Here is a 72,089-nt window from a genome sequence, read left to right on the forward strand (position 1 = left end):
CAAATTATAATATTTATAAATCATATAATTTTATTAAGTGTAACGTAAAATTTTGGTTACTTCCCTTCCCCCCTTTAATAATTAAATAATATGTGTAAGCTTCCTTACCAGCTTCTAGAAAAATCCACTTATTAATATAAATATTATACCATTTTTTCTAATGTAATAATATTATCATTAACTCTGTATTGTGATAATGTCTACTATTATTATAATAGTTATATAATTAGGTTTCCTTTCAAGTATTTCTATTACCTCATGTAATAAAGATACCATAAACTAAGTATTTTACTTAGTGTTTTCACTTTAGTGATTAAAAGTATTGACATTGATATTATTGGTATTTTGATCTTTAGTATATAACAAAATAGAATGTAAAGTCCATTCACATTTACCAAACCATTTATCTTTTGTTTCCTTTGCTTTTTTTGGATTAATATGCATTTCGTAATTTACAATATTTACAATAATCAAAGCTTCATCAAAATTAAATTGGGCAAAAGTGGCAAGCAATTGTGCATTTAGGTAAGTTTTATGGATATGATGTAACATAAATGTTATCAATTGTTTTTGATATTTATCAAGATCTTTATACAGTCAAACTTTGATATAGCGAACCCTTAATATAGTGAATTTTTTAAACAACTATAATAAATTTCCCCTTGCTATAACGAATTAACCAATCAAATCTCTTAAAATCTTCATTATAGCCATATAGCGAAGTTGAGGTCTGGAACCTAGGATTCATTATAACAAGGGTTAACTGTATTTATTTAATGGCAAATATTCTTTTAATTTTTTAAAAAAAACAAATAGATTTTACAATTGATATGGGTATTGGAATGTATTTTTTAGTAATTGCCAAAAATATATTGAAAGCAATGTGATATACTGTATAAGAATTATGTGTTGCAATTCTATTTTGTGTTATAATCAATTGTTTTAAATAATGAGAAAACATCGTAAATTTTGAGCTGCAACAATTAATTCATTCTATATATTACAAAAAAATAAAATTATAAGTTGAATACTACTGTTAAAATAAGAAATGTGATGTAGTAATTTCATTCTGTAGATTATTTTGTGATTTTTTTGATTTTTTTGATTTTATTGATTTATTTGATAAATCTGATAAATTTGATATATTTAATTTATTTATTTTATTTATTTTATTTGTTATAATTATTTATATTTATTTTATTTATTTTATCAAATATTCTTATTTTTTATTTTATTATAAATAGTGTTAGTATTTTACTAAGTTGAAGGGAAATTAGTTAGTTTACAGATAGTTTTGATAATTAAGAATTGTATTGTAATATTCAAGTTATATGAAAAGAGCATTATTTCCAGTAATATAATTCAAGATAGTTTTGCAACTAAAAGATTATCTATATTCTTCATCATATTTAAAGTTTTATATTATTTTAATAAAAGTCTATTTTCTTTAACTGAATATCTAACGTTATTTCACATGATTATTATGACCAATTTAAGATTCTTCTATTAAGAATTTGTTAAAACGTTAAAGTTTTTCAGTTAACTTTAATCATTAACAGGATAACACTACATTTATCTTACCCAAAGTACCAGGTCTGTAATATTAATATTTATTAGTTTTTTAATATTTGCAAATACTTGATATCTACATTTATTACATTCTGAATAAAGTCTACTTAAATTTTCTTTATATATAAAATAATTACCATTTAATCATATCATAAAAGTAATTCTATACATTTTATTAGGATATTGTTCATGAAATTTTTTCCATAATACTTATTTGTAATTTTACAAATAAAGTACAGGTAATTTATTATTTGCACTGTCAGTTTTATAAGAACTCATATTAACATATTCTTTTATAGAAAAAAACAATTCAAATTGTTGTAATTGTTCAGTAGTGAGTAAAGCTCTAACCGGTCTGGGCCTAATCTGGCAATCCAAAACGAAAATTAGAATTGGTCCAGTTTGGGTTGATGCTTCAATCCAGACTGAAATATTTAGTCTGGTCTGATTTGGTCTGGTCTGGTCCAAAATTATAAATCTAATCCAGACTGAATTAAACAAGTTAGGACCAGGCTGGACTGAAAATTTGCCAAAATTTTATCTGTATTTTAATTCTATAATTCTGGTTCTATAGTAAGTGTAGTTTTATTTTAAGCCTATGTTTACTTTGTATAATATTAGTGTATAAAGACGTATAATTTTCTTATATAATATATATATTACACAAAGTGAATATAGGCTTAAATCAAAGTTACACATATCAGGTAGATCATTACAGAACCAGAATTATGGAATTAGAATACAGTTATAATTTTAGTAAAAATTTTAATTTTGATCATATGATATTATAACAGCCAATCAGAATTTCAGATTTTTTATTATAGAACTGGACTGGACTGAATTAAATAATTAGTCTGATCTGGTCTGGTCCTAGATTATCTTTTTAACATAATCCAAATTGGACTGAAATGAAGCAATTTTTCAGTCTGGTCTTAGATTACTCTTTAACCTGGATCAATCCAGATCATTTAGAGCTTCAGTAATAAGTTTTGTTCAATGAAAAATTGGTTTATTCAGTAAAGATACATTATAACTAAGGTTGCTTACCGAAACCTAGGGGTTTAGGTAAGATGGCGTTTCGCCGAAAAGCGAAATTCTGCCGAAACTATATTAAAGTTATATTAAAAAACTGGCAAAACTTTGGAGAAAGGCGAAACTGCCAAAACTTATTATAAATGCCGAAACTGCCGAAACTCTGCCGAAACTATAATAAATCTATAGTAAAATTTTGACGAAACTAATCATAGGATTTTGAAGAGGTTTAGACAAGCAACCTTAATTATAACCATTTGTTTGTATATAGTATTCTGAATAAGTCGAGTCAAGTTAATTATTGAACAAAATCATACTTGACTCAGAAAAATTGAATCAAGTCGAGTTAAAATTATAATATTTTTAGACTTGACTTGACTTATAAAAGCATTAAATTGAATCGATTTAAATCAATTCGAGTCTAACTCTGAGTTTGAGTTGAGTCGAGTCAAGTTTAAACTGAATCAGACTCAAATTTTTTATATTTCTTCATTGTAAAGTGTAAATGATTTATATAGATTATTTATATTATTACTTATTTTTTATTTAATAAAATAATGTAAATAGCAAACATTAAAAATTAAAACATATTACAAATTTATATTGATTATATTATATAAAAGTATTTACGTAAATAAAAAATTATCATAATTCCGCTTTTCACTAAGACTTTAGGCACATACACGTCTGGATTGTTTCAGCTGAAAGACTACATCTTTTTTGTGTCATAAGATCAGTTCCGCCAGAAAAAGCTCTTTCAACAGGAACACTAGTTGCTAATGTTAAATATAAATAAATATTAAATAAAATATTTTTAAAACCAATAACTGTAGTTTTAATGGTTTATTAAAGGTATATTTACCAGAAATACTAGTGAGGTAATCTTGAACTATTAGGCCATACAAACTTGATTTTATGGTTTTCATAATATAAAAATTTCATCAATAACCCGGCAACCCGGCTTTTAATTTTTTTTTTCAAAAATTTTATATGCGAAATTTTTTTTCAATTTTTAAAAAATTCTCACCCGGCATAGTAATAATATAAAAAATTTTTTTTTAAGACTTAACAAAACTAATCCGGCCAGACTATGAAAACCATTTTTACCACTTTGTATCACCTTACTGCCAAATGAGGGTATTGAGATTCGTTTAACTAAAAAATAATATATAAAAAATAAAAATTAATATAAAATTAATATAATTAATATGAAATTATTTAATTTTGATCATACTGTACCTTCCACCATTCTAGTATATTAATTTCTGCAGACAAAACTGGATATCCAAGAAACAATTCTACATCAGGAAATTATATAGTGCGAAAAGTTGCGCAAGTTTACACATCATAATATTTCGTAAGCTTCCAGACCCGCCGCAAGTTTGCGTAAGCGTAATATTTCGTAACTTTTTAAAATATTTCGAAATATTACGATATGCAAAGCTTCGTAATTTTACGATTTGTAATATTCCGTAATTTTGCGGTTCGCAATATTTCGTAATTTTACATAATATTTCGTAAGTTTTCAGACCCGCCGCAAGTTTGCGTAAGCGTAATATTTTGTAACTTTTTAAAATATTTCGAAATATTACTGTATGCAAGGCTTCGTAATTTTACGATTCGTAATATTCCGTAATTTTACTGCGTAATACTTCGCAACTTTTTAAAATATTTCGAAATTCTATGATGCGTAATGTTCCATAATTTGACGATTCGTAATATTCTGTGATTTTACACAACTTAATATTTCGTAATATTTCAAAATATTTCGATAAATAATACTTCATTTTCTGTACTATAAGTTTATATAATGTATGTTTTATTAGATATAATCATAAAAAATTACAAGTATTTATTAATATATACAGAATACATAAAAGTAAAAAAGAGAAAGAGTAGAGTAACAATATTATTAGACGTAAAAAGAAGAGAAACAGCTATAGTAACGTTAGTATTAGATATAAAGATAAAAGAAATATTGTTATTATTGTTAGTATTAAGGTAAAAAGAGTTAAAGAAACAGTAAAAGGAGTAAAAGAAACATAGATATTATCGTTAGTATTAAAGTACAAGTAAAAAGAAATAAAGGAAACGTAGATAGTATTGTTAGTATTACGACATAAAGTAACAAAGAGGTAAAAAAAAACGCGTTAATATTAAAATAATTAGTATTAATAAATAAATATTTCTATACCTGCAAAGTAATTGAACAAAAGAATAAAGAAATAAAGAGAAAGGAAAAAATAAACATGTTGTTAGTATTGTTAGTATCGTTAGTATTAAAGTACAAGTAAAAAGGAATAAAGGAAACATGGATATTATTGTTAGTATTACGATACAAAATAACAAAGAGGTAAAAAAAAATGAAAATAATTAGTATTAATAAACAAATATTTCTATACCTGCAAAGCAATAAATTATGAAATATATGTAAATATATTGTATATAATTAAAGAAATAATAGAAAGAAGAGACAAAAAAATTAAAAATATTGAACAAAAGAATAAAGAAATAAGAAACAAAAATAAATAAGACAAAAACGCGTGCATGATTAAATGATTAAATGATTAAATCACATGCAAGGATCAGCCTAATTTTGATTGGCCAGAAATCATGTACATCGTATAGCGGGTGTGACATAAATAAATCGTGACTGAAATTTGTGTTCAATTTGTGTTCAATTTGTGTTGATAATTCTGGTAAAAAATTTGTTAATTTTGGCCAAATTTCGTTAAATTTGTTAAATTTGTGTTGAGTTTGTGTTGAATTTGTGTTGCGTAATTTTTTATTTATCACAAGGGGATGATATTTAGTAATTGCATGTACGACGTACAAGATTTTTTTTATGATTTTTTTAAGAAATGTACGCAAAATATTTAATCAGAATATAATTGTTTTATTTTTAAATATGATATATTGATGATTTTTTTTTAAAAATTCAATAGAATGTGCTAATAATAAATTGTTTTATTTTTAAATATAATATATTGATATTTATATTTAAATAACCAAAACATGTACATGATTTTTAATTATTTTTAATTGAAATCAAACTAAGATTTTTTTTTAAAAAAAAATTAAAATAAATTAAGTGATTTATATCTATATTTAAGAATCATGATATTTATATTTAGATAATCCATATCCGCATGAGATTTAATTAATATGTTTAATGATGAAAAGTCTAATAAATTAAATTTTAATTGAAACGAGAAATAAAATCAAACCAAAGAGGTATTGTTCAAATTTTATTTAAAGTGACATTTTACGACTTTCTTTCAAATTTTTACTCATCCCAAAATCAAATTATAAAAATAAAATCAAATCTAATAATGCCTCGCCAAACACGTCATCGTTCCTATAACGTCCATTGGAACTGGGCTATGATGGACGAACTTGTTGACATACGCCGCGACAGAAACCGCGCCTACCATAATATTAATGGTAGAAGCCGCCATGATTTTTGGGACTCTGTTGCCAATAGGTTCATATGACTAATATCTATAATTTTCTTTAAGAAAGAATTTAAATTCAAATTAACCAATCCATTTAATTGAATCAGAATAAATAGAATATTTCGAACGAGGGTTTCCGGGCAACAGTGCAGCCAAAAGTGGAGGAACCTCGTCGGGGATTACCATGTAAGTAAATAAATAAAATTACATTCATTTAAATTAAATGTATTTACCGAATATTCAAACTGATTTTGATATTTAGAACTATGTCCTTTATCGTAATGGTACCCCTGATCGGCCTGGGCGGCGGCTGTGGACGCGTACCGGCCAAAGATATTATCGCGAATTTAGAACGAGATTTTGGGAGAGGCCGGGTAATTATACTATAATAAAATTTTATAATTAATATTACATTCTATTTTACGTTCACATTTTAAATTTGATAAATTTGATCAATTTTAGATACGCGTGACGATCGTAGGAGAAGGAGAAACTTACCTACGTATCGTAGAAGATAATTATTTTTATTTTTTTATTTATTAAGTGAGTAGCTAGGCCCAGTCCGTGACCAAATATCGGCTGGAGACTCACGTTTTTTTGGGCTGTGACTGATACTGACGTCCACGCCGTACAGCCTGGGTACTATTTTATAAAATAGTAGCGAACAAGTATCAAATGTATATTTTTTTATTAAGTTATAATAAAAATTAGAATTTACTTTAATTTTTAACATAAAAATTGTAAATAATAAAAAATTCGTAAATAAAAATAAATTTGCTTTCCCAAACTTAAAAAAAAAGGTGTTTATATAAAAGAAAAGGTGTTTATATTATTTTTGATTATTCAATAGTATCACATGCCCCTTGTATACGTTCTACTGCATACGCAGTTTACAATCTCGTAAATTTTCGAAACGGAATATTACGCAGGTTTACAGTCTCGTAAATTTTCGAAATATTTCAACCGTAATATTACGCAGGTTTACAGTTTCGTAAATTTTCGAAATATTTTAACCGTAATATTACGCAGGTTTACAGTCTCGTAAATTTTCGAAATATTTCAACCGTAATATTACGCAGGTTTACAGTCTCGTAAATTTTCGAAATATTTTAACCGTAATATTACGCAGATTTACAGTCTCGTAAATTTTCGAAATATTTCAACCGTAATATTACGCAGGTTTACAGTCTCGTAAATTTTCGAAATATTTCAACCGTAATATTACGCAGGTTTACAGTTTCGTAAATTTTCGAAATATTTCAACCGTAATATTACGCAGGTTTACAGTTTCGTAAATTTGCAGAATATTTTGACCGTAATATTGCGTAAATCTTACGATATTGTAAACTTACGTAATATTTTAACCGTAATATCACATAAATCTTACGAAATTGTAAACTTACGTAATATTTTGAAATTTTTCGAAATATTATGCCATAAACTTTCATAAACTTACAAAATCGTAAACTTACGCAATTTTTCGCGCTATAAAATTTCCTGATGTAGTTCATTTTCATTTGTTGAACATCTTTTTTTATATATGTGATGGAATAGGTTATCGTTAGACTCACTATTTCGATCTGATTCAATAGTCATTGATGGTGAAGATGCATATTGTGTGTTATATAGTATATTAAAAACACTTGTTCATATTTCAGTAATGTATTCTTCTTTCCAATTGTTATCTTTATAGTATTGAAGTTTTAATTGGGGATCAAGAACTAAAGAAATATTAAAAATGTTAAAATTAGAAGAAAAAATACAATATTAACATAGAAATATAAAAAATATACCTGTAGATATATTATACATTAAGGCGGATGTATAGTGGTAATATTTTTGAATTTTTTCTATAGCATTCTTTGCTGCTATTTTTATAACTTCATTTGTATTTTTGTTGGTTTAAAGATCTTTGATCTCATCCATAAGCTAATTATAAATTGGCACAGAGTTTGAGATTGTTAGGAATCACAAATGGGAAATATGATTTATAGTATAAGAAAATATCTAATATAATTATAAAAATTAAAAATTAATAGGACAATTACATATAATGATATAAATTTATAAATAAATAAAATAATAAATCTTACATGTAATAAATTTTTAATTTTTTCCAATAATTTCCATTTGGAATCTACTAACTCCCATTTTCTTAAATTTCTATCTGCTGTTACAGTATTATCCAAAGCCTAGTATAATTAAAATAATTAAATAGTAAATAATACAATTTATATAAAAAAATTTTATTAATAATCATCATTAATAGTAAAAAATTACCTCTCGTAATTCACAACTTCGTTTATCATCGCGTAAGTTGAATTCCACCTCGTTTTCACATCAGATATAGGTTCTTTGTTTGGAAGGTGAGCAGCTTCACATTGACATGCCAATTTCTCTTATTTTTGGGGGATATGCAAATTTTAATAATAAGTTTGCGAAGCTATAGATATAAAATATAAATATAATATAAAATCAATTAAATCATATAATAATATAATTACATTAATTGCCGATTCACCACTCAGCAATACAAAATGATCAGCAATCTATAATTAATCTTGTCAGACATTTTTATATTAAATACTATTGCTTTTGAATGGTGTTTGCACAAGTTTGAAAACATTTTGTTGTAATATAAATGCCCTAAAAATACATTAAAAAAAGGTATTACACTACTTAGGTATAGTTTTATAAAACTGGTAAAATTAAAACATTGCCAAAAAAAAAAAAAAAATTTTTTTTATTTTCTTTTTTTTAAAATATTATTTTGTTAATCTAAGCAAAAATATACCATATATTATATAATAATACAAAAAAACCTTGTAAAATTTGCAAAATTTGCAAATAATTGGTGCAAGGTTACCTAAAATATGAGCTGGAATGGTGACTTTCTCCAAAGTAAATTCTTTAAATTTTATAGTAAACAAAAAAAAATTTTTTTTTTTGTGATATATTTACGTTTTGCATTATTGATTGGTAAAGTATGGTTACATTAAGCATGACTTATGTAGGACAAAATCAGAATTGAAATGTGCCGATCAATGTCATTCAAATATAAAGCTTGTGACGGATCTATTAATCAATTTTGTATTGTTGAGTGGTGGATTGGAAATTAACAATTTAACCTAACCTTTGGAATTACTTTAGTTATTTCATCAGTATCATTTAAAAGTATGTTTTCATTTTCCACATATTCAACTTTTAAACTAGAAAGAGCTGCTTGTGTGGCAAGGTTAATAATATGAGCCAGACATCGAACGTGATTGTTTTTTGTGATAAAATCTATACTCCTCTCTTGACAAACTGATTCTAGTGACTTTATTAAAGTATCATTCATATAGGCTGATTTGTCTGTATTTGTTTCAAGGTAAAAGTTCACATTTAAGAATCTATTTATAGCTTGGTAGTCCAATGTTGACCAATGACTACCATCCAACTGATGTCAGTAGGCCAAATCTTTTTATCACTACAAGTCTATAACTGCCATTTTAGTTTGACCTCAGGATAGTTCCTATCCATCAACGAAATACTAACTGGCTAGCTATAACCCCCTACTTATCTTATATCCATACTAGAGGCAAGACAAGCTTAAATTTATATGCCATCCTGGCATGTCTTAGTAATGGAGAACTTTCAGTGCAGGTGTAATGGCAATCATCTAGAAACCCTTCCGTAGTAAAATTTCGAATAGGGTCGGATCAGTCAGGTTATTAATTGATAAACCTGACCTGAAATTTTTTTCAGGTCAGATCAGGTCAGGTTATATCAGGTTGTCTGTTTGACCTGACCTGACCTGAAACCTGAAAAATTTTAGGACTATTTTTATTAAAGTATTGAAAAAAAACGGTACAAAACTTTTTTTTTTAATATAATATTATGAAAAAAAACGTTTTTGCAACGTTTTTTATTAAAATATTGAAAAAAAATATTGCAAAATGTTTTTTTTAATATAACATTATGAAAAAAATGTTTTCGCAACATTATTATTGAAATATCAAAAAAAATGTTACGAACCATTTTTTTAATATAATATTATGAAAAAACGTTTTCGCAACATTTTTTCTTGAAATATTGCGATTCAACATTTTTATATTAAAATCATATAAAAAAGTGAATCCCAATACTGCAACTCACTTTTATTATATAGTAGAATCAATAGTTTCAGGTCAACAGGTCAATCAGGTCAGGTCAATCTTCATACCTGACCTGAATTTTTTTTAAAAATCTCATACCTGACCTGAATTTCAGGTCAGGTCAGGTCAGGTTACCTGAATTTGGCTGACCTGTTTGGAGCTCTACCCTTCTATACCAACATTCATACTTCAGAACTGAACTAAGATTCACTCAAGGCCACTACAACCCCACGATTTCTTAGCCCCAAGGTACAGTTGACAGTTGTGAATCCTCCAATGGTATAGTAGTGGCATTTGAGACAGAGAATATGAGATAGTATAACTCGCTTGTTTGGGATTATTCCTAGTAGTGCCCTACCACCCAAGCTGCCACCCGGTACCCGCCTAGTGGGGAGTTGAACTCCATACCTCACCTAGTACACCTGTCTGTTCAGTAATATCCTAGTTGGCCTAAACCTATTAGAAGGTAAACTACCACAAAGTCATTGCACCCAGAATTTTATCATCTATAATAACCATCTAGCCACATTGGACTCCAAGCGGTATCATTTGAGTGACCATCTGGACAGGAAATTACCCCTAAGGTATGCAAGCAGTGATCTTACGGACAGGACTCTGAATATTCTAATGACCTCATAGGGAATGTTAGAAGGACACCATAACCCTTTGTTGAAATGTGCGGTCTAACTGTACACACTAATTCACCATGGTGCAGTCCAACTACCTAATCCCTGTATCTTTACGCTATTGGTGGTAGCATAGGATCCCGAAGAATACATATAATACTGGGATCCAATTTTGTATAAACTTACTATGTAATTTCTTAATAAGTCATATGTTTGAAATTGTATAACCAAATAGCAGTTACGCAAAAAGTCAGATTTTTATTTGTATAACAATAATGATTTTTACAATAAGTAAGATTTTCATTTTGTATAACGGATATTAGAATTTTTTTTTATATACGTTTAAAATTTTTTAAAGTTTTTTTTTATTTTTTGTTTAAGAAATTTTTAAGATATTTTTTAATAAAGAGTTTTTTTATTTGTTTTAAAAAACACTTGAAATATTTTTTAATAGAAATTGTTTTTTGTTTAAGAAGTTTTTAAGGGTTTGTTTAAAGACATTTTTTTAATAAAAATGAAGAAATTTTTTTAAAATTCATTTACAAAATTAAAAAAAATACATTTTATTATATATCTCAGCATCCAGTGATCATAGAGAAATGAAACACAGCTTATTAGATTCGTCTCAATACGATGAGTCGAATGGTGGTAGTTTCATATTTCTAGGCGCGATAGATGCCGAGTTATGTGATAAAATGTAAAAATGCACAGTAGACGAAATACAAAGTGCCGATGTGTGGTATAGCTCATCATCTATCACACCTAGAAACACGAAACTACTACCATTCGATTCGTCTTGTCAAGACGAATCCAACGAACTGTGTTTCATCTTTTTACGATCACTGGGTGGTGAGATATATAACAAAATGTATTTTCTTTTATTTTGTAGTATACACCCAAATTTTTGCATAAAACTTACTATATTATACATATTGGGCATCAATATCTATCGGGTATTTAAAATTTTAACATGCAATTTTGTTTAAAAATTTTATTTAAGTTATTTTTTAATAATTTTTTTTAATAATTTTTTTTAAAAAAAATTTTTTAAGTATTTGTTAGAATTTTTAAATAGTTTTTAATAATATTTATTAAAATTTTCAATAAAATTTATTTGAAATTTTTCTTTAAAAATTTTTTTTTTATATAAACTCAGATTTATAATTGTATAATTTATAATAAAATTTGAACTTATGTGATGATTTTGTATAAAGCTTCTAATAAAATTAGGTGTATAAAGTTATATTAAAATTTTGGGTCTGGATCTGAGTTGTATATGTATTCTTCGGGATCCTGGTAGCATCCGCAGTAAAATTCTTTTTATTTTCATGATCATGAGAATCGAACCTGCGACCTCACCATACTCAGGCTTAATGAGGGTCTCAGTAACCAACTACTGAGATAGGGTGATCAACCCTATATATGGGCTGATTTGTCTACTCTGCATTAAAAAGAGTTATTGAATTGATTTGCACAATACTCAAAATTGTTTTGTAATACCAAAAAATCATCTGATTGATGATCACTTGACTAAATAATAAGTTGAACAAAAATTTACATTTGCGAAACTTAAATTATTAAATGTAAAAGAGCTGTGAAAAAACCCATTTCACTAATAAAAAACCCATTTCTCATATATATGGAATTTTTAACATATATTATTAAAAAGTAAGTATATTTTAATAAAATATAAAGTAAAATAAAAATTTATATAGTCTTAGTAGCTATAAATGTTTATAAAAGTATAATAAAAATATCATATAAAAGATGGTATCATAATAGATATTTTCAAACAATAAAAATAATTATTTTATATCAGAATTTATATTACCATCTTTAGACGCAAATATATCAAGATTCACTGATCCGTTTTCTATAATTTTAGGCTCGTTGGAAAGCCCTTGTTCTGGACTTTATAGGCGAAAAAAGAGCTCGCCAATTGAATCATTAGATCCAGAGATATTTACGTTTAAAGTTGAGGTACAAACTTTTTAACATGCTTAAATGCAAATATCTTGGGATCCACTGATCCGTTTTTTATAATTTTAGGCTCTTCGGAAAGTCCTTGATCAGGTCTATATGAGCGAAAAAAGAGCTTGCCGATTGGATCATTAGATCTGGAGATATTTACGTTTAAAGTTGAGGTACAAATTTTTAATATATCAGTCAGTGGAAATGTCCCCAAAAATTAGAGGGAGATTTTTTGTACTATGATATCTCAATATAAATTATTGGAACAGTATGGCTATATGGCATATAGTATATATGTAAACTTAAGATTGGCCAAAATTGGTACAAATGGTTAAAATCGACAATTTTCAGATTTTAATTCTGGCCGAAATTTTCTTAATTCTGGCCGAATTCGTAATGCCAGCCCAAATTACATTAAAATCGAAATTTTCAGGTCAAATGTAATACCATATTTATGCAATGTAACATTTTTTCCAACAATAGTAAACATGTTTGTTCAAGGTTTGAAAAATATTTTTAAACCTTTTAAAAGTCAAAAACTTCACTTTATTCAGTTGCATCTGGCCAAAGAAAGTAGTCAATTATATGGTTATTTTAATACAACAAACTAATAAAAATTAAGAAAATTTATTTAACCTTATTCTTTTGCTTATTTTTTTTAAATATTCAATAAATATCTTTTATTTTAACGCTACTTTAGATACTTTTTATATATATATAAAAATATTTTACTTATTCATATTATACTATTTGTATTTATGACTTAACAAAGTAAATAGACTTAATAGTCAATAAGAATTTTTCTATGAATAAATAATTTTTGTTTTATTTTCTTGTTAAACGAACTAAAATTAAAAATTTTAAAGTTTTTTTTAATGTTATAATAATTTACATGATTACTATAATATTAAGAATTAAACATTAAATGTCTAATTTAAATAAACAAATAAAAACATAATATTTAACTATTTTTGCGATTAAACCTCATTTATAATGCCCAAATAGACCTAATAATATTATTCTAATAAAAAAAAAATTTTTTTATTAGCACTATAATTAAAAAATTCAACAAAATTTATAAATAACAAAAAATCTAGCTTAATAATCACCATTCTAAGCTTAACAAAAGTTGTTCATTTCACCAAATTATACTTAAAAATGAAATAATTGCTGGTTAAGAAAGCTTTTGTTAAAAGTTTTATTGAAATCAAGAAAATTTTTTTTTATTATAAAAATTGGTTTTTTGCAGTTTACACAAAATCTCCCTAAATAACTGCCTTTTTTAACTTAATAAATCCTTTTCTTCTCATAAAATTATATATATTTGCGTTATTTAAATTGTATTTTATACCCACCTTTAAGTTGCATTTTGAGGAAAACTTCATTTTTGAAATGAACTTTCTTGTAATATGTAAAGAAAAAAAAAATATTACTAAAAAGGAAATGATGACGAATATTTATAGTACACATGATGAACTATTAATTTACTTAATTTGTATAAGCATTGTATTAAAAATTTCTTTTTTTAGCTACGTGGTGATATATTCAATTATGGTTACACAAAATTATTTTAATTAATGATCGGCAAGAGAAATGATATTTCCACTGACTGATATATAGTAAGTGCTAAGAATTATATTAATTTAAAAGAAATATTTCAGTTACCAACTTATAGTATAATAACATTAAATAAAAGTTTTTTAATACTCACCCCCAATTTACTGTATATTACATATGTGCCGATTTTTGGAATTAGTCTAAATTAAGATTTTTATAAAAATTTAATATTTTAGTAAGATTAACATTACACAAATCTAAATTAAATATGTGTTACATATTTACGTAACTCAGATTTAATAAAAAATAAAAAAATTTTTTTAATCAATATTCAAAAATAACGGTAATAACCACTTCTTTTTCCCCATCACTCCCATCACTTTTCCATCATTTTTCTATTCACTTTTATTAAATATGACAAAAAAGTTTATAAGCAAATATAGCAGTTATTTTTAAGTGGTAAGTAAAAGAAAAAACTTAATATTTTATATACATAGATAAGACATATTTTTTCATAATTTTTAGCTTTAATTTATTGTTTTTTCTTTGTAAAAAATACATGCAAATAAAAAATAATTATGATGTAAAATAGTTGTAAAATGAATAATAAGATATTCTTTTTTTTAAAATAACTAATTATATATTTGTTTTTTATCTTTTAAAATTATTTCATTAGATTTATTCTACTAAAATCCTTAAATGGCAAATAAAATCTTTTAAATAAAGTAAAAGAATTTGGGATTCTCTTATGAAAGCATTTTTTGGTAAGAAATAAAATTTTCAGATCGGACTTTATGCAGGTGACAAAATCGTGCATTATTATTCCTGGAGATATGCTAACGTCATCATTTTACATTCATTTGAAAGCTGAGAATTTGCTCTATCGTAAGAATCAAAGATCAGGAAAATTGGATCACTGGATGAGGCGTAATTAACGATCAAAGTCAAATCAAATTTAAAAATTAAAAATAAATATATTAGACGTAATTATTCACAATCCAGTGATTCAATTCATTCGATTTTAGGCTTATTAGATAGACCTCAATTTTCTCTTTCAAATGAATATAATTTCATTCGTGTAGCTTGCATCTACAGGTATTTAATAAATTTTTTTATATCAGATTTTATCAAACTTACAAAATTTTATATTAATAATATAATTGATGATTCCTAAACATCTACATATATTAAACGAATTATTTTAAATTTATTTTAAAGATAAAAGTTGGCATCACCTTAGGGAGCAAAGATCATTCAAATTGAATCACTATATGTGAAGTAATTAATGATCAAATTTAGATAAAATTCAATAATATACTGAACGTGATTACTGAACAACTAGTGATTCAATTCACTTGATTTTAGATTCATTAGATAGATCTCGATTTTCTCTTTCAAATGAATGTAAATTTATTTGTATAGCTTATTTCTACGAAGAATTATCAATGATTTTGTCATGAGAGTTATATTTGATCTTTTAAATTTTAATGATATCTTATATTAAAAAAAAATTAAAAATTATATAATTAATTAGTTTTTTTTTGCATTATCTGGTATAAATTTATTATTCTTATATAAATGATAATTTATATTTGCTTTAATAAAATTATTTTTGTGTAAAAAAATTAGATTCCAAGGATCGGCCCATATGATATAGTATTTTATATAATAAAAATGTAATAAAATCAATATTTTAATTAAAGGTAGACAAATCAGCCCATATGTATTAGAAGTATTGTCTGTTATACATGCTATAATCTTTTATTTTTTATAAAAATAAATTTGTATTAAATAAATTATAAATAAATAAAAAACAATAAAGAATTAATGATGATTATATCAATATACTTACTTTAGTAAGAATTCTCATATCATTATAACATTGGATAAAAGTTTGAAATAGATTTTCTCCAGAATGCGGGCCAGATAATTTACAAAAATCAATCAAAATTTCTTTTAATTCCAAGTTTTGGGAAATCCAATGCACTGTAATTCTGAAAAATGGAAGGAAGTTTGAAGAAGTCCACACATCAAGTGTAAATGCAAGACGACCTGGAGCATTTTATTAATATTCTAATGTGTTAATATTTATAAGAATTATTAAATGAAAAATAGAGGTACCAAAAATACCTGTAAAATATTTTGAATTTTATTTCTCTCTTCCTTAAATGCATCTATAATATCATTGCGGACTGTATCTGCTGATATAGTTTTAATATTAGGGAATAATAATCAAAATATTTTTTGAAGTTGTTCATTTTCTACAACTGTAAAGAGTTAGTCATTACAGACAATTCATTTAGTGATAAATTCACGAAATATTGTTGCAGTATAATGCTAAATTTTTATTAATACAGTCAACTCTCGATATACCGAAGTCACCGTTCAAGACTAAAACTTCGGTATATAGTGATCTTTGGTATATCAAATTTTTTTATATACCAAAGTTTATATAATTTTTTGTTATATTAAGATTAAAATCATGTGACTTTATTATATTATGAAAATTGTTACATATTTTACGTTTAACAAATTTTACAAATTTACTTGTTGCTAATCCAATTATCTAACGTTCATATCTTTTAAAGCAGCTAAAGTAGCTAAATATTTAACTTCAAAGTAACGTTAATACTGAAAAATAAAAATAAGAGAATAAAGTTGCGAAAGTTATGCAAATTAAACATCATTTGATCATATGATTTTGATCTTCAGTATAACGAACTTATTTTTATTATATACTATTATAAACGGTAAAAATGAAAACTTCGGTATAATGTTATATAAAATTTTATAGTAAAATCAGTATATCAAAAGATTTTAATTATTAATAAAAATGGTTATACAAAAATCTTCGATATATGGTGATCTTCGGTATATCGTGGCTTCGGTATATTGAGAGTATACTGTAATTTTTATTTATCGTTAAATATTGTATAAATGTATAATTTAAATGACTTTAATGTAAAAAGCAGAAAGAAAATAAACTTACAGGTATTTCTTTCGCAACAAACTTATCCATTTCACCAGTGCTTTCTGCTTCATGTTCAACTTTACTAAAATGTTTCCTTTGTAAGTGTTTGTGAAGATTTGTTATGTTTCTGCTAGTTCGTTTATACTTAGCGCTTAATTATTTAAATTGATACAATTTTATATACAAAATGATTAAAAAATATATTACAAATAATATACTCACTCGTAGTAATTACATTAGACTTTTGTTGATTCCTTAACCAACATAAAGTGAGACTAAACAGTACTAGTAATTCGTGAAGAACTACCAGAACTTAAATTTTTGGTCATTTTAAACTGATTAACATATAAATTGGGAAGTTGTAATACTCGAAGGAAAAAAAAATCAATATAATCGATATAAAAAAAATTGTTATAGATAATCTAAAAAATTTGTGTTACGTATTGATTTCAATTCAGTCACACAAGTTGCATCGATTTTGATTTCAAATCAAAATTGACTCAACTCGTGACTAATTTATGACTCGACTCGTCATATCAATTTGGAAAAATTATTAAATCGAACTTAACTCGACTCAACTAGGACCCAGAAATATATATATAGGGGTCAGGTGGCAAAAAATTTTTTTACTAGGAGGCTGTACGCCAGAGACTTTTTATATAGGTAAAGTACGATAATGACACCTGATATTGAAAATCCTGCAAAAATACGCAAATAAAATTTCAGACATTAAGTTATTAATTATTTTATCATGGTTTTTATATTATAAATACTAATGTGAAAAATAGAATTTACCATTTTTTTAATAATATTTTTCTAAAATTTCACTTCTTAACCCTTAAAAATTTCTTACAATTCGGTTAATTAAATAAGTACGTACAGTAAATATATTATATATATAAAATTAGCCAAATTTAGGTCAAAAATACGCAAACTAATTTTTTACATATAAAAAATTTGATAAAAAATACGCAATCTTGATGACCTAACTATAGATGAAAAATTCTAAAATTGTACACAAATCAAAACTTTACTCCGTCTAATTCCACTATGATGGTGATGCATCTGTGTACCCTACCTCTGTATATATGGGCGGACTTATAGCAAAAGGTGGGGCTCGAACAATCACGTGATTTCGAAAAAAATCAAACTTTAATATTATTGGTTAATTTAATAAATTATAATTTATTCTATCATTTTTAAAGATTTTTAAAATCAATTTTTTGCAAACTAGAGTAAATTTTTGCAAGGAATTCATTTAAAGCATTAGTTTTTTTCTAAAGTATCTATATTATTTGTTAAATGCAATAATAGAAAAATACAAAATTTGCAAATTCTTAAATAAAAAATTTTTTTATTAATATATTATAAACAAAAATTTTTTTTTTCTGAAAGGTTAAATAAAGTAATATATAATTAAAATAAAATTTCAAAAAAAAAATTTTGGCCAAACCCCCCCTTTTGCCACAAGTCCGCCCATAAATTTCTGGGTCCTACTCAACTTGACCAACTTGTGAGTCAACTCAACTTATTTCAGAGCACTATTTGTATATAATTTTGTTCTGAATGGCTGAATTTTGACCAAAATTGAAACTAATAATGAAATTTATAATTAGTTTTATTTGTAAAATTATTTTTAGTAATAATATCAAAAAATTACATAATATTCATCATCATTTAACCAAAAAGTTATATATGAGCGTCATCTGCATGAAAGAAAAGTATTCTATGCTTTCAATTCTTGTATATTGAATTTATAATTTTCAGTATATATAATCTGCATTAATACCAATTAATATTTACTGTTGTTCTTCGTTTTAGGTGAAAATCAAAAAGTAATTCTATAATAAAGGGATTTTTCAGGATCCCGAAAAATGTTTATATATGTAAAGTACCAAGGTGCTTAGCCAACATAGAAAAGTTTTATGATGTAAGAATTTTATAATGCTTAATTTTATACTATGTAAGATAATTAAATTGCATGTTTTTGGTATTATTTTAAAATACTAAGAGTTTTTAATTGCTTATTTTTCATATTTATATAACTTTTTAAAATATTATATATTGAATTTATAATTAATTTTTATTTTATTTTCACTAATGGTGAGTGTTAATTTTGTACTACATTTCACAATTTTATATAAATACATAAACAAAAATTTTTTTTGATGAAATTTCATTTTTTTTTCAATGTTTTATTAATTATCTGTCAATAGTATCTTTTTAATTTTTATTAAACTCAGTGTATTATTTTTAATATAAAATTACTATATTATACATGTTTATTTTGTTAAATAAAATTACTATAAATATGTTTTACTTTAAAATATAATTTCACTATTCACCACTTTGGTTATATCAAATTATCTTTTATGCTTAAGTAAGTTTGTTCAGCAAGTTAAATCTACTTGTATTTTAATTTTCATAAGGCTAAGTATGATATTTATATAGAAAAGCATATTTTTTTTAATGGTAATAACTTTTAAATTTTTCACTTTTTCGTTTATAACTTCAGAGCGTAATTACACCACTTCAGTCAAATGAAATCGACTTTCTAAATTAATTGAAAGTTGTTCAGCAAGGTCGAAACTACTTATATATTAATTTTCATGAGTGTGGGTATAATACTGGAGAAAAGTGCATTTTTCAAATAACAGTACTAACACGAATTTTTTATTTATTTCTGTTTACGAACTTCAGCGTAATTACACCTCTTTGGTCAAATGAAATCGACTTTTTAAATTAATTGTCGAAACTACCTACATATTAATTTTTTATGGGTGTAAGTATAATACTTATGAAGAAATTTACATTTTTTGTAATAGTATTAATTTCGAATTTTTCTTTTACTGTTTATTAATTTTATTAATTGAATATTGTTAATCTATTTGTATATTATGTTTTGTTTAGCTTCACAACATATTTAAAATTGGATTTAATAAAATATATTAATTAATAAATATATTTTATAAATTATATGTGTTATAATAAAAATTTAATTAGGTTAGAAGATTGATTTGCTTATTTTTATATAATTTTTAAGGTTAGATATCAACAATGCTTAGCGATCATAGTAAAAACCTATGCTTAGAGCTACTAATAAAAAATATTTTTGGGTCCTTACCTATATAAGTATTTTCTGGGGTCCTGATTTTTCCATTCTTGAAGTAAACAAATTAGCACTTTTTGCTTTTTATTTAGAAACTGTATTGCATAATTTTCAATACCAAAAAGTTGATTTCCATTGAATTTTTTTATCAAACCTGAAGTTTTCCATACATTAATTGGATTTTTATTTTTAATTGTACTTTTAAGTATTTGATCTAAATAAATTTTAAGAATACACAAAAAGTCTATTTTGAAAACAAATAATACCTGTTTATTCCCATTGAATTTATAAAAAAGAGAAGATTTATATCCTGGTCCAACATGAAATTCTGTTCCATATATAAATATTTTGATTTTATCAAGTAAAAACAATTGAGGAATAAAAGAAACATCATTACACAATTCTTTTATTATATTTTTATCATTTTATCCCATAATTAATGGAGCATAATAGTGTGTTACTTTGGAATAAACTTTAAAAATAGCATTAGTTAGATCATTGGCAATTTCTATAATAGCTTCATATTGATATATATAACCTGGTAAAAAATTATTATTATTTTTATTGCCAACAACTATTGTTGTAGTAAATTCACAGTTATTAAAAGTTGCCTTAGTTTTTTGGTTAATATGAATGAAAAAATATGTATTTTTCTTGTCTTTTTTAGATTCAGCAGGTAAAAGAGGTGAAAGTTATTACCAATATCGTAAATATATATGGGCCATAATGAAGTCTTTTAACAAGTATCCCTGGTAAAACAAGAAAAATAATTACTGGGTAGTATGTTTTCATTATGTAGTGGGTGGAATTCTATTATACTTGTCAGATTTAAAAACGGTTTTTTTTATTATCGTTATTAACCTCACAATTTACTAATTACTATAAAATAATTATAAAACTGTGCCAATTTTAAATAGATCATCAATTAAGTATATTTTAATAAAATTTTAAGTATATTTTAAATATAAAGACTTTTTATAAGATAGATATCCATAAAGATTCTTTACATAAGTTATATTATTCTTTTCCTTCTACCAATCCTCTAATAGCTTTTAGTCTTTTACTGACCATAAGGTAGTAAATTGTCAGAATATTTTTTTGAATTGAACTTTTTCAGATATAGTATAACTTAACAGTTATACACAATCTAATAGTTATTTTATAACCTAAATTTATATATTATATCTGTGATTGTAATAAAGTATGTTGCAAAACACAAATTCAATAAAGAGATTAGCAATGAAAAACTTAGCCAGCATGATCCAGTATTACTCAAGCTTTTAACAGATAAATTGAAAAGAAACAAGGGTTAACAGCACTTTTAAAAAAGGTATAATTTTAGCAAAGAGCAGGCATTTATATTAGTTTCTGATCAAAAAATTTGTTGAAGTAAAGTCAAATAACTTTTCAAATAGGAGGATCAGAAATGAGGGAGTGAATTTATGCCAAATGTCTGATCTTATTCCAGAAGAAGAAACTGTCAAAAGGATAGTTCAGCAAATTGTCCAGGATAATCTTAGCAAAAAAGATGTAGAAACCATAGTAAAAATCTTAGCTGAATCTGCCTCTAATGCTAGTACTAGTTCATCCTGAATCTCTAGATTTCAAAGAGAGTTAGCTAATAAAATTCAAAAGGAGTATAGTGGGCAATGTGAAAATGAAGGGATCAATTTTCCTGATCACTTCTCACTAAAATCGGTTAAGGAAAGATTGGATGGATATGATGTATCCAATGTTCCTAACTTACAAGTCCTCACTAATATAATGATAATGCTCTGCATCCATTCTACTGAAATTAACTGAAAACTTTATGTATATGGAATTGAATTCATGAATTCTGGTTTAAATTCAGATTTCCAAATTCTGAATGGGATTTTTATAATCAAATAAGTGATTTACTAAGTTTGATAAAAAACCGGATTTAAATCTGAAATTCAAATTTCAGATTAAAATAATCAACCAGATTTCAAACTAAATCTTAAATTTGATTTGTCATTAAAATTTGATTTGAATATTTAAACCAAATACCTTTGACCTGTATAATTACTCATAGGAACGTTTGCTTAGCCATGTGTGAATTTAGGTATAGTTAGGCCACACAAATTTGAATTTTCGGTTCACTTCACCCGGCCGGGTCACTTTTTCAAATTTTAATAAAAAAAAGTTTATATATAAAAAATTTATCATGTGATCAGGACGTAATTTTATTGGCGGGTAAGTTTATCACACGGCTGAGAACTTCTAGAGCGAAAATAAATTCCTCCCTTTTAAAAGTCAACCAATCAAATGTCACGATTTTATATATAAACTTTTTTTACTAATAAACAATAAACCCCAGGTCCCCGGGTTGATTTTAAATTTCAATGTTACGTGAACCAAAAAATTGAATTTGTGTGGCCTTAGAAGAAGGATTTGCTTAGAATCAATAAAAATTTTCATTATACTTACTGTATATATTTAGTTTGCATATTTTCAGCATATTTTTTTATGTCATCTTTTTTGTTTGCTTATTTTTAGGATAATTTTGGCCGATCTCTATGGTAACATCTTAAAACTATTAGGGGATGAAAAAAGATATTATAATGAATATTTTGGTCGGGATGATATTATTGAAAAAATGAGGCGGTTTTAAATATATACATAATAGTAGTTATAAGAAATTAAAAAAAAACCTTAAATTTAAAATAATACGATAAATAAATATATTAGAAGTGATCAGTATTACTAAAACAAATCTTGATTTTCTGTGCACACTATATAGTTAATGATCAACGGATAAAATACTAATATAATAATATCGGTCATATGTTGAGTTTGCTTATTATCTTAGTAAAAACTCTTGCGTAGCGCTATTATAAAATTTTCAAAATTTCCTATGACTTATATATATATTACGCGGGGTCCTAATATATTCGGACAAATTTTAAATACAAGTTAAGTTGTAAGTTAATAGAAAATAATTAATTAATATTATTTAAAAATATAAATATTTAATAATATAACTAAGCGAAATACTGAACTAACTACAAATCAATTGATTTATTATTTGGTTTGAAATTCAGTTTGGTTAAATAATCCAGTTAAATTTTTTGATTCGAATTGAGGTCTGGTTTTCAAGTTCAAATCTAATTTATAAATCGAATTTCAAACCAAATACTAAAATCAAATCTATTTTATAAATCGGATCATAAATTCAGATTATAAACCAAATCTGAAATTTGATTCGCAGTCTAGCAAATTAAATTTCGAATTGGGTTATCCAATCCGGTTCCATGCTCTATGCTTATTTATTTACTACCATATATAGCAAAATGAAATTTTCGATTAATAGGTTAATATATATGTTTTATGTCATGCTTTTTCGTTGCATCAACATTACATAATAGCCTTAAGATTTATGTAATCTGATCCATAAATAATATTTTCTTCTTAGAGATCATATCACCATATTCCACATTATCATGCCTGCTTCCATAGCACCATTTATCTGCAAATGTTCCGATGCTCATTCTAAACCACTACGCTTTTTCACTCAAAAGGAGCTCCAGCTTCATGTCTACAATGATCACGATTTGGCCAATTTAAGGTAAACTAACTATTACTTGAGAGTCATTAGGTTTTTACTTTCTGATCTGTTCTTACGCAGAGCGTTTTATCGAGGGCGCAAATTTTATCAATGCCCATGGGAGAATTGTAAAAATCGATGTAATGATATTCCTCAATTAAAAGGTATAAATAATATGCTAAGTACCTAAGTACTTTCTGACTCTGTAATAAATCGTAATAATCTATTATTATTTCTTGCAGAACATTTGCGTAAACACACTAAACAGATGCCATTTAAGGTAGGCACAAAAATTGGTTTTGCCTGCTACTTTAAATTGACTTTAATTTCTTTCACGTTTAGTGCCCAATTTGCGATAGTTCACGTCGATTTAGATCCTTTGATAAACTAGAACGACACCTAATTTTTATCCATCGGGAGAGAGTTTTAGACTTTACGGACACAGATGATATGACGGGACAGGAAGAAGGTATTCTTTCCAAGATGATTACTGCTTTCTACCTCATAAAAAACTGTGAAACGAAAATTTTAATTATATCATGAATTATCTAATGTGTGTTTTATCTTTAAAAAAATAAAGGTGATACTTCTGAGGATGAAAATGAAGATTATCTTATATGTAAAGCACTTTTTAAACGTTGCGATCGGGAATATGCTGAAAGACTAATAGCACAGTATGGACTTGAAGACTTTGATCTTTAACTCTATCTTTATATGTTCCTGGTAAAATTTTTTGCGTTTATATCAATTAATATACAGAAAAGAACAAATATACAAACATTAACTATATATGTAACTAGCTTTTTATTTACATTAGCAGAAAATAAAATCAATGATTAACAATGTCAATACATTTTTCTAATCCTCGCTTGCATGTTAGTGACATGTAATCACTAGCTGTATCTAATTGTTCGAGTGCAATGATCTTCTTTAACCTTTTCCCCACGATTTCGAGCTAGTTTGTAGGAGCCCATCTCAAGTATTTCATCTCATGTTACCCCACCTAAATCTCGAGCCTTTTCTTCAATCCTTTTCCATACAGTTTGATCATTGCTATTCAGCAGATCTTTAATATTTTCGAAACGATCATTTTCAAGTAACTCATCATTGTATTGTTCCAAAAGGAAAGTGTTCCAATGTGACAAAATGTCACAAAGGTCATCCGTAGCGTCACGGACTTCTTCATTAAAGCACATAGTTTTTGTGCTATCTGTAGTATATTTAGAAATATTAGAGTCATATAAATATTCATACAATCATGTATGTTGGATTGAGAAATACTCACCACTTTCAACTAACATTAAATTCTCTGCATTTTTAACTTCCTCATTCCAAATATGTTTTGGAATGTTGCGAAACAATTCTCCTTTCCTTTTCAAATAATAAAGGGAAACTTTGTTTTCTGGCCCAATACTCTCTGAATCTACATCGTTCCAACACCCGCCAGTCTTTTCGAGGATTTTTGACATTTGTGAATGAGATGAGAGAGAGGTCTACAGTGATGAAGGAGAAATAAGAGAAAGGGAAATGATCAACAAGCTAATTCATTCAAAATTGGTAAAAATATGTGAAATTGAGTTAAACTGATCCGAGACATTCATCAGTAATACAAAACGAAAAGTAATACAAAGCAATATATTACCTGAGCGAAACCTACAAGTATGCTACGCTGGACCTTGTCATCTGTGACACGAACAAGATTTTGGCCTCCTGCCCGCCCATTCACATACTGTAAAAAGAAAAGAAAATATGCCATTAACAATAATATCATGGGTTTTTTCTAGCTTTAGTGAAGAAAAAGTTACCTTGATTGCGTAATTGATTCGCCCGCAACATTTATTTCGTATTCAGGTCTCATACTGAATTCCTTACCCGTGACGTCTCTCGTGACAATGAAGGGCCGTATGCCCGTATGAAGTATGTCGAAACGTATTCATTACGCTTAGATTCCAAACTATCCACAACCAATGACCCGTAATGTTTTACCCTGAACAAAATATCCTACTCAAAGTGCTTATTGGAGTCTTGAATTTCGTGGGTTTGTAGAGAAAATAGTCCATACTATTTGAGTTAATGACATATTTCATCAACACCTCCTTTAACTGCAGTAGGTTGAGAACGTCCTTTCTTTTCTCCCTACACTCCTTGGCGAACTTCACGGGTGCTTTTGCCGGTCCTCCAAGAATTCAAGCTCTTCCTGAGACAGGTCGAAAAAAGCATAACCGATAAACTCTTGCTTATCTAAAATTTTGAGAGCCGTATCACCTTATGTCCTCTCCCCGCAAAGAAGTCGATAAGTTCAGCCGTATTGTACTTTATAACTTCACCCTCCAACGCGAGCGTCTCATTTCCAGTTGCTGTAACAGAGAATACAATATATCGGTACGTTGCCGAAGTAAATTTGAGAATTCTTGCCAACTTCACATAAAATAAAGTAAATTTGAGAATTCCTGTGGTGGCTGGCTCCCTAGTAATAGGCAGTTTATTTTATATCGCATAAACTTGACAATAGTTTATATTATGTATTAAAGTACGGTGTACCACGAAATAAACACAAAAATAAAAAAAAGTAAATTTGAGAATTACTGCGGAAGTTAAGGCTTATATTTCTGACATTTTGATTCCTAAATACAAGAGCCCAATAGGATAGGTCATAGGTCCTACATTGCAACTAGACGCTCTTTCGCATTTTTCTCATGTTTGTTCGGGATAAAATCTCGGAGGCACTAAGCATATACTCACAGACCCGTCCTGTGATCCACATAGTGACATAGGGACAAATGTGCGTCATTGGCCTATAACTTTTTTTTTGTCACAATGCATGTATGTGTGGTACACCGTATGTCTATTGATCTGCAGGAGATAGTCTTTCCTGTTAGGTTATTTTTTTTTTCGAGAATATAAGAAAAAAGGAGGAAAGATCAATAAAACGATCTTGGGGATTCTTGATTCCTAAATACTACTATAAATATGGCTTTAAAGATTTTTATGCAACTGTTATCCAGCGAGCTTACAGGAATTACAAAAAGAGACCTGAATCTTTGGCAAAATAAGTTTGGAAGATAATGAGGAATGATGATACTCCTGATAGAAAGAAATTCTTAGGTATACTTACATATAATCAGATGCTAATTAATCCTGAGATATAAGAAGAGTATGATATAGCTTGCAATGAGTTTTATGCTTTATTTAGAAAAAGTTACTCAGAATATATTGGAATAATTAATCCAGCCAAAGTAATCCCATTATATAAGGAATATGTTTATTATTTTCCTAGATAATGGATAGAAGCTAAGAAATATCAGTTAAGATGACAATTAGATAAGGTAATATACTGGCCCACTCCTATTTCTCAGGAAGATTTTTATTTGAATTGCATTGTGATATTAATTATTATCAAAATCTATTATAATGCATGTAGGTGTGTATGAGTATGACATAAATTAGCACATTTTCAATTTTCGTTAAAATGTATATGATGTAATAAGTAATACACCACAAATCATCTGTAACTTTATGTAATTATGTTAATATTCTGTATGAATTAAATTTTTCTTTGAAATTTGATTCAATTCAAACTTAACTTGAATTTGATTTAACTTCCAAAAATTATTATCTTGGGATCTAGTAATCCAATTTTGATAATTTTTTTAAATTTTTTAATTGTTCTGATTAAAATAAAAAAGATCATCAAAATCTGATTGCTAGATCAAAAGTTATTCAAAATTTTTATATATTAATTTAATTCTTTATTATATTTTATTTTAATTATAATTTATATAAACAAATCTTTTTTTTTTTGCCTTTTTTTATAATTTTCACTTTATTATAAATTTTTTTTAAATAATAATAAAATATAAAAATTATATTTAATGAAATTATTTAATTATATATTTTTATTATATTTAAAATTACTTAATACTCCATTTGCTGTGAATTTTTGTACAATTTTCTTTTTTTCATTATCATAATGATAATTGATAACATTTAAATTTAATGATTTCATATTTGGTCTTTTTTGCCATATATTAAGAAATTTCTCAAGTAATTCAGAAGTTATATTAATATTTAATTGTAATTTATATAAACTTTGAGGTGAATTTTTTGCCAAAATTTCAAAAAAAAGAAGTAATTGTGATTGATCTCTAGAATTAAAATATAATAAATTTAAATTTAATTCTTTTAAATTTTGACAAGAATTTAAAAGTTTTAATAAATCATTAGTATCTATAATTTCAATATATAAATATTCCAATTTAAAACAATTATAAGAGATAGTATTAACTAAAAATCCAACTTCTTTAGAATTATAACAACCTTTTATATGAACAATTTTTTTTAATTCACTACCAGATTTTTCTATTACTTCTGCAAATACCTTAAAAGGTAAATTACATTCCAAAATTTCTAATTGTTCAAATTTGATTGATTTCAATTCTAAATGAAATCTATCCAAAAGTTGATGTCTATTATCCACTTTAAATTTTAATTCTCTTAAATTTTGAGTAAAATAAGGTAATATATTCAAAATAATTGCAAGTTCATTTTCAAAATTAAGTGAAATAATAGATTGTGATTTCAATTTCAATACATTTATAAAAGAAACTATGTGTTGATTGTTTTTTTTTCTACTAGTCTTTTCAGAAATAAAGTTCAAATAATTAAGATTATTTTGAACTTTTACTAAATTAACCATTTCTTGATTTGGATTAATAGTAACTTCAATTAATTTGAGTCTCTTAATATTTTGACATAATTGTGATAATTGATTCAAAATTAATGGATCTATATTTGCACCAATAATCAATTCAGTAATTTGTGAAAAAGGTTTACAATTACTAAATAATCCAGTTATATCATGTTGAATGTCTTCAATATGCATATATAAAATGCGTGGTGATTCATATATGAATAATTTCAAAATTTCTTTGATAATAAAGATTTTATGATCTTTAAATCGATTTTGAAAATCTATCATTTTATTAATATGATAAATTGATAGATTTTTACAAAAACTTGGATAATTGAATAAAGTGTAACCTTTAGTTTGACGAGTGTTGGATCTAAATGAATACTTTGGTTGTATTTCAATACCACATTCTTTTAAGTATTCTATAGAATTATCCGGTAAGAATAGAATTAATATATTAAACATTGCTCTGTATCGATATTTAGAATTCTTATTACTCCAAATTTTAAAGTTCCAAGGATTTCTCCATAAGGTAGGTACAGTTATTTGACACCATAACCTGTTAACGAACAAACAAGAAAATAGTGTCTTAAAAGATCTTATATCATCTTGAAATACCAAATTGTTTAATATATCACAAAGAATTTCAACAGGAAGATTTTGTGACATGGAGGTTTTAATAAATGTGATTTTAACCCTTTTTTACTTTGATGGTTTTTTTTTAAACCAGATCTTAAAGAAGGAAGAAGACGAACCAGATTTTAAAGAAGAAAGAAGGTGAACCAGATCTTAAAGAAGGAAGAAGACGAACCAGATTTTAAAGAAGAAAGAAGGTGAACCAGATCTTAAAGAAGGAAGAAGACGAACCAGATTTTAAAGAAGAAAGAAGGTGAACCAGATCTTAAAGAAGGAAGAAGACGAACCAGATTTTAAAGAAGAAAGAAGGTGAACCAGATCTTAAAGAAGGAAGAAGGTGAACGCAGATCTTAAAAAGGGCAGAAAAAAAAAATATTGACACAAACATAGCCACAAACGATATTAATTGCGTAAAATGAACTAGAATGAGAAAATCTGTGTCATATTAATTAAAAACCAACTACAATCATGTGATTATACTCTGTAAAATATCTCATATTCCCTTTTTATTCATTTTATAAAGAAATCTATATATAGTACTTGATAAAAAAAAAAGTTGATTCTCCCGATATTGTTTAAAATGATTAAAATCGCTATAATTAACCCTTATAACATAAAAAAAAAACCCTAATATCTAACTTTTGTTTCGAATATAATCTCTATATTATTTTATAAAAAAAGAGGCTTACAGTATAAAAAAATAATATATATATAAATAAATCATACTATAATTATGGTTGTATGACCGTTATATATATAAATATTTTTTTTTTTTGCTTATAAATATTTTTTAAATTTCTTACTTAACTTATTCATAATTTTTTTCTTGAAATTTTTTTATAATTCTTTTTTAAAAAAGAAAAGTTCCAATTTTTTTTTTAATATTTTTTTCTTCCATAAATTCTAAAAACAATTTCAGAAAAAAAAAATGTTAGGAGAGAAAGTAGTATGTAAATGAAACATGTACATATTCATTGAACATACGTACCTATATGACTTGCAATAAGATTTGTTTTCATCATATTCCTTTTTAATTTTTTCTACAAAATCGTCATATTCTTCAATCGGAATACCCACAAATTTACATATATATGCTTTAGCATGAGATATAGATGTCCATTCATTACAACAAAGCTACATGACATAAAAAACAATATTAATTAAAGATTTGAATAACTCTATTGAAGGGATCGTGCTGGCCGGAATTACCAGATATTATCGGTCGGCACGATTGATCACGTGATCCATGTTTGTTACTGGATACCATGAGACGTTTTAAAAAAAAAACTTACCAATTCTCCTAATTTTTTTCCGTGTGAACCTAAGGGAGTTGATTTATGTTCAACATGGATATCGATAACTTGATTAGTAGATTGTAAGTAGCTTTCAATACGAGAAGCAATAAACGGATCAAGGCCACGTGCATTCAAAAGACCATGAACTATTTATTATTTAAAAAATAAATCTTTTAATTAAAAAAAGTTAATAATAAATTATATTAATATTAAAAATAAACCTACATGATTTCATAAATTTCTTAGTAAGAGGTCCAGCAAAATATGTTTCAATATCAGTTTCCTAAAAAAAAAAAAATTATATAAGTTTCAAATGTTTTTAAAGTGTATATAAACAATATAAACATACCGTAAATTCGATCCAACCACCAGGTTTAGTTATTCTGACTATGTCAAAAATAACGTCTTGCCACTGATTTTTAGTAAAGGCAAAATTCATGAAACCCTGGTGTACGAAATCAAAAGTATCATTTGGAAAAGGAAAACCTTCAATAATATTTCTTTCCAAGAATGCTACATTATCAGGAGTATTTTTATTTTGGGCAGAAGGAAACATTGTTGGAGATAAATCAACACCAACAAAAATAGATTCTTTATAAGAATTGGCCATATCTAATATCCACGCTCCTGGGCCACAACCTGAATCTAATACTTTAAGATTTCCTAAAGCAAGTTTATCATGCATTGGAGAGGAATATATACTTTGCCATATGTACCTATAAAGATAATGATGCATTTGTAATCTCGAGATTTCTTCCTCATCATTTGCTAAAAAATATGGTACACCTTCTACATTATGAAATCTTCGACCTCCAGCAAATCTATAATTTTCAAGGATTGATTCATCAATATCTTCTTTCCAATTGGTCGCATTAAGTGGATGAAATTTAATATCACTTTTACTTAAATTTCTCTCCATTTTTTTAAAAAAATATAATAAATCAATGAAATAAAAAAAAAACAAATAAAAAAAAAACAAAATAATAAAATAATTTTTTTATAATAATAGTGATTATAATTTTTTAAAAAATTTATTTTTTTTTTAAAAAAAAAATTCTAATGCAAACATTCGTCATTTTTATATATTTTCGGAAAAATAGAATTTTTTTTAAAATATATATATATATATATATAAAATAAACAATTAATTTATATAATTAATTTTTGATTTATACAATAAAATTTCTTTGTCTGAAGTTAGGGATTTTTTTTTTTTTTGATAAGCAAACCACGAGATTTTAATATAAGTAATATACGTTATGGTCCGTGTGTGAATTGAATGAAATTCTAGAAGTTATAAGAATTTAAATCTTTTCATGTGAATTAATAAAATTATAATGGTATTAAAAATCGGGAATTTTGATAATCAATAGTTAAACCCAGATATTCGGAGTTAAAATGGACGATCAAAAAAGTACCAAAAAGTACCCCAGTTCTAGTACACCAGTGAAAATCAAATAATATTAACATTTAGAGGAATGTTACATATGTTATACAATTTACATATATCAAGTATATTAAGTATATTAAATACCTCATATATTTTGAACGAAGTTATTTGGTACTTTTAAGTAAACAATTAAAAAAAGTCAAAAAGAAATTTCAGAATTACGCATTACTAAGAATGATTAAAATTCCCGTCCTGTAAACGTTTTTAAAGTATGATGATGATATACTTGCATAATTCATTTAAGCCTGCTGCTTTTCAACAATAAATGCATAAGTATTTTCGGCATTTCGAAACGAATTTTTCCTTATTTATCGATTCACAACGATTTATTTTCTTTTGATCGACAGACGAATTATTTAAAATTATTTATTTAATACGGTAAAATGATGATCAGTTGTAATACTAATATAAATGCGTATAATATTATTTGATTATAAATGATTATTGGATTGATTATATCATCAAATTACTCATGAAATCACTATTAAAAAAATAAATTTAGAATGACTTTTTAAACTTGTAATCACGAATTTGATTGTTGTGCGACAAAAGATTGAGCGATTCTTTTTTTTTCGTTCACTTTTCGTATCCATGTGATTATTAATAAAACAAATCATAATAAATTTCGGAATATAAAAAATATATATATATATATATATATATTTTTTTTAAACAATAAATTTAATAACGATAATACTAAAATATTAAATATTATAATAAAATTTATATACATACACATATATATATACGAATCAATTAACATTTAGTCGGGATACAAACCGTTTAATATATGAAATTGCGTAATATTGATTTTCCAATTTTTATTTATTTATTGATTCAATAATTTTACGGGTCAAAGATATTTATTTATTTATTAATTCAATGATTTTATTGGTCAAAGAAAATATTTTTAACTTGTAATTACCATTTATTAAAGTAAAATTACGTTATTGTTTTAACATTTGAAAGTTTTTCCGCATTATAAATATTTCAGATGTAAATACTATGCAAACAAAAAAAAATTGGGGAAAATATTATTGACGGACGAATATTTATTCCGGTTTGGTTTCGGGCAAATGATCGCAACGATTCCAGTCCAACTAAATTTGGACATCATATGATTCATATAAAGTTATGATGTACATATGATCCAAATCATGTGAATTTAATTAATTAAAAAAGACTTTCAAACATTACTGAAACTATTTGTTTGCATATAAGTAGAATATTGATGAGTAAAAGATGGTTCATCTATATATAAAATTATACAAATTATTATGACATTTTTAATGAAAAAAAAAAAAAACAAAAAACAAAAACAAAAACAAATTTTACCCGTATTATTTTTTTGTGTTTCGCTTAATAATATAATTAATATAAAACAAATTATTAGTGAAATTTTCTTTCTTAATATAAATAATTAAATTAATTATTAATACTTACGATGTTATAATTGAATAAGATAACATTCCGAATAAAATTGGAAAAATTATATTAACAGCAATACAAAACATTATATCTATTAAATTATCAAGTCCCAAATACATTAATAATGTCGTTGATGGAAGGACAATAATTGCTGTAAAAAAACAGATGGCACTACAAACAAAATTATACATTTTCATCTAATGTAAAAAAAAAATAGATAAATTAATCATATATTAGATATATTATATATATATATATCATATCATTAATTACCTTTCTAATAAATACTCTAAAGTTTTCTCTTCCTTTGTCATTATTAATGTCAGTTAATTTAATACTTTTTTTGGTTTGTTTAACTAATATTCTACCATAATATAAAAATAAGAATCCATTTATAAGACAATATAACCATTGAAAAAATACGTGAGTTGAAAATGCAAAAAACCATTTCTTCGTAAATCCTTCACTTCTTCTAATAAATGCTGCTATAAAACTAGTTGTTGTTAAACTTAATACTGTGATAATACAAAATGCCCAAAATATAATTGTAATTTGTTTTTCTCCTTTTGGGATCCAAATTGTTTTCATTCTTGATGTTGTTTCTGTAAATTGATTAAATAATAAACTTGGTAGAATTCTAAATATGCTTACTATATGTATATATACTAAAAGATGTCCTGGTATCCATGATATTAAAAAGAATGTATCTCGAAATATTATATTATCTCCAAATAAATTAAAAATAATGGTTATACAATGAAAACATCGCACTATAAGAAAAGTTAGAATTTCTAATTTATCTCTGGATAAAAAAAAAATAATTTTTTTTAAATGACTCACTTGAAAAATAAATTATTGACCAAAATTTCATATAATTTAAAGATGTCCAAGATATTATTTTATAAAATTTTTCATTTTGTTTAATTGAATTGTATATATAATAAGTCAATAATATTAATGTTAACATTAAATATAATATTGCTCCAATTATCAAAAAAGTTCGGAACATTTGAACCCCATTACAATTTTCTATGGTAAGCGCCCACCTAATATAAGATAAGATTAATTATATATTTAACATATCGCGAATATTACGCGCTGAGATCTTTTTTTAACTTACGGGCATTGTCTATGATTAATTCCATTTGTAGTTACATTCATTTGAATCATTTCAAACGTTTTTGTGGGAAAAAAAAAAGAAAAATTTATTGACAGGAACTTATATATCGTCCATTTACTCATATCTGATATGCTGATATGATATTATCTTGTTAAAGATAAATTTATATTAATTATTAATTATTGTAAAAAAAATAAAATAAAATAAATTCTTATTGGATAAACCCTTTTCACAAATAAAATATAAATAATATATAAATAATCATCAACGGATCATTATGTAAATAGAAAAAATATTAGTACGTATTAAATTGATTACCGATTTATGGAAATTTGACAAACAAACATTTCTTCTCATCAATAATTCATATAAACATTCGGTTGGTAATTATGTTAAATTTTCGGAAAACCATTGAAGAAAAATCATATCCATATTTCTACCAAATTTTTGTTAATACATAATTTCCTAATAAAACTAACAAAGAAAAAATTAAATATTACTATCCCAAATTGGTGTAACAGGTGTAAAACTGATAACTGATAATAATCTTTTAGAAAAGCGATCTGAAATTAGAAGACATTAAAAATAATAATAATAATAATAAAAATAATAATAATAATAATAATAATAATAATAAAATGGCGTTAAATAATTGTAATACAAATATTAATCATTTGAACGACTACTTAACTTTTTACTACTTATCATACAAACTTTATTAATAAAAATCGGGAACACTCTTGTCATATATTTTTAGGTAATTTAATGGGAAATTCTAAATGATTGGCTGGAAATATAGTAGTAAATCATTTTATACAAATCCTACAAACCCGAAGTGATGTAATTAAATGTTATAATCTGGCATCAATTTTTTTTATTCATTTCTGCGTGAAATATCCGATTTTTTTTTCATATTTAGTTAGCTTTTCTCCAGTTCGGACTTCGGAGTTCGGTTAAGTAGTAATTATTGAAATTTCCCAAAGGATCAAAATATTTCCTTCATATGTAAATTGTAATTATTATGGTTTGGGATTATAATTATTATATGTTCAAACAAAGGAAATTATATATTAACTAATATAAAATCACACATTAGGGGTTTCTAAATATTACAGCATACAGCATATTTACATTTCAATCTGCGCAGCAATCTGGCAAAGTGATCGACATTGATCACCTGAGAATTTCTTACTTTTTTGAGACGCGTATTGTTTGATTTCTCCTTAATTCTTATACAGGATAAAAATCTATACCTCCAAATGGGATAATAATTAAGGATCTCTTACTTTATATAGTTTGATCATACTTTCGCAATTATTCGGCTTTTTATACATAAAAATTGGATGAAACCAAATAAAGGGGTACAGGATAATATCTGTACCTCCTAAGGATCCTCTTAAATTTTATGTTTTTTAAACTACTTATGGTCATTCAGAAAATATTTTCATCAAAGAAGTTTTAATTACCAAGTATTGAAGTTCATCCAGTTTTTTAACTCGTATGAACCGCAGGGATATCCTGTTCATTCCCCATATATAATTATAACCAGCGATTTTTCAGTGAACTTTCTGATGAATTCTGGTTAGGAACAAGTAATTGATTGATCTTAATTATGATAATACTTTGTACATTGTTAATACATTAAATTTATATTTACATTTCTTTTTTTTTAGATCGCTTATTTGTTATTGATGAATTACAGTCTTACTTTTCAATACATTCATTAGGGGAAGGAATAAAACCATCTCTAACATCCTACAAGAAATGAGTGATCAGTAAAACTGAGTGAGGATTTGTAAGGTCACACATCTACCAGTTTCGTGGACATGAGTAGCTCGCTTAAGTATCAACATTACCACAGTATCCGCCATAAAAGCCGTCGAGATAACCAATACCATTTGGAAAGGATTCAAAGAATTATGCAGAAATGGACAAATTGATGTAATAATTCCCAATATTTAAAGAGAAGGAGATCCAAACTAAGATTTGCCATTTCTTCCGGAAAGAGGAGGTATCGAATCACCACTTGGGCATTATATTGAACCTTAACTGGATTGCCTCAAACATATCTGTGCAAGAATACAATTCTTTTATGAAAGAGAAGACCCTTGCAGATATATTTACGATAGACTTTATCATGTTTCGATAGATTGTTGAATGCTAACTATAAATGTTGCAATCGATTTATACGATGTTCAACAGATGGTTTTAATGAGTCAAGAAAAATAAATTTGACAGATAATGTCAACCTTATAATCTTTAAGGTCAATAAAGATAAATGTTCAGCAGTCATTTCAACACGATTTGTAAATTATCATACTATTATACTTATAAATTCTTTTATTCATATAAAAATATTTCATCTTCAATTTATTTTAACACAAATAAATAAAAAAAAAATATTTTTTTTTAAAAAAGGCTATTTATTTATTAATTGATTATTTGATTACAAGAGAATAATCATAAATAAAATTATCTTTTTGTAACGTATAAGATTTAAACTCATTCAATTAAAATATTTAAACCTTCTTTTTACATTATAAACTCCCGGTTAATTCTTTCTTCTTCATTCCTTCTTCTTGTCATATCAATAAGAAAAAAGACCATGCTATAACAGAAAAAAAAAAGTATTATTAACGGGTAGTTAGTATACTAATGATTTTGTTATTTAAAATTTATTTAAGAAAATGACCTCATAAAATACCACTACTTATTTACTTTCATTATTATTTTCAATATTGTAAATTTTTTTTTTTTAAATCATAGGTTATTCTTTTTTAAGAATATAAGAATATAACAAAAGTAACTTACGTATTGGATTGAATTTAATTCGCAAAAAATATCAATTCGATACTTTTTTACTTCAACGATAGATGAAACGGTATAAAAATTCCAATCGCTCGGCCAGAATACTAGGAAGCAGATTCGAAGCTTGCGTGTTTTGTCAATTAACAACGAAATTTTCGAAACCACCACATGATCTAAATAAATTGGACTTCGCACTTGCTCAGATTGGTGCAGAATATTATCTTCCAATCTCAATACATGGTAATTGACATAGCTATCAGCCTTCAAACAGAAAAGAATCTTCATCTTGATGATTTAGCACAGATTATTTATAATGCATTCAAATTCCATCGGGAAGGTTCCGTAATATTCAAAGAATCAGATTCGATGCTTGCGTGTTTTTGTCAATTTAACAACGAAATTTTCGAACCACCACATGATCTAAATAAATTGGACTTCGCACTTGCTCAGATTGGTGCAGAATATGATCTTCTACCTCAATACATGGTAATTGATAATAGCTATCAGCCTTCAAATAGAAAAGAATCTTCATCTTGGGGAAAGAAAAGGGTTGTTGCGCTTTAAAAACAGGTCATGCATAAATTAACTGACCAGATATCAAATTAAATATATTGATAGCACTTACACGTATCCACAACTTGAGGTTAGCGATCCAGATAATGCTCAATAAATCCTCGTCAGCAGAAAAATGAATAACTTTACGCTCCGTCACAATCTCTACTATATCAGCTTCTAACGTTGCACTCTGGGAACTTGAACTTGCCTGGTCTAATTTTCTACGCATTTTACCCGTCGAAATTTTTCTCTTCAAGCCAGCGCCCCCTATTACACTACCTATTACAATATGCTCGTTTTCCGTCCCATCCGAAAATGTGAAATATTCACAAAGCTTCTTTTAAAACCTTCCAACGTCACCATTTTTCAGGTCACTGTCCATTGAAAATTCACACTCTTACGCCCATACGTTGCGTGCAGTGAACTTCTTTCGTCTCAACAGGATAATATGTTTGTGTTCGTCAGCTGACTGAGAGGGAAAGTGTTGCTAATTTTCGAAAGTGGAAGCAGTTCCTCTCCACCAAACTCCTCTTTAATATTAATGTTTAATTTTGTGTTGACGAGATTAAGTTTTTCGTTTTCTTCTTCGAGGGAAATGTCGACCTTCCATAACTTAAGGTTTTTTGCCTTAACATTATCGTCAATTTCCTCCTTGATAGCTTTCCTGAGTTCACTAACCGCCTCAGTTTTATTAACTTTTACGTTAAAACATTTACATAACAGATAAGGGTTTTTTCCTGCAACCAAACATAGCGCTTTTATAGGATTGGCTCGGATAAGCAAAATGCACCCCTTTTGTGTGCCAGGTTCCAGCAAATTGCGTCACACCCTTCCTTGTTTACATGCGAGGTGTGAAATCCTACTGTCACACATTATATGTCATATAGAATTTCTTAATGCCGGCCGTTTCGTGACATTTTTGTAGAAATTTTTTTAACAATATATAACTTCAAAAATTACTAGATAGATGTAATTTTGGCTGCTCTTCGAGTTTACTTAGAGCGACAAAGGCAAATTTAAATATCATTATTGACTTATTTTTTCTTTCACGAAATCCATTTTTGGAAACGATCGACAAAGAGGTAGAAATCAATCATTCATATGTAAAGTCAAAATCGGCATTCGTAACCTTCTTCCGAATCCTAAGTAAACTTGCAGAGCGGGCGAAATTACATTTACAATATAAGTTTAAAAATATCATGTTAAAGAAAAATCCTTAATGATGTTTTTTAAAAAAATTTGCTGTGCCATGAATCTGGCACACAAGCTATTACAGTGAAAACGCAGTGGGGTGATGGGGTGATGTCGGTGAATATTAGATCACGTGGGCTGAGAATTGATGATATCACATGATATTATCCAATCATAACATAATAAATGAAAAAACGCGTTCCTTACTTCCTTTATGTTTTATTCCTCTCTGTTTCTTGGACCATACGCTTACCTCTTTATGCGTTTATTAATCCAATTTTACTATAGTATAAGGGTATAAAGGTAAGTCTTCGCTTTTTTTAGACTATACACTCACCTTTTCTTGCATTTTTTCGTCTAGATTTACGACGTATAGGGTAAGCCTTCATCTTATTCCTCTTTTTAGATTATGTGTTTCTCTTGTATTTCTTTATCTAGATTTACTACGGTATAAAAGTAATTCTTCGCTTTATTCTTCTCTGCTTTTTCTAGAATATGTACATTTTATTTACTATGGTATAAAGGTAAATCACTTTATTCTTCTTTTTTTTTGAACTGCATACTTACCTTTTTTTTGGTGAGCTCGGTTTCTGTACACGTGATTTTGCTGGTGACTTGTTACAAATAGGTTTTACGCTTCTACTTCGGATTACTTACCTTTTTTTAGATTGGCGAGCTCAGTTTCTGTACACGTGATTTTGCTGGTGACTGGTTACAAATAGGTTTTACGTTTCTACTTCGGATAAAAGGTTGACTTTATATATTTTTAGGATCCTTCGCTAGTTGGAATTTGAAACCTGGAGTTTGGAAACTGATGGGTGGAGTCTGGAAACTTATGGGTGGAGTCTGGAAACTGATGGGTGGAGTCTGGAAACCGATGGGTGGAGTCTGGAAACTGATGGGTGGAGTCTGGAAACCGATGGGTGGAGTCTGGAAACCGATGGGTGGAGTCTGGAAACCGATGGGTGGAGTCTGGAAACCGATGGGTGGAGTCTGGAAACTGATGGGTGGAGTCTGGAAACCGATGGGTGGAGTCTGGAAACCGATGGGTGGAGTCTGGAAACCGATGGGTGGAGTCTGGAAACTGATGGGTGGAGTCTGGAAACCGATGGGTGGAGTCTGGAAACCGATGGGTGGAGTCTGGAAACCGATGGGTGGAGTCTGGAAACTGATGGGTGGAGTCTGGAAACCGATGGGTGGAGTCTGGAAACCGATGGGTGGAGTCTGGAAACTGATGGGTGGAGTCTGGAAACCGATGGGTGGAGTCTGGAAACCGATGGGTGGAGTCTGGAAACTGATGGGTGGAGTCTGGAAACCGATGGGTGGAGTCTGGAAACCGATGGGTGGAGTCTGGAAACCGATGGGTGGAGCCTGGAATGGGCAAAATCTGGCGGTGGATGGGCGAAATCTGGCGGTGGATGGGCAAAATCTGGCGGTGGATGGGCAAAATCTGGCGGTGGATGGGCAAAATCTGGCGGTGGATGGGCAAAATCTGGCGGTGGATGGGCGAAATCTGGCGGTGGATGGGCGAAATCTGGCGGTGGATGGGCAAAATCTGGCGGTGGATGGGCGAAATCTGGCGGTGGATGGGCAAAATCTGGCGGTGGATGGGCGAAATCTGGCGGTGGATGGGCAAAATCTGGCGGTGGATGGGCAAAATCTGGCGGTGGATGGGCAAAATCTGGCGGTGGATGGGCGAAATCTGGCGGTGGATGGGCGAAATCTGGCGGTGGATGGGCGAAATCTGGCGGTGGATGGGCAAAATCTGGCGGTGGATGGGCAAAATCTGGCGGTGGATGGGCGAAATCTGGCGGTGGATGGGCAAAACCTGGCGGTGGATGGGCGAAATCTGGCGAAACCTGGTGGAAGAGTGAAATCTGGTGATGAACTTAGATAAAACGGAAGGCAGATGGGACCTTCGACTTAGAGTATGAATATGTTTATGGTATGTCGTGACAGGTGAGATTTTTTTCAGAGCATTACTAACGCATAGTCCTAATTTTTTATGTAAACAGCAAACGATTCCGAAAGTACCGAAGGTATCTACTGTACGAATATCGAATCTCACTAACAGAAGACATACTCAGGGACTCAACCGAATTACGCAAGAACGTGAGGAGGATTTTGAAGGTTATAGTGGGTTTGTTAAAGGATAGGGTATCAGCTAGTGAAGAACCCACAAATAAGAAACGCTGTATAGAAGAGTCAATCAAGAAAAATAAGCATGTATAAATAGTATAGTGAATTCGTCATGTATCACGGGCAAAGTCCCGAACCTTTGTATGGTGTAAGTAAACTATACTCAACAATAAAATTATAGTACTTAAAATCATAAAATTTCAAAAAATAAATTTTAAAGAAAATAAATTTCCAACTTCGACCTTTACGTGAATGATCCTCAGGAAAAGAATCCCATGGAACAGGATCAAATCCACATTTTCATAAAACCTAGGAGTAAATTAGTATTTTTATTTGTATCATTTTATCATCGCAACTTTATGTATCAGTTGCTTTTTTTTTATGTCTGATTTTTATTTCATTTATTTATTTATTTATTTCATTTCTGAAAGAGTAGTTTACTAAGCCTATTACAAATAAAAGCAGATGGTACTTTCGTACGAAATAACTATTATGTGTGTACAGATCTCAGAAATTCATCCCATACAGGACCTCACTCTTCGATCAAAACTATTTGAAAAAGTAGTACTACGCTAAATGGGGAACCAAAATACAATCCAGAGACCAAAACCGCCAGACCCGTATTTTTCTTTCGCCCGGAGACGTTACCTGTAAATACTGTAAGAGGTAAAATGATTCACACTATTTTAAGTTGTTTAGTAAAGGTTAATTTGATTAAACTCTCTGCTTTTATTTCATAAATAAAGTATTATTTTAGAAAAGCGAGTCACGTGTAATTGGGGACTAATAAAATCAAATCAATTTTTTGTGATCATCTATTAAAATTGATGTATTTTTAAACTTCCTAAGCTCTTCCCATTATTTACATTGTATATTTCTGCAGGAACATTCCAAACAATCATCTCTTTCACATAACATCTTTCTTTTTCTCTCCAAGGATACTCCCACTATAAATAACCCCTTAGCTGCTTCTCAAAAAATTTTCTTTGTTGTTTTTCGAAAAGCGAGGTGTTACATTGTTTTTAAAGTTATTATGTATGTTTTTAACATTTTAGTATTACATAAAGACAAATCAGGCACAGTTTTTTAACATTTTAGTATTACATAAAGACAAATAAGGCAAGTTTTTTACGATTTCGGGAAAACGCCTTCTATTTCAAGGAGTTCTCGACAATTAAAAAAAGCACGTGAAACACAAGTTAAAATTATAAGAAAAGAAATTCATTCCCAAAGAAAAAATCAAGAGAAGTTCTTTCAAAGATGCAAGAAAATCAACTAAATGAGATTCGGGCATCACATCCCTTTGAAAAAATGTTTGGTAAATGAAATTTAAATATTTGTATACAAGATTAATACATTTTTTCAATAATAAATTTATTACAATTATAAATATAAATAAAAAGTACCGGCGAAATTAATGTGTTAAATATTGATTGTTTGATTTATTAGTCCTGTGCGACATAAAAACATATAATAACGCTTTCTTTTTCCCAGAGGGATAAATATAAAGAATTTAAAGAATTTGATCTTTTTATTAATAAGTTTATCGCAATAATGAGCAATCCAAAACGTACGATTTCATCAATTATAAACAACGCTAAGTCGAGAGATTATTTCGAGACCAAAATAGGAAGAAGTTTCGATAATAATAGGATAAAGTTTTTATCACGTATGTTTTATTAATACTCATTAATTAATAGTTTCACAATGTTTCATGAGCAATGTTTTTTTCTTTACCCTTCTAATAAAGCTAGGAATAACAAAGGATATTGTCAAGCCTTCGATATTAAGACTTGTGGATTGGAGTGTCGAATAAAGTCATATATGACTTATCCACTATGCGCGAAGCATGATAGACCTAAGTTTGTCGCTGCAATTCACGCCAAAGAATACTTGAGCTCCATGCCTATATACTCATCTTTGTCTGACGAATTCATAAACGATTTATCAACTTATTTTACTGAACGGTGTCTCGATCTTAAGCGTCCTATTGAAGAAGGCATGTTTTACGTTATGCATAGAGTTGGTAAGTATATAAATGAAACACATAAAAATTATAGTTTAATAAGTTTAATAATTATTAACTCAATTAGATATTGAAAATCACCCGGAACTTTTTAAAATTGGTCTCGATATTGCTGACGAAAATTGTGATTTTGAAGATCGTATCTCAAAACATGAGGAAGGCTTTTGCAGAGCGGTTTTCGCAGAAGGATATGTTACTCCTATCCATTCTGATTGCCGTTTAGTTGACGGAGTAATTAAAAAACTGTTGGCCGCATCACGAGTTGAATTTAAATGTAATTGTACCACTAAACATATCGAATATTATGATGTTACGGCATTATCTGTATTTGAACGTGTTGAAAATTGGATTTGTAATAATCCGACGGGTCCAATAACAGAAAGGATCCAGAATACAATGTCCCTTTCCCACACTTAGTTCCTTACATTTTTTTTTCAAAAAAAATTGATTACAAGTTTATTTTTTATATATCAAAATTAATTTGCTTGTTTATATAAATATAAAATAAAAGTTTAGCTATCAAAAATTCAGTATCATGGTCATAATTAAAGAATTTTATAGTATAATTAAGATTCTGTGAAAGTTTGGTGTTTGTAAAGTCATAACACTCCGTTCTTTTGTAAAAATATTATTTATCCTCAGCTACGCTTCGGATATGATCCCGCAGTTCATACCATACAATCCTAATCAGGTTCCAAGTAAGGCAGAGGTCGAGGAGTATGACGCTAACAATGAGAAGATGAAGTCTCGGCTTTTGCGAAAGAGGATAAGACGAAAAGAGCGGAGGTAGATAAACCGGTGGACAGGCCTAAGAATTATTGGGTAATCGATGGAGGGTAAGTTTTTTTTTAGGATAGTCTTCTTGAATGTGGGTTTTTTGCTGGATATCGCAGATAGTAAATTTTTTACAAAAAATGTACGTGTGTGCCACGATGTTAAATTTAACCAGCAAAATGACCATTTCAATTTGGGGTGTAATTTTTATTTTTTGGAATTAATTTTCAACAGTGTAAAGGAACTAAAGGAGTGGTATGGATCTTCCCCAGTATCACCGGAGCAGTCAATCCCGCAGACCCGCACCCGTGATAAAAATAGTTTACTATTTTTAGCATCGCCTCAAAATTAATCTGGGGGCAAGTTTACTTATTATATCTTTTTAAAATATTTATTTAAGTTATGCGCGTTAACCGCGTTTTTTTTTGTTTTTTTTCTTGTAAAAAAATAAAAAAATAAAATATTCTAAGTCTTTATTTTTTTTTTATTTTTTTCTTTCTTCATTTGAATATTTTATATATTTTATGTATAATATATTATGTTTTTTTTAATAAAAATATTTTTTTATAATTATTTCAAATATTTCTAACGAAAAATACCTTTTATTTAATCAGTTTCATTGTAATATTTTATATTTAATAAAGAAAAAAATATATTATAATATAAATAGATCAAAACACGAAAATAAAAGTATTAAATCGTGTGTTATAAAATTATTACATTTTTACTTATAGAAATAAAAAAAACTTGAAAAAAACGCGCAACTAATAAATGATAAAAATAAAGTAAACTTTCCCCAAATTGTGATGCTAAAAATAGTAAACTATTTTTATCACGGGTACGGGATTAGTGACGGTGATACTGGGTAAATTCAGATTTCGGTGACGTGCGTGATTAATAATAAAATTGTAATTAAAAAAGTTCTTGAAATATAAGTATAATATCTATTGTATAATAAATAATAAAATAAATTTATTGTAAAGTTTATATTTGCAACTGTTGTAAACTTGTAATTCGTGTTTTTACTAATTTTATAAAATGGATGTCCGTCCCCTTCGTGATACCCTTCGAAAATGTAGAAACAGAGAAAATGAAACACCTGATCAATGGCAACAACGTCTGGAACGTGATAGAATGTCTAAACGTATTAAAAGAGCGAGTGAAAATGCCCAACAACGTGAGAAGCGACTGAGTAATAATCGTGTATGAAAACAAAATAGACGCCTTACTGATCGCATCAACCGCCAGGGTGCTGCTCGTTCGCAAGTCATCGGTGACCATTGTCTTCCCGAATCTGACTGAAAAACTCTTACACAATTTCGTTCAAAGATTGATAAGTTGTCTAATAATTTCTGTCCCGTATGCAATGAATGTTTCCCTTCCATCAAGATTGTGCAAGGTGAACGTCACCACTGTCACATGGAAAGGAATGAAGTCAAAAAGTTCTCTGCAAAAAAATTAGATGTTGATCGCTCAAATTTTTCTGATCTCCGTATACTGTCTTCGTGGTGGTCAACATGCATATCGTGGTAATGTGATAAATTTCCCCTAGGATGTGCAGGAATTTGCTACACATCTACCTCACCGTCCTTCGTCACTTGATGTTCTTGCCGTGCATCATTGCTCTTCTGATGTTAGAGCATTTAAAGATTTCAACGTACGTCGTTCCGTGGTATCTTGTGCTCTTTACTGGTTGAAAAATAACAATCATTATCATTCGAATATTGACATTGACAAATAACTATACAAATGCTTTACAAATAGATATACAAAATAAACTGGGTAAAAATAATCTTCTATTTAGAAAGGTTTTGGGATCATCATTGCCTGAAAATGGACCGCTCGATGATCAGATTCTCCGACTACTGTAAAATATCATCGGTGACAATTGTTCACTTTTGCTAAGAAAAAATTTTTATTGATGCATGTGAAAATTAAATACAATGATCGGGACTATTGCCCGGATTACATGACGATTTTTTTTCTATGCTAGTGTCTTTACAATTATTTTTCGAACAAGACAAGACTATCTAATTTATCTTCTGTTTTACCCGCTTTTCATCACCCACTGATGATTTTTGCTGATCAAAAACCCACTTGATTTGCCCAAATAATTTCTTGATAGGTTCCAACTAGATCGTCGCGGGATAATGATGGGTAGTTGATAGGTAGAGATGTAGGCATAGGCGAACACAAAAAAACTTCGACCGGATTCCCATCATCATTATCATTTCTGTCTCCGATACCACATTGAACTTTTGATATTACCGGTCAACACTTGAAATTGAATATAAAATAAGAGTAACTAAATTTTAACTAAGTAGAAATTTAAGTCACACCTATCGAATTGGTTTTACAAACATACCAATTGAGACAAAGCAGTACATTACATCAGCATCATCATAAGTAGATGCATGTGCTTGGAGCCTTGGACAGTACTCTGAGCAACACCTTGATTAATATCTTCTCGTTTTGCCTCGGTTACAGAAATAATTGTGTCTCCCATTTTGATTACCCAATCAATGGAGACTTCATACTGGGAGTAACCTTTTACAGTACCATCAAAAATGGACGCCACACCATATATAATCGCGGAAATAAATTCACAGCGGGTGGCCTCATTCGCGCTAGTGATGGGGAAGCCTTATGCATTCTTAAAAAATCCTCAATCACACTGTTCCTGATCTCTTCCGGAGTTGCTGTATGAAATTTCATAACACTCACTTTCAATATTATCATCAATCAACAGTGGGTTCATATCTTTCATATCTGTTGCTAGCTATTGTTCCGCCACTCATCGAACAACAATCCTACTATCACTCCTTAAGATAAACTTTTATATTCATTCCACTTGAATGATCTCTTCATTAATTGACTTAAGCGAGGTTAACCATTCAATCCTATTCAATATATCTATGAGCAATTGACAAAATGTCACAAAGCAGTAGTTTTATCATCTTGATGCTCGGCTTCATCACAACTTCCACCTTTTTTGGTCTTCATTTAAATAAATCAGTATAAGTTGTAAGTAATATATTGTGAATATTGTAACGATAAATCTATGAATTCAAAAACAATATACGGTTACAATTGCGTTTTTTTTTAAAAAACAAATGCATACATAAATTCTACCATTGATGATATCCGGAATCGATACAACAAGAACAATTGATTAGATAATATGGTTGAATATTAATGAAAAAAAAACGTTTTAATTATGTTAAATATTTTTATTGCAACCTAAATTACTTACAACTAGTAAAAAACCGATTTTTAATTCTTTTCTCCATTTGTTTAATTTTGTCATAAGACCAGCTCAAAACATCTAAAAGCTTCTTTATGAAAATAATCAGGAAATATAGTATAGTCTAAGACTGAGATTTGACAATCCAATACTGACAGAACTTATCATTGCCATCATCCATAGATGCAGTGTTTAATAGACCTAAGTTGATTTTTAATTCAGAGTATGTGTGCGATTCATTAGATCATGCTGGTCTGAATTATGATAATTGTATAACATTCAAATTAATTAAGTAAAGTAAACAATATATACGATATGTGGGAAATAAGCGCGATTTCAGCAATTCCATCTTCATGTGGAATATTCCACTAGAACTTTTTAATAACCATCAAGCAAAGTTAGTTTGGATGAATAATTAAAACTACTATAAAATCCTGACCAATATTGAGTAGAAAGACGTAATGTATTGTAAAGGTTGCTTGATGATTTAATCAAAGAGACGACCAGAACATTTGCAGGAGAATGAATTGATTTGAGTTATGATAAAATACGAAGGAGAAGCCTAAAATCAAGAGAAGCAATATTTATTTTTGATGAAGAAAGGAAAAAAAGAGAGAAAAGATATTTAAGTAACACTTACGGTGAGACATAGCTGCACCAGTGAAAAACTCGAATTTTATTTTTGCGTTTATCGGTAAAACGGGTTTATAACCTGTAACTCCAGCGTACTAATTACTGCCAACCGAAATACTCTTATTTTCTACGATCACAAAAGAACAAGCCCGAAATTTGCTTTCATATCAGGTAGGTTTAGATTCTTCGGAATTCGTGAAATGTCAGACGGTTGCAAAAAAAATTTGCGGTGTGCATGTACAGTAAATATAGGTGCAACGTTGTGTTACCGAACAGTAGAAGTAATTTTCGTCAGTTTTTAAATATTTAATTTTTTTCTTTTTGTAAATAATATGTCAAGAAGAAGACAACGAAATGTTCAACACTCATCATCATCATCATCATTACAAAAACAAAAGGATGAACATGTTTTCTCTATAACACAATTATGGACATTACCTAGAACAACACTATTATTAATTACTCCAATCTTATCGTCAACAATTCTTCAAGTATCTCCTCGATACATTGAACCAGTTTATGGAAATGTTTTTTCGTCATTATATTTTGATCAAGCGGTTATTGCTTCGTTATTTTTTGGTATTATAATCGGAATCGGATTCGTAGCCAAATCAAAAGATTTAACTTCAAAAGTTAGGGATGAAAAATTATCTAGAGCATTAATATTTGGCATTGATTTGTGTGGAATTATATTAGCGTTATCACCGCTAAATATTAAAGTTTTATATAGACTTAGTGAAATACTCGGTCCATATATTGGACCTCACGCTACGCAGCTTGGGTTGGCATACCCGGTCATATTCTTATTAGGATATCTTAATACAGTTGTTTGTGCTCGTTTATCAAGGGAACAACACTTCCCAGTAATACGATGGACTCCTTACATTGCTATGCATATTACAATAACTGCAACAGTAACCTATGTTCTTTATAATATAGAAACTAGGGGTAAAACTTGCCATAGATTATATTTTGCAAGTATATTAATAACTTTAATTGGTGCACTTTTTAAATTTTTATTAAAAACTTATGGTGAAATGAATTTGATCGAAGATGCAGCTCAAAGATATAAAAAATTAGCTGATGTTTCTCTATCTAATAAAATTCGGTCAACAAGTTTCTTATTATTACCACAAATATTTATCGTAATAATTGCAATATACAATTCTAATTTTAATTCACATTGCAATACTGGAATTTCACAGGTTAGGTAATCTTTTATATATTTAAAATAATGATTGCTTTCTTAAGAAAGATTTTTCAAATTTTTTTTAGAAAACAATTGTAGATGACGTAGAATATACGGTTCTTGCACGAAATGAATCAATTACCGGATGGATTGAAATTGTTGAAGAAATAGGACCTCGAAATATACGCGTAATGCGTGCAGGTCACTCATTATTAGGGGGCGTTTATAAAAAATCGAATGATTCGGTATTTGGGTCTTTCTATTTTTTAGAAGGTATAATCAAAGAAAAAGAAAAAGGAGATACACAAATAGGAATCATAAAATATTTTAATATTTAATCCCTTGTAATTTTCAGCCGTAAGATTAATAGGAAATCGGAATCAAGTTGGACAGGAAAGAGCACTTCAAATGTAAGCTCAATGTTGTTTTTTTTTTATTTAATTTTTTTTTACCTTGTTAGAAAGAGTTTTTTATTATTGTTTAGTGGTCTAGGAATTGGAGTATCGGCAAAATCATTACAAGCACATAATGTTTTATTAAATATAGTAGAATTGGATTCCGCAGTTTATAATTACGCGATAAATTACTTTGGTCTTGAACCTAAGCACAATATATATATTCAAGATGGAAGGAAATTTATAAATGATGAACATTCTCAATCTTATGATTATGTTTTACATGACGTGTTTACTGGTGGTTCGGTTCCTCCTTCGTTATTTTCTCTTGAAGCTTTAGAACAAATTAAGAGGATTCTGAAGAAAGATGGTGTTTTAGCGTTGGTAAGTTAAAATAAAAAAAAATTGAAGGAATTATATTTGGTAAATATTAATTTTGGATATTAAAATTATAGAATTTTGTTGGATCTGAACAATGGCCACATGCTGAAAGTTTAGCGCTAGTGAAAAATACAATTAGTGCAGTATTTCCATATTACAAATGTTTTAGAGAAGGTCCAACAGAAAAAAGTTCATTTCAAAACATGGTATATATATATATTCATCATTAATTTCAAATTTTTTTTATCATTAAATGTGTTATTAATTTTATGCATATTTTTTTTTTTAAGATATTTTTTGCCTCAGTTAAACCAATAATCTTTAGAAATCCAACCAATGATGATTTTATGGGTAGTGCAATGAGAGAGTATATGTTAGGAAGTTTTATGCAATGGTCAATTGATTTAACCAAATTGAGGAATGTAACGGATATTATTACAGATTTAAATAATCCTTTGGATAAATTACAACATTTATCAGCTTTTGAGCACTGGAAGATTATGAGAAATTTATTCTCTCAAGAAATTTGGATAAATTATTAAAAAAGTAGGTAAAAGTATATTATTTAAAACATTATACAAGAAAATACTAATTACAAATGCAAAGAATATGAACTCATGTATTTTTATTAACATCAAAGTGCTATGATGTAAGTTAAACACTTGACAGTATAGCATACAACGTATAATGCAACCATTACAACTTATTAATCCTTTAAAATCTACTTTGATTTCACAACACTATTTCGTTTATAAGAATATGATTCAATAATTTGATTTTGAGTTGAGCATATGTGATTTGAGTTGTATAATAAATAAATACACTTTATAAGTGAAATGTATAAATAATTAATAAAAATTGATTTTTTCAGATATAATAAATATACAATATTTCATTAAATATTTCTCTAATTGTTTACAGTTACTCAAGTTGTTATAATTTAATTATACCTTTGGTTTATGTAAAATTTATAATTACTTGTCTATAATTACCTATAAACTATAGGATTCTCTAATTTTTTCCAACTTCTCTTTTTTACTATTTTTTTTTTATTAATTTATTATAGATGTGATCTTGTCATATTATAACTATGCTTACTTACATATACTAAACTTATAAAAATAAGAACAACAAAATACATATAAGAACTAACTACTTTTCTGAAAAAAAAGTTGACCTGTCATCTAAACGATTATATTATCATTATAAACAATGATACAATACTGATACAACCAAAATTTTAGGTCAGTTCTAACTAGAACCCATATTTTTCTTTTAATTAAAAGCTATAGCTATATATAAATACTATTATGTGTAAAATGTTTAACTTAAGGAAAATTCTATCTAAAAAGATAAAAAAAAAGGATACAACTTAATAGAAAAATAAACAAACTTAGAACAAAAAGTTCTGTTTCTAATCTAATAAATAGCTAAATGTAATCAAGCTATTACTTATTATACAACTTTATTTTTTTCTTTTAGCTTTCCATTTACATTTGGCAGTTTTTGTTTCTATTAATTCTTCCATCCTTTTATCATACTATTGGTTGATAATATTATGTTAAAAATTATATTATCATTCAAGTATTCCAGTCTTATTTTTGTATATAGATGATCTATATATTTGTAATTTGTTTCGGTCACTAATCTTCTTTTAGAAAGTCTTTCTTGTATAAATTGATATACTATAGAGAAATCATCTTCATTATACATATGATTAAGTATGATTTTTTAATTCAAACTATTGAATGTACATTGATTTAAGACCTCGTTAAATAAAAATACTATATTACTTGACTTAATAAATTACTCTTTAAATATTAAATTTTTATTTTTAACAAATAATAAAAAAGGTAAAAATAAGGATTGGAATCGATTCTCAAAATAAAAATCAATTTAAAAATTGATTAATCGTGATTAATCAAATCTTGAGATTCAATTTTAAGATTCGATTTTCAATTTTGATTAAATTGATTCTAATTGATTCTATGCATCATAAAAAAAAATTGATCATCATTCGTAATTAAATTTGTGACACAACAATTTTAATAGGCGAAAAATCTATTTTTTTTATAGTAATTTTACTTATTTTATATAGGCATTACTAAATCTCACTGCTGGCTTAATTTTGGCCAGAATTATAATTTAGCCAGAGTTAATTGTGTAACCTAATAAAACTTTTTTACAAATAGCCAAATGGGTCTGAAAGATATTCATTTATAAGCAAATATTCAGTTGAATCTTGTATAACTTTACTGCATAAATCACTTATTTCATAATTAAAAGTGGTCTAAATGACCCTAAAAGTAGTAAGTTTGGTATACTTAATTGATGGATATTTGACCATTTTTAGGGTCATTTAGACCACTTTTAACTATTAATTAAAAATTAAAAACTTTTTTTATTAAATTACATGATTAACTCTGATCAAATTATAATTCTAGCCAAAATTAAGCAGTGAAAAATACCTGCAGTAAAATTTAGCAATGCAGGACCCAGAAATATATATACAGGGGTAGGGTACACAGATGTGTCACCATCATGATGAAATTAGAAAGAGTAAAGTTTTAATTTGCGTACTATTGCGTATTTTTTATCAAAATTTTTATATGTAAAAAATTAGTTTGTGTATTTTTGGCCTAAATTTAGCTAATCTTATATATTTACTGTACATTAACCGCATTGTAATATTTAGTATTAATTGAAGAAATTCTAAGGGTTTAAAAAGTTAAATTTTAGAAAAATATTATTAAAAAAATGGTAAATTAAAATAAATTCTATTTTTTCACATTAGTATAGAAGTTATGATAAAATAATTAATAACTTAATGTCTGAAATTTTATTTGCATATTTTTGCAGGATTTTCAATATCAGGTGTCAATTATGCATACTACTAGTAGGGCAATCTTGGGGGTTAACTGGGACAGCGGTTATCACATAGGTCTAACCATAATTTAGTGTCTTTCACCCCAGACCACACAGCCTTGTTTTCTGATATGATAACACTATACGTTTGTTTTTATCTCCCAGACCACCTAACCTTGATTCCTGATATGTTATTACTTGATAGCTAAAAAGAACCCTCCAAGCGTTGTAGATAAGATTAACATCATTTATTCCTAGGCATTATTACCACGCATGGATCCATTCTAGGTATCTTAATTTTATGCTATATCAGATTCTTTTATAAGTGCAAAGGTATGAAAGACACGAAAGTGTCTGTAATACCGATGGCACGATTCAGCAATCCATTGTGGCATACTATTTTTATGATACTCTAAAATGGATTCATTCAACGATTTAAGCCATTCAGCTCTAACCAAAAATTTTTAACAGGAAGGCAACTAGACATATTGTAAAGCTTTTCCTGCTATACGAAAAAATCTGGGACAGTGAAGTCTAACCAAAAATCTAACCTAAAAGTCTAACCAAAAATGTATAGCAGGAAGGCAACTAGATATGTTTTAAAGCTTTTCCTCCTATACGAAAAAATCTGGGACAGCGAAGTCTAACCAAAAATCCAACCCAGGTTTAAACAAAAAATGTATAGCAGGAAGGTAACTAGATATATTGTAAAGCTTTTTCTGCAATACAAAAAAAATCTGGGACAACAGGTCTAACCAAAGGTCTAACCAAAAATCCGACCGAGGTCTAACCAAAAAATGTATAGCAGGAAGGTAACTAGATATGTTTTTTAAAGCTTTTCCTCCTATACGAAAAAAAATTCTAAGAGACGATGAAGTACAACAAAATTTAACCCTAATCATAAATTGCTCTGATTCTTTGACGAAGCCTATTTTCATACCGATTTTGATAGTAATAAGATGGGAAACATTTTAGAATTTATTAATTGAAGAAAAAAATTTTTAGGTTATTAGTACACAACCAGTATGGCAACAAGTAATCGAACTTGTGATAGATGTGGAAAGACTTTTGCAACTCCACAAAAGCTTCGTGGACATCAAAATAGAAAGTTTCTATGCAAGCCTACAGCTAATTCTCAGGATCCCACACCTGAGATTGTACAATTGCAACCACAACCGGAGCAACTCCAGGATCCCACACCTGAGATTGTACAATTGCAATTACAACCGGAGCAAATCCAGGAACTCATACCTGAAGTTATCCCAGCTCCTGCAGAGAAAACTCCTAATTTATTAATTGATGAACTAGCAAAATGGTTAGCAGGACCTGGTGATTACAATCAATATACTCCATGAAAAAGAAGAGCTTTCCAAACAGATAATGAATGGTTTGCTTATATGCAAGGAGATTATAGAGGAAGATGGTGTGATATTCAATTTGTAAAAAGAGTTCATGATCCTGCACGTTCACATAAATCTCTAAAACATAAGACAGTATGGCAAGCTGATCTTAAACCAAATGTTAGAGATATACCATATTTCCCAAGTATAATAGCTGATACCTGTCAGAAAATAACAGAAATTCTTGAGAGTGAACTTGAAGAAAAAGGGCAAATCAAATCAGCTATCACTATATTGGCTACATATACAGTTAATAGGGAACATATAAACAAGTTTATCATAGTAGGAGTCATACGTGTACTTCTTTTAAAGAATGATATAGATGATCATTTAACAAAATCGGCAGTGGATATCGCGGATAAAATTGTCAAATTTATGAAAGGAGGGTCTGGTTGGAAAATTGTTAGTATAGATATATTAACTATTGAGACGTATACTTACCGCCGAGCAGAAGGAGGCTCATACATTCTTACACCTAAGGCACTTGCAAATAAGAAGTGCACTATCAATCCGGATAACAAAGATCTCATAGATCCGGACACAGGCTTGCCCTCTGAAAAATGTTTGCAAGGGGCTTTAGGTGCTTACTTTGCATATAAAGATGGACATACACAAAAACTTGAGCGAATCTTTCGGGCAGAAAAATTTAAGACATACTTGGAACAAGTCAATCTCAATGCAATTCCCATGCCCACTCCTGTTTGTCCACGCATATTTAGCAAGATTGAGGACCTCAATCCTGAGATCTCCATTAATATATGGGAATGAGAGGAAAAAACTGGTATTCCAAAACCTGTTATTGCAAGTAAGAATTACAACCGTCAACATATCATTCACCTCATGGTCCTTACAGATATTACAAAATCAGATGAAGGAAAGTATGGTCAGAAGAATCACTTCCTTTGGATTAAGAATCCTGATGCTTTAATATACAAAGATACATCTCACAAGGGAAAGAAGCATCTTTGCAATCGGTGCTTTCAAAGCTTTCCATCGTCTAAATCTCTAACTAATCATCAGGAATGGTGTTTTGGATTAGGTGAGTCACCACAAAGAGTTGAGTTACCAGTTAAAGGTAAGAATGATTTTGAGGAGTTTAAGAATTTTAACCGAACAATGTATGCTCCATGTGTAATTATTGCAGACTTTGAGGCTGATAACAGAAAGTATAATGAAAACTATGGTGGAAATATGCATAAGATTATGAAGCAAAAGGCTAACAGCTTCTGCTATATGGTCCACTGGATTGAAACTGATGAGACATGGCGGCCATTCTTATACCAAGGACCAAATGCAACAGAAGAGTTTGTCAGCAGACTTGATAAAGAATTAAAAAGGATTAATGATGTATTAGAAGTAAAAGTATAACGTATTGTAACAGAGGAAGCTAAAAAGGAATTCACTGAAGCAGTTAGTTGTTGGATATGTAATGGGAATTTCAATCAGGACGTGCAAGACAAAAAAGTTTGGGATCACTGCCACATCACAGGTAAGTTTCGTGGGGCTGCTCATAATGCATGCAATCTTAAGCTTCAAATCGAAGCATAGAAGACTCCAATTCCTGTAGTCTTCCACAATTTCCGTGGCTATGACTCCCATTTAGTTTGTGAATCTGTCGGGCGATCAATTGGAGCACATCAAATCAAAGTTATTGCAGAGACATTTGAACGTTACAAATCTATGAAGGTAGGGCAATTCAAGTACATTGATAGCATGCAGTTCATGGCCTCCAGTCTTGCAAACCTTGCAAAGAATTTAGGGACAGATAAACCCCTCACAAAGCGACACTTCAAAAACTTCTCATCTGAACATATTGACCTAATCACACGTAAGGGGGTTTATCCTTATGAATATATTGATTCACATGATCGTTTCAAGGAGACAGAACTCCCATCTATTCATGACTTTCATAGTACTCTTGGAGGAAAGATCACTCAGGATAATTACAAACATGCACAAAAAGTTTGAAAGGAATTTGGCTGCAAGAACTTGGGCGAGTATCATGACCTTTACCTTAAGACTGATGTTCTTCTCCTAGCAGATATCTGAACAAAATTTCGACAGACAGCAATGCATCATTATGGACTTGACCCAAGTCATTATGTCTCTGCTCCTGCACTTTCTTAGGATGGCATGCTTAAGATGACTGGAGTTAAAATAGAGCTATTCACTGACATGACCATGCATGATTTTACTGAAAAGGCTAAATGTGGAGGAATAGCTATGGCAGGACACCGTTTCTTAAAAGCCAATAACCCTAAGATGGGTGACTCCTTTAATCCCTCTAAACCTACTACCTGGATTTCCTATGTAGATGTAAACAATCTGTATGGATGGGCTATGAGCCAGTACTTACCTATTGGTAATTACAGATGGGAAGCATCTCCAGAATATTTCAAACAGAATCCAGATAAGCAGAAGCAAATACTTAATGTAATTCTTAATACAAAACCAGATGCTACCCGTGGTTACTTCCTAAATATCAAAGCGCACTTCCCCCTTAAGACTCATGATTATCTACAAGATTTACCTCCTGCAGTTGATAGTATAGCTGTAAAAAAGGATAAGTTAAGCCCATATATAACCAAACTTGTTGATAACTTAGATGGAGGGCGATTCCCTGAAACAGAGAAGTTAGTTCCACATCTTGGTAAACATGAAGATTATGTTATACATTACCAAGAGGTCCAGTATTACATTAAGTTAGGCATGGTTGTAGATGAGATTACACAAGTCCTATCATTTGATCAAGATAACTGGTTAGCTCCTTATATTGCAAAAAATACAAATTTACGTCAACAATCCAAGAATTCATTTGAGAAAGACTTCTTTAAACTCATGAATAACTCAGTCTATGGCAAGACTATGGAGAATGTACGTAAGTATCAGGATGTCAAGCTTATGAGAATGATCAATGAAAATGATGAGAAGAAATTCCTTAAGAAAGTTCGCAAGCCCTCCTTCAAGTATGCTCGTCAACTTGGCAACACACTTGTAGAAGCACATATGGGTAAGGCTAGTGTTATTCTCAATAAACCTATCATTATCGGTGCATCTGTCCTTGGTCTCAGTAAACTCTTAATGTACCGCTTCTGGTATGGTTTTGTCAAAGAGAAGTATGGAAACAAAGTACGACTTGGATATATGGATACTGACTCCTTTATCTACCATGTCGAGACAGAAGATATTTACAAGGATATGGCAGAGCGTCCAGATCTCTTTGACCTTAATGATACTAAGACTATCGGGCTTTTCAAGGATGAGACTCCTGGAAATGTAATTACTGAATCCTACCACATCCGTGCAAAATCCTACCACTATGTCTTGGCAGACAAGTCTACAAAGTCCAAACATAAAGGAGTAAGCAAGAAGGGTATGAGTGATATGGCTAAGGACACATATTTCCCATCTTTAGGTGGAACTTTATTAGATGATACAGTAGAAAAAGATGAAATCTTCGATCCTATGACTCAAGTATATCGGGACTGTCTGTTTGAAAATAATATCTTCTATGCCAAGAATGTGGGAATGCGTACAAAAAATCATGTAATATCACTAATCGAGTCAGAGAAGAAGGCATTATCCCCAATCGATACAAAACACTGGATTTGGTCAGATGGTATATCCTCCTTACCATTCGGTCACTGGCGTATTCAAGTATATAAGAAACTTCTTGAGCGTGGTACAAGTCATGAGGCAGCAGAAAAAATAGCTATAGGGACCAGATTACCAGAGAAATATTAGAATGATATAGAATAGTTTAGTGATACTTAGGCATATATTAATAATAAATTATATTTTTTCCCGATAGTTAAAATGGAAGACGATCCAATCTATGATATACATAGTGAAGAATATATCGATGACCTTATACATATCACAATTCAGAGAGGTCTCTTTAAAGATGTAGAGGATGCAATAAAAAGTATAAAGGCATTAGCTAAAATGGTCATAAGTTCTAAGACTAGTATTGATGCATTTAATATGAAATGCCCTGTACCAAACATTCCAAATGCCTTTTATGACTTAGTAGAGGCATTTTATTATTCAATACTAAGAGAAAGACAATCATTAGCACATGACATCTAACAGATTTCTGGGAGGTGTCATATGATAAGATATTCTATGGAATTCTTCAGAATTCTTTGGAATTCCAAATTTTTTTTTCGTAATAAGAACTAATGTCTTTCAACCAGGTATACACTGAGCTACTAGTTATATTACCAGCTTCTGTAATACATGAGGCATGGATTCGTCTCACAACAAGGAAGCGCAGTCCACTATCTGTGTTCGATGCCAGCGGAGTAAATTCCATGGTAGAGTTATTTTTGAAACATGAAGTAGAAAGATACCAGAAAAAATTAGCACGTCAGAGACTAACTGTTAAACAGACATATATGCCAAGAAACAGAATGACACAAGACATGATTAGTAAAGAGGTTTCCATACTTCAGAAGCACTTGCTTGAATATAATAAGGTTACTTTTGGCCGATTCATGCAGAACCTTACTAAAGAACATGAGAAATTGATCAAGACAAATCATCAGATACGACATGAAATTGATACCATGAAGAAGCAAGTACGAGAAATAGAAAAAAAACTTGCTTCCATGTCGTAGTTCCCATTATTCATCAAGAAATAGACGAATGGGTACTGTTGCTTCACTCAAATTTTGTGTGGATTGCGCATGGGATTTTTTTACTGTGCATAGACTTTGCATGGACTTTGCATGGGAAATTTTAACTGCACATGGGCTTTGCATGGGCTTTCACAGGTCGAACAGATGTCATTGTCGCAAAATTTGCCTGGAATTTTTCTGGCAAATTGAGAATTATCCCGGTAAATTGAGGTAAATTGTGTTACAATTTTGGGATAATGGAGGACTTACAATTTGGCAAATTTTGTCAAAATGGCGGAATTCCTACAGAATTCCTAATTCAAATGTTGAGAAATTTTTCAGTAAATTATCATTAAATTGTGGGAAATTTTAGGCAAATTTTTAGTAATGTTATGCAAACGAAGTGTAAATTGTGGTGAATTTAGTTAAATTTTTAGTAATTTTATGCAAATGTAATGTAAATTGTGGTGAATTTTAGGCAAATTTTTAGTAATTTTATGCAAACGAAGTGCAAATTGTGGTGAATTTAGTTAAATTTTTAGTAATGTTATGTAAACAAAGTGCAAATTGTGGTGAATTTAGTTAAATTTTTAGTAATTATATGTAAACGTAATGTAAATTGTGGTGAATTTAGTTAAATTTTTAGTAATGCTATGCAAACGAAGTGCAAATTGTGGTGAATTTAGTTAAAATTTTAGTAATGTTATGTAAACAAAGTGCAAATTGTGGTGAATTTAGTTAAATTTTTAGTAATTATATGTAAACGTAATGTAAATTGTGGTGAATTTAGTTAAATTTTTAGTAATGCTATGCAAACGACATCAGCAAGTTTGAAAAGTGTTGATTCACACCAGTATACGCGTTAATCAACACCAGCTAGTTGTTCAACGCGTTTTACAATATTAATCAACACCCGTATACTAGAGTATATTAACGCATAATGCTAATATACGCGTTGTTCAACTCTAATGTGTAGTTCAACACATTATGCATTGTTGTTCAACGCGCTGTATATTAACACTTAATTAAATTAAATTATATTTATTTTTACTCACCTTAGGAATTGAACCAAACACCTCAACTTATACTATTAATTATCTCACGATCTAACCACTGTACTATTTAATTTAAGTATATATTATATATATTAAAATTAATATTTAAAAAAAAATTATTTCAGCATTGCGTAATGTACTCTATATCATGTGTATCACGTGATAATGGATTATTAATAATTACCGCTGCGGACTGCGGTATGGCGAAAAAAAAATTAAGCTTTTTTTAGCAAGCTTAATTTTTTTTCGCTTCTCTTTCACTTTCGTTCTATTTCTCCTTTCACTTTCGTCCCATTTTCCCCCTCTCACTTTCACTTTCACTTTCTTCCCATTTTCCCCTTTTACTTTCCCCTTTCACTTTCGTCCTGTTTCTCCTTCCACTTCGTCCCGTTTTCCCTTCATTTTCTTCCCGTTTTCTCCTTTCTCTCTCGTTTCATTTAGTTCCCTTCACTTTTCTTTCCATTCTTCCTTCGTTTTCCCCTTTCCCTTTTCGTTCCTCCTTTTCTCTTTCGTTCTGCCCTTCCAACTCCCGTAAAATGAGTTCCATTCAACGGAAATGTAGATAATTTGATAAATTCCGTAATATAAGGTTATTAATTCCAGAGATATAAGCCTTTTACAGAAAAACTTTTGGTGAGTTTCGCAACGAAACATTGCGAAACTATTTTTCATTTTCTAACGAAACGTTGTTTAACGCGTTTAAATAATTTTTTTAAATTTATTTAATCGAACGTTATCTAACGTTCGATTATTTATTTTCTTTTATTTTTTTAATCGAACGTTGAAAAACGTTCGAAATATAATTTTTTTAATTTCTTTAATCAGAGCGTTGGCTAGCGTTCCGATTATTTTTTATTTTATTTTTTAACGAAACGTTGAAAAGCGTTTCATTTATTCTTTTTTTAACTTCTTTAATCAGAGCGTTGGATTAAGCGTTCGATTTATTTTTTCTTGTTTTAAGCAAAGCGTTTTTAACGTTAGATTGTCTTTTTTTTCATTCCTTTTAATCCGGGCGTTGAAAAAGCGTTCGATTTACATTTTTTCTTTTTTAAGAAGCGTTTTTAGCGTTTCGTTAATAACTTTTTTTTCTTTTTTTTTAATCGAACGCTGGGCTAACGCTCCGATTTTTTTATTTTTTATTCTTTTTTTAATCGTAAACGCTTTTAAGCTGTTAATAACTTTTTTTCATTTTAAATCTGAACGCTACTAACGCTCCGATTATTTTTTTATTCATTTTTTTTAATCGAACGCTTGAAAAACGCTCCAATTAATTATTTTTTTTATTTTTTCTTTTTAATCGAACGCTAACGCTCCGATTAATTTTTTATTTCATTTTTTTAACGAAACGCTAAAAAACGCTTTCAAATATTCTTTTTTTAAATTTTTTTAATTGGAACGCTAGCTAACGCTCCAATTTTTTTATTTCATTTTTTAACGAAACGCTTATTAACGTTCGTAATATAATTTTTTTAATTTTTTTCAATCGGAACGCTAACGCTCCGATTTTTTATTACATTTTTTAACGAAACGCTTATTAACGTTTCGTAATTTTTTTTTCATTTTTTTTTCCTTTCTTCTTTTAGGTCAGCGGGTGGGCTTCAGGTTCGAAGAACGGAAAACCAAGATTCGTAAGATAAGTACGAATCTTGGTTTAATTTTTTTTTCTTTTTTTTTTTAATATTATTAATGAACGGTTACTAATAACCGTTTTTTTCTTTTTTTAGGTTTTGGGTGGGCTTCCAAAGATCAGAAAACCCAAAGATTCATAAGTAAGAATCTTTATATATATATTTTTTTGTTTTTTGATTAATGAACGGTTACTAATAACCGATCTTCTTTTTATTTTTTTAGGTTCGGTGGGCTTCCAAAGAACGAAAACCCAAAGATTCGTAAGTACGAATCTATATTTTTTTTTGTTTTTTTAATTTTATTAATGAACGGTTACTAATAACCGTTCTTTTCATTTTTTTAGGTTCGGGTAGCTTATGGTCTTTGGAAAAAGTGGAACCAAGTTTCGTATTACGAATCTTGGTTTTATTTATTTTTTTTTTTAATATTATTATGAACGGTTACTAATAACCGTTCTTTTTTTTGTTTAGGTTCGGGTGGTTTTCCAAAAATCAGAGGAACCAAGATTCGTAAGTATTCCGAATCTTGGTTTTAATTTTTTTCTTTTTTAAAAAAAATACTATGAACGGTTACTAATAACCGTTCTTTTCTTTGATTTTTATAGGTTCGGGTGATTTCCGACGAATGGATGAACCAAGATTCGTAAGGTATGAATACGAATCTTGGTTTTATTATTTATTTTTTATTATTATTTTGGAACGGTTTACTAACCGTTCTTGTATTTTTTTTTATAGGTTTGGGTGGGCTTCCGAAGAACGGAAAACCTAAAGATTCGTAAGGAATCTTTACTTTTTTTTTATTTTTTTAATTTTTTTATTATTATGAACAGTTTACTAACCGTTCTTGTATTTTTTTTTTAGAAGTTCGGGTGGGTTTCGGACAAATGAAGGAACCAAGATTCGTAAGTACGAGTACGAATCTTGGTTTTTGTTTTTTTATTATTATTTTGGAACGGTTTACTAACCGTTCTTTTTTTTTATAGGTTCGGGTGGGCTTCCGAGTTCGGAATAATGGAAAAAAAAACCAAAGATTCGTATTATGATACGAATCTTGGGTTTTTTTTTAATTTGTTTTTTTTATCTCTTTTTTATAGGTATCCGGTTCCTTCAGCGTTGGACTTTTAATTAGATTTCTCAACGTTAGACGCGGCGTTGCTGTAGATTAGCATTTTGGAATGAATTGGTAAGTTTCGAATAAAACTTACATTTTTTTATTTTATTTTTTTTATTTTTTTTTAAATTTCTCTTTTCTTTTTGTAGTCCTCGGTCAGATTTTTAGAATAAGATTGTGTAAGTTTCGTTAACGAAACTTAATTTTTGTGTTTTTTTTATTTGAAACCTTATCTTGTTATGGTTGTATCACCAGGGGCGCTTTGTCAACGGAAATTTAGTACATTGATCGCTTAAAAATCCGCGGCAATCTAATTATAACAAGAGGAATTGATTTTTCATTAGATAATTTGATAATTTAATGTAATTTGTATTGTAACTGTATTTATAAATAAATTTACAATTAATGAAATGTTAATAATATACAATAATATATATATTAATAAATTAATACTATTAAATTAACTACATTGCTATACGCGTTTTTAATATCAATATACACGTTTTTATACATTATATACACGTTATTAAACTAGTGTTATTTTACTGTATGTTGTTTTACACATAAAACACTGTTGCACTACGCGGTTTTCAACATTTTTAAGTGGTGTTGATTGACAAAGGGTTCGTATCTCTACACTTTTTGGTGTTGAGCAACACATGGCGTTTTTCAACACTTTATACGCCTGTTTAAAACTTGCTGATGGAAGTGCAAATTGTGGTAAATTTAGTTAAATTTTTAGTAATGTTATGCAAACGTAATGCAAATAGTGGTAAATTGTAGTGTATTTTTAGTAATATTATGTAAATTGTTGAAAATTTAGGTAAATTTTTCAGCAATGTTGTGCAAACGTAATACAAATTGTGGAAAATTGTGGTGAATTTTGCATTTTTTTGGTAAATGTTAGCTAGATTTTTGAATAATTTAGTGAAATTTAGGATAATTTCAGACAATTGAGTGAAAATGTTTTACCGATTTTGGACAATTGAGTGTAAACGATATAAATGCAACATTTTTGAAGATAATTTAGTGAAATTTTGCAATAATTTCAGATAATTGAGTGAAATTTTCGGACAATTGAGCGAAATTTAGTAATAATTTTAAACAATTTAGTGTAAACGCCATGACAATTTAAAACACTGATTTATAATCTATTATAATTTTATTTATTAATAAATGCACAATTATTATTATTTAACGATAATCTATATTTATCAGATATCCGATAATCTATGGATAATCCGCACCAGTGCCAAAATAGAAAACCTAAAAAAGAAAAAAAACGAAACATTAATATACGTTTCGTAAAAAAAAATAAATTAAAGAAACATTTCGAAGTTATATACCTTCGAAATGTTGAATTCCATACGTCCAATAAGCCGCTGAACCTAAAAAAGAAAAAAAATGAAACATTAATTTATGTTTCATGAAAAAAATTAAATTAAAGAAACATTTCGAAGTTATATACCTTCGAAATGTTGAATTCCATACGTCCAATAAGCCACTGAACCTAAAAAAGAAAAAAAACGAAACATTAATTTATGTTTCGTGAAAAAAATTAAATTAAAGAAACATTTTGAAGTTATATACCTTCAAAATGTTGAATTCCATACGTCCAATGAGCTGCTGAACCTAAAAAAGAAAAAAACGAAACATTAATAACCGTTTCGTTGAAAAAAATAAAAATAAAAAATATTTCAAAGTATACCTTCGAAATATTGAATTCCGGTCTGTTCAATGGCTGCTGAACCTAAAAAAAAAAAAATGAAGCGTTAATAAACACTTCGTTGAAAAATAAAATAAAAAAATTTCGAAGTATACCTTCGAAATATTCCCTTTCGTTTTCCCTTTCCCTTTCGTTCTCACCCTTCCCTTTCATCTTCTCTTTCGTTTTCTCTTTTCCTTTACATTTTTCACCTTCCCCTTTCATTTTTCACATTCCCCTTTCATTTTTTACCTTTCCCTTTCGTTCTCATCTTTCTCTTTCCTTTCGTTCTCACCTTTCCCTTTCATTCCTTTAACCTATAAAAAAACAAAAAATAAATGAAACTTAAATAATGTTTCGTTATATAATAAAAGAACACCCCACCAAATGCCCAGAGTTTCCTTTGTCTCCTCCAATTACTTGGATGGATTCTTCAATTCATTCACCTTTGCCAAGCACTTTCTTTTTGAACTTCTTAACCATTTTAGTTCCAATTTGGCAGAAGTGGATGTTAAGGTGATCTATAAAAAAAATTGAAATGTTAGTTAACGTTTCGTTAAGAAATAAAGAAAAAAATATAAACAAAAATAAAATTCCCTTTATTACCTTTCACCCAAAGTCCGGTTCGTGAATTCGTTCCGGCGTTCCTACAAAAAGTAAAGGAAAGAAACGTTTAATATCGTTTCTTTAAAAAAAAACAATAAATTAAGTTTCGCAACGATTCGTTGCGAAACTCACCAGGTCGTTTCATCCAAACGTCCAGAACCTACAAAAAGAAGGAAAGAAACGTTAGTTAACGTTTCTTTTAATAAAAAAAAAATAAAAAATTAAGTATCGCAATGTAACATTGCGAAACTTACCAGTTCGTTTCCATCATTCTAACGTCCGGAACCTACAAAAAGTAAAAAAGAAACGTTAATATAAACGTTTCTTATAATAAAAAAATAAAAATTAAGTTTCGCAATGTAACATTGCGAAACTTACCATCATCCTAACGTCCGGAACCTACAAAAAGTAAAATAAAGAAACGTTAGTTAACGTTTCTTAAAAAGAAATAAATAAAAATAAAGTTTTGCAACACAATGTTGCGAAACTCACCAGTTCATTTCGAACTCATCATCCAAACGTCCGGCGTTCCTACAAAAAGAAAAAGGAAACTTAGAAACGTTTCCTTACAAAAAAAAGAAAAAAATTTTTTTCTTAAAAGTTTCGAAGCGTACAACAACACGCTTCGAAACTTACCAATTTGCCTTCCAAAGTCGAATATCGAAAAATCTCTACAAAAAAAAATAGGAAACGTTAGAAACGTTTCCTTACAAAAAATTAAAAAAAAAATAATTTTTTTTAAAAAGTTTCAAAGCGAAACGCTTCGAAACTTACCCTTTCGGTTCCTTGCTTCCCGAAGTCGAATACCGAAAGACCTACACAAAAAAAGAAAGAAAGGAAACGTTAGAAAAGTTTCCTAAAGAAATTAAAAATTTTTAAAAAGTTTCGAAGCATATGCTTCGAAACTTACCATTTCGAATCCCAAAGAAGCATGCCGAAAGACCTACACAAAAAAAAAATAAGAAACGTTAGATACGTTTCCTAAAGAAATTAAAAAAAAAACACTGTTTCGAAGCGAACTCGCTTCGAAACTTACCCTTAATTTCCTAAATTTCCAAAATCGAATATCGAGATCTAAAAAAAGAGAGTATAGGAAGCGTTAGAAACGTTTCCTAAAAGAAATTAAAAAAATATATTAAAAGTTTCGAAGCGAACGCTTCGAAACTTACCATTTCGTTGGAATTTTCTGGGAAGGGAAAGGGGAAGGGGAGAGAAAGAGGGGAAAAGGGCGAAGGGAAGGGAAATGAAACGAAAAGGGAGGAAGAGAACGAAAGGTAAAGGGAAAATGGAGGGGAGAAAAGGGGGAAATAAAACGAAAAGGGAGGAGGAGAAAGGGAAAGGGGAAATGGAACAAAAGGGAGGGGGAGAACGAAAGGGAAAGGAAAGGGAACGAAAGGGAAAGGGGAAAGGGAAGAAAGAAAGAGGACGTGAGAAAAAAAATTAAGCTTTTGCTAAAAAAAGCTTAATTTTTTTTTTCGTTATACCGCAGCTGAAGCTGCGGTAATTATTAAGTAATATCACGTGACGCACGTGATATATAATTTTATATAAATAGGGGCTTTCCCCCGCCCCAGAATTTTTTTTTTTATTTTAATAATTTTAAATAGATGTATATATATGCTTATATATACATATATATATATCTATTAACTAATACTTTACGAAAAGCCCCTCTTCTGTAAACAGGTAGAGGTCATAAAGTACCTATAGGGGGAGAGCCATTGCTGCTCCCTCCGCCTGTTTATAGTGACAAAAGAGGGAGTCTTCAGTAGTAAGGTTTAGTATTAAATTACATCACAACACATCGTGTTATATTAACAATGTGTTTAATGTTAAATAATGCGTTTAAAATATAAATATTATAAATTTAATAATGTACGTAATTAAATAAATAAAAATTATCATCAATTTTTAATGTAATTAAGTGTAATGCTACGTTATCCAATGTAATTGTAGTATTTTTTTTGTGTTTTTTAGTGCAATTCCGCGTTTTTTAGTGCAATTCCGCATTTTCTAGCATAATGTTACATTTTCCAGTATAACGCGAAATTTTTTAAAAAAAAAATGATAATTGTGGTATTTTTTAGTGTAATGCTACATTGTCTAGTGCAATTGTGGTATTTTTTAGTGCAATTCTGAATTTTCTAGCATAATGTTACATTTTCCAGCATAACACGAAATTTTCTAAAAAATATGATAATTGTGGTACTTTTTAGTGTAATGCTACATTGTCTAGTGTAAGGTTGCTTGTCGAAACCTAGGGGTTTAAGCAAGATGGCGTTTCGCCAAAAAGCGAAATTCTGCCGAAACTATATTAAAGTTATATTAAAAAACTGGCGAAACTTTGGAGAATGGCGAAACTGCTGAAACTTATTATAAACGCCGAAACTGCCGAAACTCTGTCGAAACTATAATAAATCTATAGTAAAATTTTGACGAAATTAATCGTAGGATTTTGAAGAGGTTTAGACAAGCAACTTTAGTCTAGTGTAATTGTGGTATTTTTTAGTGCAATGCCGCATAATCTAGTATAGTGCTACATTTTTTAGTATAATTTAATGTAATGTGGAATTTTCCAAAAAATGAGATAATTGTGATGCTTTTTAGTGTAATTTGGTGAAATGCTACATTTTCCAGTGTAATGCTATATTACTAAAGTTGCTTGTCTAAACCTCTTCAAAATCCTACGATTAATTTCGTCAAAATTTTACTATAGATTTATTATAGTTTCGGCAGAATTTCGGCAGTTTTGGCGTTTATAATAAGTTTCAGCAGTTTCGCCATTCTCCAAAGTTTCGCCAGTTTTTTAATATAACTTTAATATAGTTTCGGCAGAATTTCACTTTTTGGCGAAATGCCATCTTGCCTAAACCCCTAGGTTTCGGCAAGCAACCTTATATATTACTGAGCATTTTCAAAAAAAAATGTAAAATCTTAACATTCTGACGAAAATGAAACATTTTGACCAAAAAAACGTAAAATTTGCTGAAAATATGCAACATTTGACAGAAAATATAGAATTTTCATAAAAAATACACCATTTGCAAGAAAATCGGAATATTTGACAAAATTTGAATTTAATTGACAATGTTATAACAATTTTATGAAATGTTGTTACAATGATATCACATTGAAGATAAAATGTGGCATTTTCATAAAAATGCACCATTTGCAAGAAAATTGGAACATTTGACAAAAAAAAAGCAAAATTTGATTTTAATTGACAATGTTATAACAATTTTATTAAATGTTATTACATTTGAGGTAAAATGTGAAATTTTCATAAAAATGCACCATTTGCAAGAAAATTGGAACATTTAACAAAAAAAAAGCAAAATTTGATTTTAATGACAATGTTATAACAATGTTACGAAATGTTACAAAAATGTTACATTTGAGATATAATGTAGCATTTTCTCAAAATTTCATAAGATTTGCTAAATCGGACAATGTTGTAACAATGCTATTCCAAAAAATTGCTCAGCGTAATGCAGCATTTTCCACAATTTCCCACCATTTTCCAGGAAAATGGGGAATTTGCATTTTTTGAATTTTGGACAATGGCGCCCCTTCGACCTGTGTTTGCATGGGACTTTTTTACTGCACATGGATTTTTTCGTAAAAAATGTTGTCTAAGATTAGAAGGATATGGGAATTCCTTCCTACAATGCTGACAGGTATGATCAGCTAGTTTTTTTTTATAGGCTGGCTATCTACTGCAAAAACATTACGTTGTGCCTTATGTACAGAGAGAGGAATTGAGACAACCTGTCCATTTACATTTGCTTTGAACTCACCCTTTACTACAGGTTCCCAACCTGCACGATACTGCCACTGTGTACCAAGTATTAGCAATGATTTGTCCTTACCATTTCGATCCTTCTCGGTAGGTATAACAGAGAATTCGTCTGATATAGTGACTGTATTTGTACCTTCACCGATAGTTATGGGAATTTCATTGATAGTGCCAAGAGTTTTGGTTGATCCAGCTACACCATTAAGTGCATGTATATTCTTTTGATCTATTTTGAGACCTAGATGCTTAGCTACATTTTTAGAGATTACTGAAGAGTCAGACCCTGTATCGATCATAGCATAGGGTATGCATACATTTTTGATTTTACAGGAAATGGTCGCTACATCATTGGGATCATCTAACTGGAGAAAGTTGATTTCTAAGGGTCTTGGCCAGTATAGGTTTTTCTGCTGATAGGCACGTATTGCATGGTTCAGTGTTTTGTCTTCTTTCTGTTCTACTTCAGATGGTACATCTGCAGGAGGAGTTGGTAATAGTGAAGTTGCTGTATTTACAGCATGAGCTAGAGGAGATAAAATGTCTTGCATATTTGCTGAAAGAACATCCCAGAGTTTCTTTCTTTCACTAACTGGATAGTCACTAACAAAATGGTTTAAAAGCGGGTCTTTCAGATTCTTATATGCTTGATTGGTATAAGCATTAATCTGTAGGAGGATTTCTTTAGGACATTGTGCTGCTAGTGAAGCAATTATAGACTTCAGTGCTGCATGAAAGACTTCATCAGTTTTCTTGAGAATAGGTTCTCTTTTAGATTTGGAAGTACGGGATTTCTTCCCTTTGTTTTTTACTGAAACTCCACGTTGACGAGTTTTTTTTACACTAAAGCAATTCTGAGGTTCATCCTCCTCCTCCTCTTCTTCCTTCAGTTAACTCTTCCTCAGTTTCTTCATCAGTTTACATCGCTTTCGATTCTTCGTAGTCAACTATGTGAGTATTGTTAACTTTCTTAGCAGCACTCGTGGAGCAGGCTTGTTCTTGGAATGACCTGTTCTACCGCAGTTTGAGCAATGACGTTTAGGAGAAGATTTGGTTGTCTTTGTCACCTTTTAACCTGACCAGTTCCAAAGTGATCTTTTCTTAGATGTTGTGTTTGTCCACCTAACTTTCTGGTAAGATCACTCTCAATGAAAGTATGTATTGCTACGGGATTTGTTATGTCGCCAGTATAGCCAAGACGTCCTGCTATATCTGCAAGCTTTTCTAATGCAGTTCTATTCTGTGGTTGTTCTACTATAGTGGTTGGATTTTTTATTTTTCGCTTCATCTACCATTTATTACGCAACTCATTAAAGAAAGCATCAAGATCGCGGAGCGGCAACTACGCTGCGTTTAAAAGCGTCGAGGCAAATGATTATATAGATAAGGTAAAATTTCGGCGTATACTTGTCCTTTGTCTAATGATCGAATTCTTTTTGCATATGTATCTGGTGTATCTATAGGAGAAAATGATTCGTTCATGAGTGCTATTATAGCACCTTGATTTGTTCCAACCGTCGCATCTCATATTTTCCTTGCAGCCAGTTTAGAAAGCTCTGGTTCTGTATTAATAGCAGCATTGCCATTATATGGATTATTTACTGGAACAGGGAATAAATCTACCAGACATTTTATTTTTCATGACATTGCTCCTCATAGCGACATTAAAACCAGCAAAAGCTAGTGGACGAGCCATCTGCATTGACAGCTCAAGCTTTTGGTAATAAGAGTCTGGCGAACTCTTGTCCATCGTAAAATGGTGCTTGTGCAAGACCTGGTGATATAGTATGCATGACATCTTGTATTGTAGCCATGTTTGGAGGATTGTTTTGTAACGCTAATATTTGTTGTTGTAAATTTAAAATATTTTGGGCTTGTGCTTGCACTTAGGTCTGTGAAATCCTATATTGTCTTTGCCAGTTTTGTGCCTGACGTATACAACCTGCATGCCTTCTTCTCCAACGTTCTGTATCAGCATTATAGCGTAACATCAGCCTATGTGCATTCCTTCTATGCTCAGCTATCTGATTCTGTTGGTTTGTTATCTGATTCTGTTGGTTTGCCAGTTGTGCATCTTTACGTCTATTCAGAAAACGTATACCTAGATTGGCTATTTGTATTCCTGCAATACGTGCTTGATTCTGTTGTGCAACAGTTTCCCAGTGTCTACGAGCATTTCTCTCATATGTAAAATTATCACGTACTCTTATTAAGTCTTGATTAAGAGCATTTGTACGATCTAAAGATTCTCCAAGTAATGTCTGCAATCCTTCTATCTGATTTAGTTGGTCTACACCAATTTCTTGCATTAAAGCAGCTTGACGAATAATTTCATCAAGACTTTGAGTGGTAGCATTAAAGACATCATCTATGTCTTGTGGAATTGGAATCCTATTCCGATCAAAAAATAGTCGAATCTCAGATACACAATCTGCAACTGCCCGTCGGCGGTCTAGTATTCTTAGAATAGGATTGAATAATTCATTATCTTCATCCATTTCTATCTTTCCTTTACATAAAGATAATTCTTGAATGCGTTTTTTGAGTTTATCTACTATGTATTCAAGCTGAATGATACGTTCATCCTGGGTAACAAGTGCCTCTTCCTTTAACTCTAAGTGATCTCGATACTTTCCAAGTTCAACTAAAGTGGACTGACACTCTGCTTTTATCTGATCGATCTCATCCTCACGTGAAACAAGATTTTTTTCAAGATAGAAGATATATCGTTCACATGCCTCTATCTCCTTTGTGAGTTTACGGATTTTCTCCTTATTGGAAATATTATTTGTTTCCTCTTGAACTAGCTGTTTGCGCAAATCAAAGTTGCTATTTAACAAATCAAGATATGCCTGTTCAACTCCCATTGATTCCTATTATTCCAATAGATTCTGATGAAGCACGAAATGTAGAGGTGACTTCGACTTTATGCAGAATATTTTATCAACCATCTGGATATCAGAGGACTGCCAAAAAATTGTATCAGACATCATAAAATGCTGGATATGATTTCACTTTGGATGAAGTGGAGGATTGGCTTGAAAGACAGGCAGTACATCAAGTCCACAAACCTCGTCCCCGAATTATCCCTCGTGTAAGTTTTAGTTCTATACAAGTTCCCAATGAAGTTCATCAAGCTGACATTTTGTATATGCCATATGACAAGGTTGGACATGTGACTTATCTTTTCTGTCTCAATATAATTGATATAGCATCGAGGTATAAAGAAAGTGTCCCTATAGGTTCAACCAGTGTTAAAGATCAACAGGGAATCCTAACTTCTCATACTATTGCTCGGGCTTTTGAAAAGGTATATGATGATACAACATGTCTGCTCACTTGGCCAAAATTATTGATTACAG

The 72,089-nt window shown here is 29.0% G+C and overlaps 11 protein-coding genes across 12 annotated transcripts; 5 read left to right on the top strand and 6 right to left on the bottom strand.

Annotated features, from left to right (window-relative positions):
* Positions 1-24,773: 24,773 nt before the first annotated feature.
* OCT59_027631 (uncharacterized protein) lies at positions 24,774-25,460 on the bottom strand (the record flags this gene model as incomplete). The annotated part of the gene is made up of 2 exons (XM_025322742.2): positions 24,774-25,201; positions 25,277-25,460. 2 exons carry the CDS (start codon positions 25,458-25,460, stop codon positions 24,981-24,983), a joined length of 405 nt encoding a protein of 134 aa, XP_025165550.2. The 3' UTR covers positions 24,774-24,980.
* A 2,417-nt stretch (positions 25,461-27,877) lies between these two features.
* On the bottom strand, positions 27,878-29,350 carry OCT59_027632 (uncharacterized protein; the record flags this gene model as incomplete). 2 transcript variants are annotated; one of them, XM_025322743.2, is made up of 1 exon in its annotated part: positions 27,878-29,350. In XM_025322743.2, one exon carries the CDS (start codon positions 29,348-29,350, stop codon positions 27,878-27,880), a length of 1,473 nt encoding a protein of 490 aa, XP_025165551.2. The 2 variants fall into 2 exon arrangements, with proteins under 2 accessions (XP_025165551.2, XP_065993542.1); XM_066137123.1 differs by having other exon boundaries at positions 27,878-28,687.
* An 845-nt stretch (positions 29,351-30,195) lies between these two features.
* Positions 30,196-31,531, bottom strand: OCT59_027633 (uncharacterized protein; the record flags this gene model as incomplete). The annotated part of the gene is made up of 5 exons (XM_025322744.2): positions 30,196-30,220; positions 30,306-30,451; positions 30,610-30,758; positions 30,838-30,895; positions 30,962-31,531. The coding sequence occupies 5 exons, from the start codon at positions 31,529-31,531 to the stop codon at positions 30,196-30,198; spliced, it is 948 nt and encodes a 315-aa protein (XP_025165552.1).
* Positions 31,532-32,968: 1,437 nt separating this feature from the next.
* OCT59_027634 (uncharacterized protein) lies at positions 32,969-35,012 on the bottom strand. Its single transcript, XM_025322745.2, has 6 exons — positions 34,611-35,012; positions 34,331-34,536; positions 33,764-34,260; positions 33,506-33,687; positions 33,398-33,420; positions 32,969-33,313 (listed from the first exon to the last, which is right to left on the bottom strand). Exons 1-6 carry the CDS (start codon positions 34,730-34,732, stop codon positions 33,249-33,251), a joined length of 1,095 nt encoding a protein of 364 aa, XP_025165553.2. The 5' UTR covers positions 34,733-35,012; the 3' UTR covers positions 32,969-33,248.
* A 2,185-nt stretch (positions 35,013-37,197) lies between these two features.
* On the bottom strand, positions 37,198-38,202 carry OCT59_027635 (uncharacterized protein; the record flags this gene model as incomplete). Its single annotated transcript, XM_066137125.1, has 4 exons — positions 37,198-37,218; positions 37,422-37,463; positions 37,894-37,950; positions 38,044-38,202. The coding sequence occupies 4 exons, from the start codon at positions 38,200-38,202 to the stop codon at positions 37,198-37,200; spliced, it is 279 nt and encodes a 92-aa protein (XP_065993543.1).
* Positions 38,203-39,659: 1,457 nt separating this feature from the next.
* Positions 39,660-41,048, top strand: OCT59_027636 (uncharacterized protein; the record flags this gene model as incomplete). The annotated part of the gene is made up of 2 exons (XM_066137126.1): positions 39,660-39,680; positions 39,948-41,048. 2 exons carry the CDS (start codon positions 39,660-39,662, stop codon positions 41,046-41,048), a joined length of 1,122 nt encoding a protein of 373 aa, XP_065993544.1.
* A 1,809-nt stretch (positions 41,049-42,857) lies between these two features.
* Positions 42,858-43,746, top strand: OCT59_027637 (uncharacterized protein; the record flags this gene model as incomplete). The annotated part of the gene is made up of 3 exons (XM_025322746.2): positions 42,858-42,972; positions 43,054-43,329; positions 43,397-43,746. The coding sequence occupies 3 exons, from the start codon at positions 42,858-42,860 to the stop codon at positions 43,744-43,746; spliced, it is 741 nt and encodes a 246-aa protein (XP_025165555.1).
* Positions 43,747-45,141: 1,395 nt separating this feature from the next.
* On the top strand, positions 45,142-45,974 carry OCT59_027638 (uncharacterized protein; the record flags this gene model as incomplete). Its single annotated transcript, XM_066137127.1, has 2 exons — positions 45,142-45,295; positions 45,868-45,974. The coding sequence occupies 2 exons, from the start codon at positions 45,142-45,144 to the stop codon at positions 45,972-45,974; spliced, it is 261 nt and encodes an 86-aa protein (XP_065993545.1).
* A 10,576-nt stretch (positions 45,975-56,550) lies between these two features.
* OCT59_027639 (uncharacterized protein) lies at positions 56,551-57,954 on the top strand (the record flags this gene model as incomplete). Its single annotated transcript, XM_066137128.1, has 1 exon — positions 56,551-57,954. One exon carries the CDS (start codon positions 56,551-56,553, stop codon positions 57,952-57,954), a length of 1,404 nt encoding a protein of 467 aa, XP_065993546.1.
* Positions 57,955-58,026: 72 nt separating this feature from the next.
* Positions 58,027-58,299, top strand: OCT59_027640 (uncharacterized protein; the record flags this gene model as incomplete). The annotated part of the gene is made up of 1 exon (XM_066137129.1): positions 58,027-58,299. The coding sequence occupies one exon, from the start codon at positions 58,027-58,029 to the stop codon at positions 58,297-58,299; it is 273 nt and encodes a 90-aa protein (XP_065993547.1).
* A 5,486-nt stretch (positions 58,300-63,785) lies between these two features.
* Positions 63,786-64,553, bottom strand: OCT59_027641 (uncharacterized protein; the record flags this gene model as incomplete). The annotated part of the gene is made up of 6 exons (XM_066137130.1): positions 63,786-63,889; positions 63,970-64,011; positions 64,092-64,133; positions 64,214-64,255; positions 64,332-64,373; positions 64,445-64,553. The coding sequence occupies 6 exons, from the start codon at positions 64,551-64,553 to the stop codon at positions 63,786-63,788; spliced, it is 381 nt and encodes a 126-aa protein (XP_065993548.1).
* Between the last annotated feature and the right edge of the window lie 7,536 nt (positions 64,554-72,089).

Source organism: Rhizophagus irregularis, chromosome 7 (genome assembly GCF_026210795.1).
Source record: "Rhizophagus irregularis chromosome 7, complete sequence".
Lineage (NCBI taxonomy): Eukaryota > Fungi > Glomeromycota > Glomeromycetes > Glomerales > Glomeraceae > Rhizophagus > Rhizophagus irregularis.

What these genes read in the sequence shown, in the direction of transcription:
- OCT59_027634 (XM_025322745.2), bottom strand. Translation starts at nt 34,732, where the DNA reads ATGAGTAAATGGACGATATATAAGTTCCTGTCAATAAATTTTTCTTTT. An exon ending in ATTAATCATAGACAATGCCC is followed by an intron (nt 34,537 to 34,610) that starts GTAAGTTAAAAA and finishes ATCTTATATTAG; the next exon opens with GTGGGCGCTTACCATAGAAA. An exon ending in GTCAATAATTTATTTTTCAA is followed by an intron (nt 34,261 to 34,330) that starts GTGAGTCATTTA and finishes CTTTTCTTATAG; the next exon opens with TGCGATGTTTTCATTGTATA.